The sequence below is a fragment of the Chelonoidis abingdonii genome, chromosome 4 (assembly GCF_003597395.2).
Source record: "Chelonoidis abingdonii isolate Lonesome George chromosome 4, CheloAbing_2.0, whole genome shotgun sequence".
Taxonomy (NCBI): Eukaryota; Metazoa; Chordata; order Testudines; family Testudinidae; genus Chelonoidis; species Chelonoidis abingdonii.
This window is the reverse complement of record NC_133772.1, coordinates 7,642,149-7,713,006: the sequence shown is the minus strand read 5'-3', so window position 1 is coordinate 7,713,006 and position 70,858 is coordinate 7,642,149. Positions and strand designations below refer to the sequence as shown.

Sequence of the window (70,858 nt, the reverse complement as noted above, 5' to 3'; positions counted from 1 at the left end):
CCAAGATCCCCCAGTAGCCCAACGGCAGAGGCAAGACTAGACCGCAAGTCCTCAGAGTCACAGTGCACCGCTCTAGTCACTAGCCAGCTCAGTCTCACCCTGTATCATTGTCCATCCTTATGCAGAGGTCATCCACCAACGCAGACAACTTCAGTGAGGCTTCTGCACAGGCACTGATAGTGATCTCAGCAGCTTGTGGTGTGTCTTTTATCTTTCCATTTCAGTATTCTCTGTGCTATGTGTATCTTGCATATTTGTGCGGGACCTGGGAGCAAGCTAGCTATCTGTTGTGCTTTTTTATCTGATCTTCCCAGTAACTCTCTCTTCTCTGTGTGTTTTTTGTGGATGTGTGTGATAACAAACCACGTCTGCTCCCATGGCTTCCCTCCTGTTTGGGAGATGAACCTTTGTGTGTGTGATAGAACCCTGGTAGCATACTGCCATTTTGAGCTCCATGGACGGAAAATGCTGTAGAAGAGCTGCGTATTACCATCTCCGCTCTTCTTTTCTCAGCCTCTGGGCCAGAGTCTATTCTGTTCTAGGGCCTGATCTGAAGCTCATTGAAATCAATGGAAAGATTCCCATTGACCTCAGTAGGCTTAGGATTGAGCCCTCGCTCTGGTGCAACCCGCCTGGACTCCATAGCAAGGGCATTGGAACCTTTGTAGGGGGAGGCAAGGCCAAAGGGTCCCCTCCCTTTCTGCAGCAGGCTGCCCTGGCGGTAAACTCACTGCCCTCACTTCTGGCACTACAGCAGTCCCTAGTGGATGAAAGAAGTAACTGCAGCATCTCCCCAGCTGGAGCTGTGGGGAACTGCAGAGGACATGAATTCTGCACTTATGTTTCTTTTGTTTAGAAGCAGAGGGCATGGCTAAGGCTACATTTATGTTATGGAGGCAATGGAAGTGACAGAATCCATGACTTCCAGAGACCTCCGTGACATTCTCTGTTTCAGCTCCAGGGGCCAAGGGACTGGAGCTGGCAGCCAGCGGGGCCCTGGAAGGACTCCAGCAACAGGCGACACCCTCCTACGGAGGCCTTCCTTGGGTTTCCAATAATGAGTGACAGCCTCATGCAAGGGAGTGAGAGGGAAGCCTTGGGCAAGCGGCTGGGGGTGTCCCATTTTCTCTTTGGGAAATATGGTCACCCTGCAGCTCCCAGCCACTGTGGATGGAGGGAAGCCCCCCTGCTACTTCCAGGTGCCACGGGCAGAGGGGGTACCGCACAGCTCCCAGCGGGGTGAAACCATGGAGCCGCAGCAGCAAAAGTCACAGACAGGTCATGGCTTCCGTGAATTTTTGTTTTTTGCCCATGACCTGCCCATGACTTTTACTAAAAATAACTATGACAAAATCTTAACTTTAGCCATGTCCCCTTTCCCCACCCAGTTCCAGCACCGATTCTCCATTGCCTACCCCTGGTGCAGCCATTTACACCAGGTCTGGGTGTAAGCCCTGCCATTCTGATTGGCTGTTGCTTGGCCCTGGTGAAAATGAAAACCAATGAGATTACACCAATGTAAGACAGGGCAGAATTTGGCCTTCCGTGCATTCTCCTCCTGTGGAAAGCTCTCGCCCCATGGCAGGATCCACTAACTTTGGATGATGTCAATGGGAGTTACTCATATCCTAACAGGGAAGAATCAAGCCTTCTGTGTCCATCCGTCTCTCTCTCTCCATGTCCTTTGCTCTCTGATACTCATGGGAAGCCAGCTCTGGGCTCCTCCCAGTGGAAAAGGATTAGACAGGGACCTATGGAGGGACTCTGAGAAGGAATATGCTTGAAATGAGGGAGGAAAATCCAGGAGGTTTGCAATCACTAGAGTTTTGCTCTCTCCTGTTGAATGGCCCACACTAGAGCAAAGAGAGCCAAATCCACTTGGGATTTTAGTCACATGGGGCACAGATGGCCAGCAGCCCATCACCAGCCCTGCCCAGGTGTTAGGACTCTGCCCTTTCCCAATCCATCCATGCTCCTTCAGCCAGGGCCCAGTAACCTAGAGATGACAGATTCCATTTGTGTAACCCATGCTAGAAGATGCCTCTCTGAGTGGGTGGGGATGTGACTGGGCCACAAAAGAGGATCAGAGGTTGCTAAAGCCATTCACTATGGGACTTTCTTCTTCAACTCAGGAGGGTGAAGCTTGTGCCGAAGGTCCCAGGTTCAAACCTCCATGTGGACCCTAACAGGGTGGTGTTAGATAGACCTTGAGCTATGCATTCTCTTGAACTGAACACTATGGAAATCTCAAGGCTCAAGCTAAGCTATTCAGACTATTCCCCCAGAGGCTGTGCTGTCTGGGACACAGGTCCAGGCATGTCCCAGGATTGGGGATGGAGACTGACTGAGTGAGTGATAACAGTCATAGCCTCCCAGGCTGTCAACCCAACACTGAGTTCTCCTGAGCGTGGAACAAACCTCCCACAGGTTTGCATGCGAATCGGACAGGATGGGCTGTGCCTCTGGAACAACTGCAGCCCACTCAGCTCCCAGGCCAGCCAGGTCTTGCCCTCCAGCAGAAGAGTGGGAAACAATCCCACAGCCAGCCCCTGCCCCCCTCAAACCCTAGGCTCTCAGCAAAAGCACTGAAAGAGGAGGCAACTCATGGCATGATTCCACTTCTCTCCTTTCTAGCAGAGTGGGACCGTCCCCTTGCTCCGGGCCCCATATTTTGAGTACCAGACAGGTCCTGAGGTTATCTTCAGTGGGTTCCTGGGGCAGTTGCTAGGGGAAAAGACTCCCCATAAATCTCAGGCTGATTCCCTGGATCCTCCTCTTTCGGTTCACAAAACCAGTATGGTGGTGACACAAAGGGCCTGTCTACCTGGGGACACTATTCTAGAATAGAAGTCACAACTCGGGGAGCTACTCTGGCCAATTTCCCCATGTAGACAAACCCTGATTTAATCCCAGGTGAAGAGAAGGGCTGTGAGAAAGAACTGGAGCCAGGAAGGATGGGCTAGGTGCTCAGGAAGTGTCTATACTGCAAAACAGAAAACAAAAAAACCCCTCAGGTGTGTTCTTAGCTGGATGGGGTTAGCTACCTGGGGGTGAAATAGCAATGAAAACAGGGCAGCTCAGCTTGAACTCCAGCTGCTAACCCGAGTTAGAAGCCACTTTGCTGCATCTCTGTGGCTAAACCCAGGCCAGGTAAGAACACCCCGTTCTGCGACTCAGTGACGGGACAGAGACAATGAACAAATGTCCCAAGGAGATGGTGGAGGTTACGGTCTCCCCTTGTCCGTCTCCAATTTCACTTTCCTGCCCCCCGCCCTCTGTCTCACATAGACCCTTCCCAGGGCAGCTGACATCTGTGTCCCTAACAGCTGGAGGTGAGGGGGGTTATAGGGAGAGGAGGGGGGAGAAGAAAGACAGGGGCATTGAACAGTGCTGCCAACTGCGGAGTGGGACCAGCTGGCTCCTTCCTTACCTCAGCCACCCCTTCTTTGTCCCCCTCCCTCCTTTTTCTCCTTCTCTCTCTCTCTCTCTCTCTCTCTCAATCTCTCCCAGCTGTCTCTTTCTTGCAGACACAGGACGCCCTTCCCCCTCCCTGGAAGGGAGGACCCTTGCTCCCACACCCCCACTTCCAGCCCTCTCTGTCCCACCCACTCCACAGGAAAGGGATTATTCTCTCCTCCCAAGGTCACTGAGAGGGAAGCCTCCCTCTACTAGGGCAAAAGTGGGACAATGTGAAAGGGGGGGGGCTCATGGGGAAGGCATGAAGGGGGAGCACCCACAGGAGTAGATATCAGGGGGGGTCTGTCCATGGCAGAATTGGGGTTCTACTGGTGTAGCAGGCTGCAAAGGAAGAGGGTGTCACCCTATGGGGCAGAGGCAGAGTGCCATGGGGGGAGTAGTGTGTGAGTGTCCTCCTCTGGGGCAGGGTTCTTTGGTGGGAGAAGTGTGTGGGTGTCCCCCTCTGGGGCAGGGGTCTTTGGGGGGAGAAGTGTGTGGGTGTCCCCCTCTGGGGCAGGGTTCTTTGGGGGGAGTAGTGTGTGGGTGTCCCCCTCTGGGGCAGGGTTCTTTGGGGGGAGTAGTGTGTGGGTGTCCCCCTCTGGGGCAGGGTTCTTTGGGGGGAGTAGTGTGTGGGTGTCCCCCTCTGGGGCAGGGGTCTTTGGGGGGAGCAGTGTGTGGGTGTCACCCTGTGAGGCAAGGTCCCATGGGGGCAGTGTGAAGGGGAGGGGGGAGTACTTCTGGGGCCAGGTTGGAGCCCCATTGCTGGCGCTGTGCACGTGTGGAGCTAGGATCCTGTTGAGGAATTAGTGTGGGAGGGAATTGGGGGTATCCCTTCAGGACAGAATTGGGTCCCATTGCCAGTGCCGGAGGAAGGTCTCCTCCGGGCAGGTGGGTGGCCCTGGTGAAACACAAAGCAGTCGGGGTTCCTACAGCCCCATTTATCACCTCTATGTCTCTGCCCCTTTCTGCAGGGCCATGGTGTTGTCGGGAGCAGGAGGCCATGCCTGGCAGAGGTTATCCGGGGCAGGAAATGGAGAAGGGACAGGAAGGGGAAAACAGAGAAATGGGCTTATGGCCCAGCTCACACTCAGCAAATCCCCAGCCAGCATTAAATATAAATCTCTGCTTGGCAGCGTCCCTAAACAAAAGGATGATCTGCCAAACAATGAAAGGATGTATGTGCCGGGGAATCCCTGCCCAGAGAGAAGCTGCTGCTCAGGAAGGGACACGAGGGACACTGGGATTCAGATTTCTGTCTCCTATTTCCCTCATGGGTCGCACACAGAGTCTGGGGAGATATGCAAGGATCCAGGTGCCTCTCCCCTGGTGCCTTCCTTCTCCACGCTCTCCACTGGAGTTTGCTTCCTTTCCATCCTGCAGTCTCCATCCTTCTAGGTCAAGAAATGTCTGATGCTGTCAGTTCCCTTCATTCTTTGCTGCTGCTGGCACTTTGCCCCAGTGATTTCATTGAGATCTTTGATGCTTTCTTTAAAGCCCCAGCTCCTGGAGTCAGGTGATCACGGCAGAATTTTAGCTTGCATTTGCAGAAAACAAAGTAAGTTTCCTAGCTCTCAGAAACCAGGAGGCAAGGAAAAAGCAGCCCTATATATTTAATTGCATAATTTTTAAGCCAATCTCATGATGTTTTTGCGGCCTGTTGCATGACTTTCAACTGTGTAGAGTTGGCATTGCCACTCCCCCCACTTGCCCCATATGTGGAATGACAAAAGATTCAAGTATCCAGGCTGCCCGGCACAGCAGCCCCAACTGTGGGGTGCAGGAGGAACTGGCTTAAGGAGTTCTTTGTAGAATCACAGGGACCTCAGGAGGTCATCTAGTCCAACTCCCTGCTCAAAGCAGGACCAATTATCAGACAATTTTTCACCCCAGTTTCTTAAATGGCCCTCTCAAGGATTGAGCTCACAACCCTGGCTTTAGAAGGTCAGTGCTCAAAACACTGAACTATCCCTTCACCATCGCAAAGTGATGTGAGTCAGGTAATATCTCTGTATTGCCCCAACTTCTGTTGGTGTGAGAACTGGAAGGGACCTCGAGAGGACAGCTAGTCCGGTCCCCTGCACTCATGGCAGGACTAAGTATTATCTAGACCAATGTTATCCCTGTTGTACAAATGGGTAAACTGAGGCACAGAGCACGGAAGGGCCTTGCTCAGGGTCACCCAGCAGGGCAGTGACAGAGTTGGGAACAGAGCCCTATTTGCCTGCCTCCCAGTGCTGTGCTCTTGCCACTAGGTCACACTGCCGCCTGTTACAAGACCCCATGTCAGAAGGCAGCTCCCTCCTTTTCCTGCAAGCGAGTGCCTGGGGGAACAAAGGCTGGTCTGTCGTGCGGATTTCTCAGGCGCAGCTGGTGCTCTCCCACGCCCCGCCATTCTGGCTCAGCCCTTTCTGCGCACCCCGAATTCAAACCACATCGAATTGCTACACTCCCTGAGTGCAACGAGAAGAGGAAGAGTTTTTTTACCCCTGGGTTTTACGCTGCCCACGCATTGTTGGCCTTGTGGGCTCAGTGTTTCCAAGCCCACGTGTCCACAGAGTCCTAGATTGCAAGGCCAGAAGGGACCACTGTGACCATCTAGGCTGAAGTCCTGTATGATACAGGCCCAGAAGCAGATTAAGGTTTCCTGGGGACCTGAGCTGAAGTAAGTGGGGGGGCCCCTCCCCATCCCTTCCACCAGCAGCCCCTCCCCACCCCTTTCTGCCTCTTTCCGGGGCTCACCACTGTTCCCCCCAGGGTTCTGCCCATTCCACCCCTCCCCCACTACAGCCCCTCAACCTCTTTTGCTCCTTTCTGCCCCCCAGCCCCACCCCTCAACTTTGGCCCCAGGACCGGAGAAGCTCTGTCAGCAGGGAGTGCGAGCACCTCCAGTTTCAGGGCTATGGCGGGGTGGGGCTCTAGGTGCTGAGGCTTCCCCCGCTACCCCCTGCACTTCTGTTTGGGGACCAGGGTCGGGGCTCTGAGGCTTCTCCCACCCCACCTGCCTGGCAGTTTTGCCAGAGTGCGGGGTTGGGCCCAGGGGCTTCCCCCGCTGCTCCACAGCTTCTGCCGGGGACACATGGGGGGTGCTGGGGCTTCCCCCACCCAAGGACAGTGTCAGGAGCCGCTGGTGGGGAGGGGGATCTTCCCCCGTCCCACAGCTTCTGCCAAGGCTGGGGTCAGGCCTGGGCTACTGTTGGGGGAGCTTTTCTATTGGGGATGGGGTCAGGGGCCACGGGTGGAGGGGCGGTTCCACCTCCCCAGCATGGTCCTAGATCCTGGGTAGGGTTGCCAGGTGTCCAGTTGCCGGAATGCCCGGTCGAATGCCTGGTTGCCAGAATACCCGGTCGAAAAGGGACTCTGGTGGCTCCAGTCAGCCCTGCTGACTGAGCCGTTAAAAGTCTGGTTGGCAGCACAGCAGGGCTAAGGCAGGTTCCCTGCCTGCCCTGTCTCCATGCAGCTCCCGGAAGCAGCAGCATGTCCCCACTCCAGCTCCTGTGCATAGGGGCAGCCAGGGGGCTCCACACACTGCCCCCGCCCCAAGTGCCAGTTCCACAGCTCCCATTGGCTTGCCCAGCCCAGAGCCCCTCCCATACTCTGAATCTCTCAGCCCGGAGCCCCTCCTGCACACCAAATCCCTCATCCCTGGCCCCACACCAGAGCCTGCACCCCCAGTCTGAGCCCTCACCGCCCCCTGCACTCCAGCCCCCTGCTCCAACCTGGAGCTCCCTCCCTCACCCTGGACCCCTCATTTCTGGCCTCAACCCAGAACCCACACGCCCCCAGTCCAGAGCCCTTATGCCTTTCCCCACCCCAACCCCCTGCCTCAGCCTGGAGCCCCATCCCATATTCCAAACCCCTCGGCCCCATCCCCCAGGCTGAAGCCCCCTCCTTCACCCCAAACCCCTCATCCCTGGCCCCACCCCAGAGCCCACACCCCAAGCCGGAGCCCTCACCCCCTCCTACACCCCAACCCCCAGAGCCAGCCCAGTGAAAATAAGTGAGTGAGTGAGGGTGGGGAAAGCGAGCAACAGAGGGAGTGGGCAATGGAGTGAGTTGGGGGGGAAGGCTCAGAGAAGGGCAGGGCCTCAGAGGAGAGGCGGGGCAGGGAGTGTTCGGTTTTGTAGAAGTAGAAAGTTGGCAACTCTAGGCCCAGGTCCTGAGTCAGACTGATTTCTGTGTGGACGAGAAAGGGGGCTTGGGCTCAAATCTGAGTCAGGCGCTGGGCTTAGCGTAGACCAGGGGTCTCCAACGCGGTGCCTGATATTCGGCAGCATTTCGGCAGCGTCACCTCTGGATGACGCTGCTTGTCGGCAGTATTTCAGCGGTGACGCCTATTGACGTTGCCGCTTGGGGGCATTTCGATGGAGGCTCGTCTGCCGCCACGGTCCTCCGTGGCTCGTCGTCTGGTGCCCGCCAGACGAAAAAGGTTGGGGACCACTGGCATAGATGTACCCTGCCAGAGCCAGGATGCCCCTTAGGAACCGTGTTTCAGACCTAAAGGAGCAAATCCTAACCTCCTGCATCTGTGCCATGGTCTCGGTCTCATCCCTGAGTTCACAGCAGCACCTGGTGGTGGCTTCCATGTCTGTGGTTTTCCATTTCATGTGCTCTAAGCAGCTACAACTCCTACTGGTATTTCCTGCCTGTGTTTAACCCCTCCAGGTGCCTTTGTGTTACTTCCCTTTTCTTACTGGTGTCAGAGGCCCTTTACAAGGCAAGAGCATATCTGAACACCATTAAGAGGCTATTTAGTCCCTTTTGCAGCTCATTAAAAATGCTGTTCAACTAGAATGGGCCTAAATTTCTGGGGTGCCACCCCATATAAGGCCATTTACCACCCTGCCATCATAGGGTGACAGGGCTTGCCAGGCTGAATCAGATCACATTCAGCCCCGTAACCTGGCTCCCTGCAGCACCAGCTGCTTCAGCAGAAGATCTCTAAACCTCTGCAGTGAACAGTCATGGGATAATCTGCCCGACTCCAGGCTAAGGGTTTCTTTCCTGACCCCAGCCTGTTAGAGGTCAGCTCATTCTCTGAAGCATGAGGATTTATACCCTTAATAAAACTCTTGGTTTCTTAACCTCCCCTGCCGCTCACAGTTCTCTCGTTGTCCCTGTGAATGTCCTGTTCTGTTTAGAATCTGGCTGAGCGCTGGGCCCCAGGCGGCGGTGAGTCCCACAGATGATTATTGCTGCGTCTGAGGAAAGGCATTCCTTTTTTATATTGCTTTGTTTTGTTTTGAATTTCCCACAACCTCACTTTCATTGACCAGTGTCTTGTTCTGATATCATGAGACAAGGAGAACTGATGGGCCTGATCTCCCATCTCTGGACCAGTCATTCTTGGTTGAGCTTCCAAAGGCCTCACACTCAATATATGAGACCCTGATGGGGGGTAAGGAGGCACACAGAGCCCCTGGTATGGGGGAAGGAGGAAATGGGTGTGCATAGAGAGCCACTGGCTGGGGGGAAAGGGGCGACCCAAGTATAGGCGGAGGGGGAAATAGGTGGCACAGAGGACCTCTGGCAGGGAGAGATTGGGGAAGGGGGTTGCACTGAGACAGAGAGGGATAGAAGTGTAGCTCACAGGGAGTTTGCAGGGGTGTGGGGAGAATGGAAGGATGCACAAAGCTATGAAGTGTGCACCCCCCAAGTTTGATTATGTCCCCTCTTTTCATAGTGTCTAATATTAACAGATTAATTGATTCTAAGGCCATGAGAGACCATTGGATCATGTAGGATGACCTGCACCACACAGACCAGAGAATTTCATCCAAGTGACTCCTGTACTGAGCCAAATTTTCCAGTCCCTCCCCCCCCCGCCCCCGAAAGGATGTGGACAAATTGGAAAAAGTCCAGCAGAGGACAACAAAAATGATTTAGGGGGCTGGAGCACATGAATTATGAGGAGAGGCAGAGGGAACTGGGATTTGGGTGAGGGAGGATTTGATAGCAACCTTCAACTACCTGAAGGGGGGTTCCAAAGAGGATGGAGCTCAGCTATTCTCAGTGGTAGCAGATGACTGAACAAGGAGCAACGATCTCAAGTTGCAGTGGGGGAGGTCTAGGTTGGATATTAGGGAAAAATTATTTCACTAGGAGGGTGGTGAAGCACTGGAATGGGTTGCCTAGGAAGGTGGTGGAATCTCTATCCTTAGAGGTTTTTAAGGCCCAGCTTGACAAACCATAGAATATCAGGGTTGGACAGGACCTCAGAAGTTCATCTAATCCAACCCCCAGCTCAAAGCAGGACTAATCCCCAACTGAATCACAAAGCCCTGGCTGGGATGATTTAGTTGGGGTTGGTCCTGCTTTGAGCTGGGGTTGGATTAGATGACCTCCTGAGGTCCCTTCCAATCCTAATCTTCTATGAATCTCTTGGGTTTGGCTAGAGCATATCTTCTGGAGAGGCACGCACAAGCTGGAGCATCCACCACTTTCCTTGGAAGTTTGTCCCAAGGTTAATCACCCTCACTGTTCAAAAACTGGGCCATCGTTTAATTCAAATGTGTCTGACTTGAGCTGCCAGCCACCAGGTCTTGTCATGCCTTTCTCTGAAATTAATACACAGTGTGGTCTCACTGTTTCTTTGTAGTCCACCATCCGTCTGTGTTCTCCTGCTGTCTCTTAATTGAGTGTCAGCTCTTTGGGGAAGAGACTGTGTTTTTGTTGTGTGTTTGCACAGTGCCTAGCGCAATGGAGTCCTGGTCCAGTCTTGGCACTAGGATCATACATAGGGTGACCTGATGTCCTGATTTTATAGGGACAGTCCCGATTTTGGGGTCTTTGTCTTGTATAGGCTCGTATTGCCACCCCACCCCCTGTCCCAATTTTTCACATTTGCAGTCTGGTCACCCTAATCATACAAATGATTATGACTATATGATGATGATAGAATCCCAGCCTCATTGTCCTATCAGTCATTCATACGAAATACCTTATGTGAAGAAGAGATTCAAGCCTTTTGCCTAGGTGTGATAATGAGCTCACTATCTCCAAGGGGTTTGACCAGCATGAGAAAACAACCATGTCACGAAACCATGATTTGAGCTGTGTGAATAACTCATTCTGACTTTTTTGACCCACTGGCCAAATTGAAAAATCAAGTGGGAAATATCATTTGGGGTGAACCAAAATGAATATTTTTCAATTTTTTTCAGTGTAACAGAAAAGTCTAAAAACCTTAGCTTCAGGTCAAAAGAGACATTGTGTTTGATGGCCAACAACATGTTTCATGTGGGGAGTTTTTTTAAACCTCTTTTCAAAAAGTAAAATTGAAGTAGAAGTCGAAACACGAAGTTGTTTCAAATTGAAAAATCAAAATGATTCCTTTCAAAAATGTTCTGATCTGTTTCTGGGTTGGGAAGGGAGGGAATGTTTTGACCAAAACAGTTTGGCAAATTCAATACGAAATCGTGAAATTAATCTGCATTTTTTAATTGAAACAAAAATTGAAAATGTTTTCCCTGTTCTAGCTACGATCTTGACACAGCCCACAGCTATCAACATCCTCTGTTCCCATCACCTTCACCCATCTGTCTTCCCGGATTGTGACCCCCCCTCCAAGAGTGACGAGAAGATGATGAGGAATGAATGAATCATGCTGGCCAACTTCTTAATCACTCCTTTGTTTGTCTAGGACAAGTCAAAAACAGACGTGCAAGAAGTGGGGGAAGGGGATGGATGGAGAACTGCAGGATATTAAGTGCCTGCCCTTTGGGATGTCTGCATGTAAAAGGTGATCACAGAGCAGCCTGCTTGCAGTACTCATGGCATCCACTTAGAACAGCCCCCATTATGGGCTGTGGGCCAAATGCTTAATCTTCAAAGTTGCATGGCTCAGCCCCACTTCACAAAGCCTCTTATCCATGGCTTCTCTGTGCTTCCTCACTTTGCTCTGTCTGTGCCTCAGTTTCCCCACTTGTAAAGTGGGTGAGGATAATGCTCCCAACATCCATAGTAAGGCACCTTTGAGATTTACTGAGGGATAGTATTATGGGGCAGGGCACACAACATTACAGAAGTCCAATGTGAATTAACAAAAATACCAAACTCTAAATCTTTAGGAGCAACCTGCTAAGCATTCTCCCCGCTGAACAGAATCCCTCGCAAACTGAATAGGTATCAATAGATGTGTCTGCGTAATACAGTCAAAGTAAAACAGTCTGATGCAATGGCCACAACAACTTACAACAACCCAAGGAGTACGGAGGAAGAGAGGGACATATTTGAGCTATCTTTTAAAAATGTGCAATAATTGGCTACTTAAGCAAGCATTTCGTTGGTAACCCCCAGGCAAGACACAGAGAGGCTGACCTAGTCAATAAGGCGACTGCAGGAAATTTGCCTGTCACATCTCTCCGCTAAAGAAGTGAACATAACCAGGCTGCTCGACTGGCATGCTAGTGGAATCCTGTGGCGAGGTGATGACTCACCAGTGTGGCACCTCCTGCTAGTCATCCTGGGAATTAGCTCTTTCAGTCCAGAATACCCTCTGCAGACCAGTGTCTCACCTGCTGCTGGCTCCAGTGTCCCTTCCAGACCCCAGTGCCCCTCTACATAAGGGTCCTGTCCCCAGCAGCCACCCAAGGGAACCCCCAACCCTCTCTCCTCACCTCACCTCAGTGGCTACTACCAATCACCATCTAGCCCCTGCTCCCTGGGGCAGACTGCAGTCTGTAAACAACTCATCATCGGCAAAGGGGGTTGGACCAGCTGCCTCTGCCTACTCCCAGGCTACACTTCCATAGCCACAGTACCTTTCCTGGCCTTTAGCAAGGCCTGCAGCCTGCAGGTTTTTTCAGGCTGGAGCTCCCCAGCTCCTCTGGCCTTCCCCCAGCCCTGCTGCACTCTAGGTACCCTGCTTAGCTCCCAGGCAGCCAGGCCCCTCTCTCTCTCTCTGCAGCACGTGTGCATGCGTGCAAGAGAGAGAGAGTCTCTCAGCTCCTGGTTCATAGCTCTTTTATAGGGCCAACTGTGGCCTAATTGGGGCGTGGCCCAACTGTGGCTGCTTCCCCCAATCAGCCTTTTCTTCTCAACTTTTAGCCCCAGCCCTCTCCAAGGGCTTGTAACCCTTTCACAGGAGCGGGGTTACTGCCCTGCTACAAATCCATTGACTTATTTCCCAGACAGAGCATCAGGCGTTTATCAGCAATCAGCCTTGGCTTTCCCTTTCCCATGGATCACTTCCATATCATAATCCTGGAGCACCAAACTCCCTCTTGGCATCGTGGTATTTGCCCCATTCATTTGATGTGGCCCAGAGAGTGGAGAGTGGTCAGCATCCACAGTGAAGTGTCCTCCAGAAAGGTAGGGCTGTCATTGGCTGAGAGCCCCCCCATGGCCAAACATTCATTTCTCCCATCTCTTTTCACTATACCTTTTCCAAAAGGGCATGAGACTTTACAATACTCGCTTCACCTGCTGCATCCTGGTAGGAGTTCTACTATGTATCTCTAGATATCTACCATAGGTAGCGTATCTGGTCCTCATCACCATAGTATCTAAGCATCTCCCAACACCTCACATGAGGCAGGGAAGTACTTTTTCACATCTGGGGAATTCAGGTACAATGAAGCTAAGTGACTCACTAAAGAGCACACTGAGAGACTGTGGTGGAGCAGGAAATTGTATCCAGGTCCCCAAAGCCCTAGGCCACCACCCTAACCTCTGGCCCATCCTACCTGCCTGCTTTCACACTACTTTTCCAGACTGTTAAGTAACAACAGACAATTCTGATGCAAGTGTCATAAGTCCCATTTATACCAGCTACTCTTGGAAGTGGGATCTGGCTTTGCCTCTATCCAGCCATAGACAGAAAACACCCTTATGTACTTCCAGGACAGAATCTCCTCCACCACCACCCCCAGCCGCCACCACCATGATTATGGCCTTAGCCATAGTTCCCTGACCTGCTTGTTCCTCAGGCTGTAGATCAGGGATTCAGCATGGGGGTCACCACTGTGTTGAAGACAGAAACCATTTTGTCCTGCTCTGGGGAATGGGCGGACCTGGGCCACGTGTACATGATGATAGCCATCCCATAGAACAGGGCCATGGCCATCAGATGGGAGGCACACGTGGAGAAGACCTTCCACTGGCCCTGGAGGGAGCAGATCCTCAGGACAGCAGTGACGCATACATAGGTGGCCAATAAAGGAGAAGGGGATGAGCAGGGTGAAGACGTCCCACTGAAGATAACAGTCCCATTGTAGCTGGTGTCGCCACATGCCAGCTTCGTCACCACCAGCATCTCGCAGAAGAAGGGATCTATCTGGCTGGGGCCTCAGAAAGGCACCAAGAGGCTGAAGATAGGCATGATGGAGAACAACAAGCTAACCATCCAGGAGCAAGCCACCAAGGCAATGCAGGCCCTGAGGCTCATGACCTCCATGTAGTGCAATGGGAGGCACACCACCATGGAGCGGTCATAGGCCATGACAGCCAGCAGGAGGCACTCTTTAATCCCCCAGGATAGCGCCATGTACATCTGCCACTTGCAGCCGATGTAGGAGATGGCCCTGTGCCCAGACATCAGACTGTGCAGCCTGCCAGGCATAGCAGATGTCCAGGAAGGAGAGGCTGCTGAGGAAGAAGTACTTTGGGGTGTGGAGGTGCAAATCAAGGCGGATCAGCACAATGATCACCATGTTGCCAGGTGGGTGACCAGGTAGAAAGCAAGGAACAGAGCCAGGAGCATGGCTTGCACCATGAGCCAGCAGGAAAGGCCCAGCAGGATGAACTCGGTCACTAGTGTTTCATTCCCCTTTCTCATGCTGCCGGCGGCCCACTGGCTGTGTGGAGGAAAGGGACAGACGGAGAAACACTCAGGGCCCTGTGCTGCTGCAGAATCCACCCCTCACTCTGCATGATCTGAGCTCCCAAGTGGAAACAAAACATTCTCCAGGCCTTTGTATTTGCAGAGAAATCCTGCCCGCTATTAAACAGGGGAAGCCTGCCTGACTGCAGATGGCCTTTCTTGATATTTATACATGATAATCATGCCAATCAAACCCAGCTCTTCCATCATGCTTATGAACCAGCGACTTTTTGTTGCCAATTGGCAGATGGTATAAAGTTTTACAAGGATTCCCTGGGTCAGATGTATGGGTATTAAGTGGCATATGAGGTCTCTACCAAGAGCCAGTATTCCACTGATCATCATGAGCATTGCGGACTGTTTGTACAGAATAATGTTTAAGGAATATGTAGCTTTGCTGAAAATCAGGTTCCCAAGGTTTATAAGTTAAGGCAGGTCACCAGAAGATGGCAAACCTGCTCCTGACAGGTAGGAAGGGACACTTTTCTCTCCTTGGTGTGTATTGTGTAATGTTTGCTTCACAATGGAGGCCTGTCTACAGACTGAGCTGAACGCTAATCAAGAGATGGTGCAATCGACAAGAAAGAGGCACACAGGAAAAAACAGCCAGCAGGAGGTGTCCAGTTTATGAATAAAGGCAATGGATTGGGGGGTGTAACTGGGGGCATTGAGAGACATCCAGGATCTTTTCCACTGATGGGGCAAGCTGGCAGTGTGACTTGCCTCGTGAACAGACGATCACAGCCGGGCTTGGCTGTGAAACACTGGAAGGATTTGGGGTGAGCTTTCACTCTGTAAGATAGGCAGTAACTACTTCCGTCAATCTAGGGTCTAGAATGAGTGTTGTTTTTATTGTATGTTGTAACTGTTTCCTTCCAGTACTTCTCTCTCCTCTTATTAGAATTAATAAACTCTTGACTGATGTCACTATAAAGGTATCTCAATGCTGTGTGCGGGGGTGAGCTGAGGTGGAAGTGGGACACGGGGATGTGCCGCTTCTTTGGGAGCAGCAGCTCTGTAAGTGCTGCAAGGGGCCAGTGGAGCAGGGGCTGGACCCTCCAGGGAGACGCTGGGAGGGTTCAGGAGTTGGAGTGTGCCAATCGCGGCCCTGTAGAGAGAATAGGGCCAGCGTGGACATGGAGGGCAGTGTGTGTGTTGCCTCTGGAGTTGGGGAGATAACCCCCAGCAGGCATAGATATGGCTCCCTCACACTAAGGGCAGGTGGTAGTAAAGTGCCTGACTGACCTGGGTTCCCCAGGCAAAGATGACTGGTGCCTGCCGACAGTGGGAAGGCAAAGTGAGGGCAGGCAGCTTCAGCAGTGTTACTGAGCATGCTCCATCCACAAAAGCATGCTCAATACAAGCCAAGCAGCAGATCTGCGGGGTTCACATGATCCTGCATGCCCCTAATACGCATCTTCTCTGTCCCTGGGGAAGCGTCACACCACTTTTCGTCAGTCCATCTGTAACAATGCGGCCACTGGCAGGACACTACTGAGTGGACAAATTGCTTAGAGCAGGGCAGTAACAGCCCAAGGCTGGGGTTTCGCAAACCAAACCAGCCAGACAGAGAGGACTTCGGTTTTACCCCACAGGCTAACTAGAAGTCATACAAGCAATTCCCTCAGACACTCCAGTTCCCTTGTATCACCACCAGCACCATTCCTTATGAGGATGAATGGTTATGAAAACCAATACCCCAGTAAAAGAAAAAAGGTTCTCCTGATCCCAAAGGACCAAGCCCCAGACCCAGGTCAACATACACGTCAAATCTTACCCACAAAATCGCGCTGTTGCCAATCCTTTAGAATCTAAACTCTAAATATTTATTCATAAAAAGAAAGAAATATAGATGAGAGTTAAAATTGGTTAAATGGAATCAAATATATACAACAATTGCAAAGTTTTTCGTTCAGGCTTGTTTCAGACTTGATGGGATTACTGCTGATTTAAACCAATTAAGTCTCTGGAGTACAAATATTCCATCTTGGATGGGTCGTTCAATCCTTTGTTAAAAGCTTCAGTGGTGTTAAAAGTTAAAAGTGTTAAAAGTTCCTCCAGTGGTCAGAAGCAGGACTGAAGACAAACTGGAGGGGTTTCCAGGGCCTTTTATATCCTCTGCATGTGGAAAGAAACCCCTTTGTTCTTACTGTGGAAAATCACAGCAGCAAGATGGAGTTTGGAGTCACATGGGCAAGTCACATGTCCATGCATGACTCAGTTTTCAGGCGGCAGCCATCGCTCACATGCTACCTTGAACCTTCCCAGGAAGGCTCCCGTATGTGGATTGGAGTCTCCCAAGGTACAGTTAAGTGTTTCTTGATTGGGCACTTACTGAGAATAGTCCTGTCTCAAGAAGCTGTCCAAATGCTTCACTGATGCTACTTAGAATCAAACACTTTGAGATACAAGTACATAGCCAATATTCATAACTTCAATTACAAAAATGATGCTCACATACAGACAGCATAACTATAAATAGCAAATTACAACCTTTTCATAGACACCTTGCTTGACCTCCTTTGTACAAGATTTGGTGCAGCTATAGGACTTTGGTTGCAACAATGATCTATATGGTCACAGTTCATGTCAATAACATCACATCATCTCACAGCAGTTGACACAGGGAGTTGGTATCATTCTGATGTGAAGTGTCACTACACTGATGTCACTTAGCTGCTTGATCAGTTTTTGAAACAAAGATGGGAATGGAAAACAAAAGGGTTGAAATGTGCCTGGCTCGGCTAGCTGGCAAGTAATGAGAGATGGGCCAAGTATCTCCAAAGGAGTAAATACCAGGGACACACAGGATTTATTGGAGGGTGAAACAACTAGAAAAAATAGAATGGAATTAAGAAAGCGAGAAATTTAGGCTGGAAATCAGGGACTATTCTCTAACTGTGATATCTATTAGGCAGCTAAATTGTCAGTGAAATTCTTATTGCTTTGCCTACTGAAAGCCAGACTAGACTCAGGCCTGGAAAATAGACTCACGAGGATCGATCCCACATGAGTGGGAACAGGAAAAGGCCAGTGGATTTTTCTGATTTCTGTGGTGCACTCTACATGAAGCCCAGCCACGTGGGCTATATGTGCATTTCCTCAGCTGATAAGGAGCAGGTAGAATCTAAGCATTGCTCATGCTGGTAGGATCAGAAATGATCTCCACTCTGATCAGGAAGTGGGCGTGCTCATGTCTAGGGAAACAGTCTCTGACCCATCTGTCATATTCTAGATCCTGATGAAACTTTGCCCTGCACCCACAGAATTGTTTTAAAAGGATGCCCTTGCTTTCATCCTTGGGCCTACTCCTCAGCTGTACATTGGTGTAGCCCTGTGGATTTGACCCACTTGCTCCTACTTAATGGGAAGGAGTCTTGAAATGTTGTCAGTGCGGGAAAGATAAGTGACTGCCGGTAGTCGCTGTTCTCCTACAGCCTGGCCACCACGTACCATGGAAAGTGCCTCCTCACAGCATCTAACATTTACAATTCAGAAGGGATATGTGTTTTATAGACAAAATTTGCATAGAGAGTGCAAGAAATCTCCATGCTTTGAAGCCAATATTATAGAGGAAACAGGATGATGGACAAGTCTTCCTCTTCCAGTACCTGTTCTACTCCTTTGCCCAGCCCCATGAAGACACTTTGGTCAAGATTTGACTTCCCCGTTTGTCCACCTGCACCAGTCCTTCCTGCCACCTGCATCATATGAAAGAAAAAGGAGTGACACACAACAGTGGCCCATAAACACAAGAAGGCTCAACGGGTACAGGCAGAAACCTTAGATGCAGGAAAGTTAAAAAGAGCTGCAAGCTGAAAGAGGATCAGAATATTGTCATTCACATACAAGGGCAAGACTGTGCGGCAGTCGAAGCCCGGTACCATAAAACATGTTACAGAGATTGCACAAGATTTTTGACAAAGTCAGCAGATAAGAATAAGCCTACGTGTCCAAAGCAGATATACACCAAAGCCTACAAGATAGTCTGTGCCACCATCATCTGACAAAGGCTGATTGTAAACAGCCAGTGTTGCGGATGACAAGACTTACCAAGGCATGACTTCAGAGGTACGCAAACAGAAAGGTCTTGATAGTACAAGACTGCAGAATGATGACCCAGCCACAATGAACATTCTGTGCACAGCCAAATGCATGCTCTTCAAGATGGACTAGTGTGTTTAAATTCAGGTGTTGTTGCCACCAATGAGATTACAAACTACTTTCTTGCTGTTCAAGAGAAAGATGACATTGCTCTGATGGACTTCTTGAACCAATGACAGCTTTCTGCTACTCTGGACATATTTTTCTCCCATCGAAAGCCAGAAACTGGAAACATTCAGTGATCAAGTCAAACCAAAAACAAAAGCAAAAGGAGCTGGCAAAGACATGGTTCTTCATAATGACAAGAAACGCTTTGCCAGGATTCTTGTCTTAGGTCTGTAGCTATAGGTATAGGTATTGGCTAGGCAACACCTAGGTATGAGGTAGGATATAGGTATAAATTTAAGCTGTAATGCAGGAAGCTTAGCCTAAGGTCTTACCATAAATAAATAACCAAGTGACCCTAAGTCACAAGATACCACAAGATATAATATTGTGATAAACAATTCTGACTAAACTGCTGACAGGTCACTGCATAATGTCAGTTGACACTAGCGTAGATAATTTAGGATAAGAACAGCAAATGTTCAACCACAGAAGTGCCATGGTAACCAAGTGATACATACCCTAATAAGCTTACAATAATTAATATACTAACCTATGAGAAAAGCGAACCCCAGAATTAGCAGGGTAAGGAAGTTTAGAAATAGATAGGGGACATCCTCATGAATATTCATGATAGTAACAGAACCCTAGCCCACAGTCAGAGCTAAGCACAACCTAAGCTGCTGGGATCTTGGCACGCTGGGAACAGTACGACCACTTGTAGAGTGCCTGTCTTGCCACGCTCGGGGTCTCCACAGGGGATGATGTGAGCATATGGACAGTCATAGGCTGGATGTATTGACGGTCCTTTATTATCTCTATCTACTTGGCTGGGTTGGAGTGTTTTTACTTCTGCTAACAAAAATATTACAAGGCTGTCATCCAAGTACTATGTGACATTCCTTCAGTATTTGTAAGCTTGAAGACATCATTTTAGGGTACCTGATTAAATGTGCAAGAAAATGCAAGTGGCCTCAGTGTAAAAGAGGCAGTGAGGCCTGCCTTAATTCCAAAGTGAATTAAACTAAACTGAATTAAGGGCATTTTAACTATGAATAAAGTGTCCATACAGGAATTGAATGTGGTTTCATTAATTCACTTTCAAAGTGAATTTGAATTAACTTTCCAGAGAATTCCTGTGTAGACAAGCCATGAGTCTGTAAGGAGCAGGACCTGTCATGAGATTAACTGATGCAGGGATGGCTGCCTGGGTTGGCAAAGAGCCTGAGACAGTTCAGTCATTTTGTGATGAGGGGAAAATGCCCAACACATCTCAATGAGGTGTTAACGCTAAGATCCACTCTTCTGGGGGTCTTGGTAACACCATGGTGGGAGACTGGTGGGAGGAGTGTGCAAGGAGCCTGGCACCACAAACACACTCAAGGAGAGGGACCCCTCCATTACCTCGCCTGCCTCTCTGTGGGGAGAAGGGAACTCCTGTTGCAGCTTCTATCCCACTGCCACCAAAATTCAAATGGAGGGGGTGGAGCCATAGACTGACAGGAATTTCCCCAAAGATCCTTCAAAGGGTCTGAACTCTGCAGCCAACAGGGAATCCCTAGCCTTGCTGAGTCTCACAGAGTAGCTCCAGTCTTGCCAAATCCCCAGATCTTGGAGTCCTGTGACATCATGACAAGCTCAACCTTCCTTCATGATAACCTGTTTCTTGCTCTTGTGGTTGTGGAGAAAATTGGAAAACAAAATCATGGGGAGAGGGATAGCTCAGTGGTTTGAGCATTGGCCTGCTAAACCCAGGGTTGCGAGTTCAATCCTTGAGGGGGCCCATTTGAGGATTGGTCCTGCTTTGAGCAGGGGGTTGGACTAGATGATCTCCTGAGGTCCCTTCCAACCTTAATAATCTATGATTCTATGATAAGGATTCCCAAACCAGCAGTCAAATTAAAAACCCCAATTTTTCCCCCAAATCTCATGATTTCAATCACTCACTTTTGAAGCCTGACTCATAGACTCATAGACTCATAGGCGAAGGGACCATATGATCATCTAGTCTGACCTCCTGCACAAGGCAGGCCACAGAACCCTACCCATCCACTTTTATAACAACCCCTAACCCATGACTGAGTTACTGAAGTCCTCAAATTGTGGTTTGAAGACCTCAAGCTGCAGAGATCCACCAGCAAGCGACCCACGCCCCACGCTGCAGAGGAAGGCGAAAACCTCCAGGCCTCTGCCAATCCGCCCTGGAGGAAAATCCTTCCCAACCCAAATATGGCGATCAGCTAAACCCTGAGCATGTGGGCAAGACTCACCAGCCAGCACCCAGGAAAGAATTTCTGCAGTAACTCAGTTCCCATCCCATCCAACATCCCTCACAGACCATTGAGCAGATTTACTGCTGATAATCCAAGATCAATTGCCCAAATTAAACTATCCCATCATATATCCCTCCATATACTATCAAGCTTAGTCTTAAAGCCAGATAAGTCTTTTGCCCCCACTACTTCCCTCGGAAGGCTGTTCCAGAACTTCACTCCCCTAATGGTTAGAAAACCTCGTCTATTTCAACTAAACTTCCTAATATCCAGTTTGTACCCATTGTCCTTGTGCTACATTAGTACTAAGCTTAAATAATTCCTCTCCCTCCCTAACGTTAATCCCCTGATATATTTATAGAGAGCAAGCATATCCCCCGCAGTCTTCTTTTGGCCAGGCTAAACAAGCCAAGCTCCTTGGTCTCCTTTCATAAGACAGGTTTTCCATTCCTCGGATCATCCTAGTAGCCTGTCTCTGAACCTTGCCAGTTTGAAATTCATCCTTCGTAAACATGGGACACCAGAACTGCACACAATATTCCAGGTGGGGTCTGACCAGCACCTTATGTAATGGTACTAACACCTCCTTATCCTTGCTGGAAATACCTCGCCTGATGCATCCTAAAACCGCATTTTAATGGCCATATCGCATTGGCGGCTCATAGTCATCCTGCTATTAACCAATACCCCAAGGTCCTTCTCCTCCTCTGCTGATTTTTGAACATTCCAAATTTGACATCACTGAAAGTCCATACAGAAGGCTTCATTTGGGATCAGTCCTGAGAGCCTCAGCCTCTGCCTTGCCCCTCTTTGTTCCTGAGAAGGGAGTTCCTGCTTTTGTTTCCAAATGTGCTGAGCATCCATTGGCTTCACTGGGAGTTGAGGGTACTCAACACTTCTAGCCTTGAAGCATTGTAAGGCACCCAAGGTTGCAGGGCAGACCCAGCCCCCGACTAGTCTGGATTGTACCCTATGTCACACTATCCCCATATGATCTCTCTCTCTCATCAAGCTATTTTCTGTCTACACATCCTAGTGTCTACCCCACCCATCCCATCATCCCAATCTCTAATCCAGTTTCCTGTTTTTCCATCCTTAGGTCTAAACCATCCATCTGTCCTTCTTTTTGAATAACTATCTAATCTAATTTCCACTCCAATCTCTCATTCCTTTATCTAATCTCTAAACTCACCTCTAGTCTCCTTGCCACCCTGCTGCTCTACCAACTAATCTCTGATCTAATCTAATCTAGGGTTTACTTTATTTTAGAGAAGTAATAATGTCAAGAGGGTGGAGGCCAACATTATAATGGTGTGAGGGTGTTTGTGTAGGACAAGTATGAGTGGTGGAGGTCTGTGATGGGGTGGAATAGGCCCAGAGGCAGGGCCGCCCGGAAGGGGGGACAAGTGGGGAAATTTGCCCCAGACCCTAGGCCCCGCAGGGGCCCCCATGAGAATATAGTATTCTCTAGTATTACAGCTTTTTTTAATGGAAGAGGCCCCTGAAATTCCTTTGCCCCAGGCCCCCTGAATCCTCTGGGTGGCTCTGCCCAGAGGCCTCCTGCTGGAGGCTTCAGTGTCCTGCCACATCCGTGCCAGGAAAAGAGTAGTAGAGGAGTCCTTCAAGCTACATACAGAGGCTGCAGGGGATGCAGCCAATCAGGGGGTTGCAGGCTAGTACAAAGGCGCTGCAGTTCAGACCAGAGTCAGTTGCTGCCCAGAGCCCGAGGAGTGAAGCTGGTGCTCCTAGCAGACTGAAGTCTACAGCACCATGGATAGCTCAGTGCTGGCAGGGATAGGGGAGTGACGAGGAGTTCCTGATTGGCTGCTGGAACTGAACATAGAAGGGTCCTGAGCTAAGGGTGAAGTATTGGTAAAGGCTGGGGCCATGGGGAAGTGACACAGGGAACTGAAAAGAGTTTAGTTAAAGGGACACGGCAGCACATGGCTGCTATTCTTAGGGTCCCTGGGCGGAGACCCAGAGTAGTGGGCAGACCTGGGTCCCCTCCATAAGCCACTGGGGAAGTGGCCTGCAATTGGACAGTGAAGGGGATCTGAATTGTTAAGAGGCCCAGGTGGATAGCCATACAATAGAAGTGTAGTAGCATGCTGAGTTAAATGCTAATGAAGAACTGAAGAAACTTCAGAAAGGAATTTACAGTACGGTGGGAAGCCTATTTTCAGGTAAACATCACAGGTCTATTCTGGTACATTTGGAGAGGCAAAGAGACACCGTCTTCCTTCTGTCAGTGAAGATAAGCTGCCAGCAGGCTTGAAATTATGAAAGTGGGATCTCAACCTGCTTGGTTGAAAATGCTGGGAAAATCAGAGAATCACAGAATATCAGGGCTGGAAGGGACCTTAGGAGGTCCTCTAGTCCAACCCCCTGCTCAATGCAGGACCAATCCCCAACTAATTCATTCAATCCCCAACTAAATCATCCTGTGGATGTGGATTAAGTTATGGGAGACTGGGGAATGCCATGTAAGCTAAATTTAGTCTCTGGAAAGCAGGTCATGATTTTGTTAACAAAATCTTATTTGCTATCACTTGAATCTCTGTTCTTTGATAATTAACTTACTCTTGTTTTCACTATATCACTATATCTAAGTGCTGAGTGGGGATCCTGAGTTGAATCTGACAAGCCGATGTAGCCTATTCCTTGGTAAATAGCAGATCTAAGAATTCTGGGAGTGTTCTGTGGAACAGGGGCTGAGCAGAGGGACACTCGGAGGACGGTGTCTGCCTATCAACCAGCTGTGCAGAGTCAGGAAAGCCTGGAAGGCAGTGCTTGTGTTGCCAGAAACTGGTGGAATTGGGGAACTGGTCCACAGCCAACCCAAACAAGACTTTCTTGCTGCATTCCCTCTAAGGTGTGTTGCCTGAGCGGCCACACAAGAAGGCATCAAGGGCCATGCACCTAATTAGTGGAGCCACGCAGGTGTGGCTCCACTAATTAGGTGCCTGGACCACGGAGAAGATGTGCATATAAGAAGGTGAGGTGGTGGGGGGAATAGAGCTAGGTCGGGCGGTGTGGGGTGAGGTGGGGCAGGGAGTTTGTGCATGCAGGGCTGCGGTGGCCAGGGAAAGATGCCTCTACCCTAGCCCCAGTTGGGCTGCAGGGTCCAAGGACTCAGGCAGAGAAGTGCTTTGCTGAATCAACTTTCCTGAATACGCCTTACTGCATAACTTTCTGCTTCAATCACATAAACCCTCAGAAATGCTGGCTGCTTCTGCTCCTGACATTCCTAGTCGTGCATTTGGGTTCCTGCGTTCTTCCTCCCTGTCTCATGCAGGGCCATCTTTAGGCACCCCTGGGCATAGGCACTGACTCCTGCTGAAGATTATAAAATCACATTTCTAAAAAATCCTTTCATAGATTTTTAGATCCCCTATCTGAGTATTCATCTTTAGCCTTAAATGCTTGGATCTCCAGACATATAGTTATTCTTTTTTAAATAAATCCTTCAAAAAACCACTCATCTAAAATACACATCTTAATTTTAATTACTATAGTACAAAAAACTTGTTTCCAAAGTCTTTCTGTCCATCCCTTTCTCCCTTCACCCCCGTTGAAGAGAGGCTAGTCCTTAAAGGGACAACACTCCTTTCCTTCCAGATAGCTGGACAAACAAGTTTCCCTTTCTTTACTTCTGACTATTTGATGAACTAGTTTTAAGAGAACTCTCCAGCAAAATCAGTACCTGCTGTGACAAAGTTCCTCCTCTAGCTTGGTGGCTCCTGCACTTACTGGTGGACTTGTTCACCTCAGTGATCTTCCCCTCTTGTGGAACCCACAGTCTGGGTCAGCTCCTCCTGTGTCTGATCAGGAGTTGGGAGGTTTGGGGGGGAACCCAGCGTCACTGTATTCCTCGGGTTCCAGCAGGGCCTGTGGATCACAGCTGTCTATAGTGGCCTGTAACAGCTGCATGACAGCTACAACTCCCTGGCTACTTTCCGTGCTCCTCAAACACCTTCTTACCCTACATCAGGACTTCTCTGGGTTGATAACGCTTGTCCTCTAAATCCTCCAGCAGTACACTCTCTCACTCTCAGCTCCTTGCCTTCTTGCTCCCAGCTCTCACACACATCCTTCTCCTCTGTTTCCCTGCCTGACTGAGTAGTCCTTTTAAACCCAGTGCTGATTAGCCTGCTTGATTGGCTGCAGGTGTTTTAATTAAAGTAGCTATTTCTATGCTCTAGGAAAGAATTTAATTGGCTCCAGGTGCCTTGATTAACCTGGAGCAACTGCCATTTGGTTAACAGGGTACAGGGTACTGGGGCTAACATACCTGTTTCTCAGTACTTTACTGTAGCCATCTGGCCTTGCCCCATCACACTGCGTAAGACAGAAAATCCTTTGTTATACCTAAAATCTTTGGAAACATATTTTTTAAAGTTGGTAAATTTCATAAACATGTCTGTTATGGAGATTACACAAAGTAAATTAGTGTTGCCTTTTTCTAAAAGTAATGAACATTGTTATGAACAAAGTCAATCTCTGTGACTGATTCATTTAAAATAACGTCTTTATTTCAGTGAGCTAAATACGTAGTAATCTGGAATGATTACTTTATGAAGGCTTAAGAGTACATTTAAAATACAAAATCATCTTAGAAATACTGATTAAGAAAACATAAAACAGAAGAGCTTCATCATGTATTCCATAATAATTAATGCTGTATTTAACAGGGCAGCTGACTTGCCTTTACTGCAAATAAATCTCTGACAAACTTCAGGGTACAGTAACTCCTCATTTAATGTTGTAGTTTATGTTCCTGAAAAATGAGACCTTATGCAAAACGATGTTAAGCAAATCCAATTTCCCCATAAGAATTAATGTAAATAGGGCGGATTAGGTTCCAGGGAAATTCTTTTCACCAGACAAAAGACATTATATACATATACTGTATAAGTTTTAAACAAACAGTTAAATATTGTACACAGCAATGAATGATTTTGAAGCTTGGTTGAGGTGGTGGAGTAAGAGGGTGGGATATTTCCCAGAGAATGCTTTGCTGCTAAATGATGAACTAGCACTCGGCTGAGCCCTCAAGGGTTAAGATGCTGTTGTTAATGTAGCATCACATTCTACAAGGCATCATGGACTGAGGCAGGAGTGAGGAAACACAATAGATGCAGGGCAGTAGCTGCAAACGCTTCCCTGCAAAAACTAAACATGATGATAAGCCCGTGTTATCTAGCTGGAGCGCACCACTCCCTCCTTGTGACAGCACATGCACAGCTGCACAGATGCTGACTTTCCAAAGTGCTGGGGGGTACGGGCATGAGTGAGAGAGAGAAAGATTGCCCCTTTAAGTATGCTGACACCATTTCAAGTACATTGCCCTTTTAAGAAGATCAGCCCATTCAGAGAGAAAGCAACAACTTCCAGCAAGCTCCCTCCTTTCTGTCCTTCTCCTCTGCTTTGTGGAGAGGGGGTACAGAGCATGGGGAGCAGGAGCAGGGAGACATCCTGATATCAGCACCCCTCTCTCCTCCTCCCTCAGCAAGCAGGAAGCTCCAGGGAACAGCTCAGGTCAGAAGGCAGGGCAGGAGCAGCATGGCAGTGGGCGGAGAGACAGCTGAACTGCTGCTGGGCAGCTGTCAAGCCATGTACCTTACAGGGAATTTAGGGGAGTTGATGAGGGGGGCTGCTGGCCCCGCCTGGTTCTAATCCCCACAAGGAGGTGCTGCTCTTCCAGAGAATCCTGCAAGCAGAGGGCAAAGCAGGCAGCTGTCAAACGATGTTATGAGGGACCATTGCACAACTTTAAACAAGCTTGTTCCCTAATAGATCAGCAATGAAATAACGTTATCTGGGACAACAGTAAGTAAGGAGTTACTGTATATCAAAATACCTGTGACTAACATTTTTGATTCCTAAATTTAGTGCTTTTAATTAGGTACCTTCTATATGTCCAGTCTTCACCTTCTGGCATGCAGTGGAAAACGTGCTCCATTTTCTTTTGAAAAAACCCACTCTTCTGCAATTTCTTTCTGTCATTTGCTTCATTTTGGTTCAGGGATTTGGCTGGAAGGGGGTGAGCAAGGAGGGGAAGGGAAGAAAGGAGGGAGACAGTGGGGCAGGGCCTGGGCAGAGTGGGGGCGAGGCCTGGGGCAGAGCGGGGGTGGAGTATGGGCAGGGCCACAGGCAGAAGAGATGGGCTGGGAAGCCAGCCTCCCCAAGCTGCAGCTTCATCCACCGCCCGTGACCGCAGGTAAGAGCGGATCGGCTCCCGCACACCCAACGCGCGCGCTGCAGTGTCCTTAGGCAGGGGCCATATTTACAGAGCCGAATGCACCGGTGCTGTGCATTCTGTGTGAGGGAGAGGGTACGGGGGTCTCTGTGGAAAACTGTGACTTTTGGCCACTGTGAGGTGTGCTGGATGGCTCAGTATCCTTTTCTGCCTCACCCCTCCCATCCTGGGCTGTGAACCCAGGCTGCCATCAGGCCTAGGGGCACCAGTTTAATAATACTGCATGAGGCCCCATAAATCCTAAGGATCGCCCTGTCTCCATGTCTTTTTTTTTCCTCACAAAGCAGAGTTAATTGGATTTCCCGTACTTCTTCTCAGTCTGTTTCCCTTAAAGTGACAGAGCCTGACAGCAATCAGGACCTCTCTCAAAATGAGGAAAGCAGTAGGGATAGGAGCAGTTACAGACAGCTGGGGTCTTCTTTCAGAAATAGGCATTAGGGCTCTGACAGGGAAGGCATGCAGCAACTTCTGAGCTGCTTACCAACCCCTTGCACTACTCTGTCACAGAACCATAGAATATCAGGGTTGCAAGGGTCCTCAGGAGGTCATCTAGTCCAACCCCCTGCTCAAAGCAGGACCAATCCCCAACTAAATCATCCCAGCCAGGGGTTTGTCAAGCCTGACCTTAAAAACCTCTAAGGAAGGAGATTCCACCACCTCGCTAGGTAACCCATCGAGAAGATCTGGGGTTAGTCAATGCCTGGAACAAAGTACCAATGATGAAGACAATAGAGACACTTTTGAAGACCATTTATACAGTCTTCTGCAGATCCTCAGTCTGAAGAGGACAATTTGAGGATATGGCAAATGTCACAGAAAATGAGACTGTATTGTTTAAACTTCTAAATGAAGTGAGGTGGCTATCGAGACATTTCACTGTAAGTGCTTTGATGTGTAATTACGAGACCCTTCTTAGATACTTGAACATGAAATCTCAGAAAACAATGACCCAATAGCAAAGTACTGCCCGAATAAGCTCTCTGACAGTAATTACCGTATCACTCTAACTGCATGAAATGATGTCTTATATGAATTAGCAGAACTGATCAAATGCTTTCAGAAGAGCTCTTTAACAATAGTGGAAGTTGTGCACTTAGCAAGGGCCAGGGTGACCACAGTGGCGTAGCCAGGTTCTAACATCAGGGGAAGCGAACGCATAAAAAAAGGCGCCAGGTGCCGCCATATCAAATTACTAGTTTACATACTTTTAAATTTGTTATACATATTTATTTTGTACTTAAAAACACAAGAATGATATTGTTTTATAAGTACGTGTGTTTTGCATTTAAAATATAAAAAAGGTTTACAGTATTGTATATAAAATCAAAACAATAAAAACGTGTTATTTACTTATTTTATATTTCATACTGTAACCCTTTTTTTATATTTTAAATGCAAAATAACTCACGCACTTATAAAACATCATTCTTGCATGGCCCCTGAAAGCAGGCAGCACACAGGAGCAAGGCGGGGCGGGGAGCACTGTCCCCTGCATGAGAGAGACAATCGGACAGAGGTAGGCAGGGTCTGTTGGGGGTTCGCATGGGGAAGGGGGGGTGGGGGGCTGCACTGGGAGACTCTCCAATGCAGCACCTAGCCACGCTGGCTCTGTGCATCATGACACCACTCAGGAAAAAGGAGGCAGCAAGAGAGAGAGGTCGAGGAGGAGGTGCCCTTCCCTCCCAACTGGTGAGTCCCTGATCTCACAGAGTCTCGGCGCTGCAGGCACCCAGCCCCCAGATACTGGGCTGCAGTGCAAGCTAGAGGGGCTGATACAGAGAAGTCAGGACCAGTCAGAGCACTTCCCATGTCATCATGAAAACTCACTCCTGGAAGTAATATGGGGCAGTGGGGGTAAATATATATCAAGGTGGGTGAGGTAGTATATTTTATTGGACCAGCTTCTGTTGGTGAGAGAGACAAGCTTTGGAGCTTTCACAGAACTCTTCTTCAGGAAGAAGACAGAACTCCGTGAAAGCTCCAAAGCTTGTGTGTGTGTGTGTGTCTCTCTCTCTCACCAACAAAAGTTGCTCCAATAAAAGATATTATCTCACCCACCTTGTGGCTCTAATTTCCTGGGAACCACAGGGCTACACCAACCCAGCATCCAAAAATGCAAGATTCACATGAACAGCGGAGTGACCACCATCACACCAGGACACTCTTTTCACAGTTCATCTTAGCATAATGTCATCATCACACCAAAGCAGTAGCATTATCAGCACAAGCACACTGGGATCCACACAGCAGGATAGTAGTGCCAGTTTAGCTCTCAGTCTCGGAGTCCATCCCCACTAAGCTAAGTCCAAAGGTTCAGCTAAACACAAGGGCACCTGCAAATAGCTGGACTAACAGCAGGATCTACATTGGCACAGTAGGAGAAGTTGCATGTCAGGGCACTAATTCCCAAGCCCAGTGCAAGGCAATATGGGATCAAGGCACCAGGTCCTTAGAACCAGAATTTGTACTCACAGGAGAGTGGGATGAAATTAGAGAAGTTACAGAAGGCAATGCCGAAGAAACAAGGCATTGACCAAATGGCTGGGTGGATGTTAAACAACCATCACCAGCCATTGTGTGCAGCAAGTGAATGACAATTAGTAATTAATGACAACCATCAGCAGAGATTTACTCAACCCTGGGACTCAGCAATGCCTCCCCCTCCTCCCAACATGATCATAAGCCCTTCCATTAGGAGACAATTCAGGTTTCTCCTGATAGGAGAGGGAAAATCAGGCTACCTCTCCCTGCCCCCCAACATGGTGCCTGGACTTGTGTTTACCAGAGCACATGAGATAGCTCGTTCCAGCCTTCCCTTGGGAGACAATTTCATCCACACCCCCAAGGCAGAGATTGTTCTGCTATGAAATTTCCCCTGATAGTCTCAGTTTTCCTCTCCTACCCCCCAACCCCTATCCCTTCCCCACTGCCTCTTCCCTTCCACCCTTCACCCCCTAAGAGGCAGTCACCCAGATGCCAGGGAGGGGGAACCAAGCACACTACATGGCCACTGTCTCTGAGAGGCAGGCATCTCTGCCTGGGCAGGGAGGGCAAGCAGGGACACCACACCCCACAGGAGAACAGGAGATGCGCCTCTCCCCCCATCAATACCTGTCCTGGTCCAGCTGCTCGGGTGCAGGGGATGTTTTTGGAGATGCCTCTGGCTGAGCCCCCTGCCCCCCACTATGCAAACGGCCATCCCACCAGCAGCCAGGTGCTGGCTCTCACAGCCACCTGGGGGGTTTCCAGTCCCCCCGCAAGCCACCCTCACCACAAGAAAGACCCTACCAGCTGCTGCTACTGGCTGGCTTTAGTTGGGTGAGAGTTTAGGAGCTGCTGCTGCAGAGCCAGAGAAAGCACACCTGCCACAGTGCCCCAAGAAGCAGGTAGGAGAAGGAGGTGGGGTCTCTCAGCTGCTCAGCCCCTTGCGCCAGGAGCAGTTCCCCTCACTGATTAGCTGGTGGCCAAAAACCAGCTAAACAGTGAGCACTCGCACTCCCCTAGCTAGCTATCTTACTGCCCCCACTCCCACCAAACAGCTGATGGCTCTTGGGCCCCCACAGGCCCCATAAACTGTTGACTGGTGGGTGGGTTCCCCTGCCCCCTATAAGAGCATGCCCCAACCGACCCCCTTCTTCCCCAAGGCCACAGCCTCTCCTCCTCCCCAGGAGCCCAACTTGCTAGAGCTCAGTTCTTTCCAACTCCCCTCACTGATCAGCTGTCTGTCTCCCTCCTGCTGGGAGACAGCTAATCGGTGAGGCAGGGAGGGGGCAGGGTTTATGCAGCACACTAGGGGACGCCAGCAAAGCCTGCCTGCAGGAGCCCAGTTTGCTGGAGCTCAGTTCTTCCTCTCCCCTCTGCTCCTGCTGGGAGACACAGCTGATCAGCAGGGGCAGAGTATGCAGCAAGCTGGGGGAAGCCGGGCAGGCCAAGCTTCAGAGCAGAGCGCCCTGCCTCTGGCGCCATGGTAACCCCACCTAAGGTGGGACTTTTTTGAAAATGTGCTGAGGGGAAGCAACTGCTTCCCCCGCACTCCATTAGCTACACTGCTGGGGGACCAGACAGCGAATGTGAAAAATCAGGACAGGGGGTGTGGGGTAATTGGTGCCTATGTAAGAAAAAGCTATGTAAGAAAAATCAGGACTGTCCCTATAAAATCAGGACATCTGGTCACCCTAGGGCCCAGATCCACAAGATGAGAGGACAGTATCATGGAGAAACAGTCTCTTGGACCAACAATGTGGAAAAATCTAATTGCATCGAGCACAAGAGAAGAGCAATTCAGCTGTGAATCTATTCTAAGTTTCATATCATTACTGTGTGATCATCTGAAAGTTTTCCAGAAAAGCAACTATATGAATGGCAGGGGCAGCTCTAAGTATTTTGCCGCCCCAAGCACGGCAGGCAGGCTGTCTTCGGCGGCTTGCCTGTGGGAGGTCCCTGGTCCTGCGGATTCGGCGGCAGTCTGCGGGAGGTCCGCAGAAGCCGCGGGACCAGCAGATCCTCCGCAGGCAAGCCGCCGAAGGCAGCCTGCCTGCCGCCCTCACAGCGACCGGCAGAGCGCCCCCCGTGGCTTGCCGGCCCAGGCACGCGCTTGGCGTGCTGGTGCCTGGAGCCACCCCTGATGAATGGGCAGCTTTTGACTTTGCCTCACTTTCACCACAACAAATCCATTATGAATTTGGCACTGAAAACATTAGCAAGCTAGTTGACAAATACAGAAAAATTTTGCATCTTAGTCGAGTGAAGTCATCTGCCCAAAACACCATGGAGGAGGAGTTCATTGTGAACTTGTACAATGATTACAAATACATAATTGCAGAGAAACATGAGGCAAAGATGATGAAAAATTTCCAGGAAGTGGTGACTTTCAGTCTACAAAATCCAGAACAATACGGTGTAGTTTCACAGCTGGTGGATATATGTGCAACCTTTCAAGCTTCCAGTGCTGATTGTGAGTAACCTTATGAATAATATCAAAACGAAATCATGAAACAGACTGAAAGAAGATCACCTGGTTATGCTAATAAGGATCAAATTTCACACTTCACGTGGTGGAGAAGTAAACCTTGACCACTCTTCCAGTGTTTATATACAGTGTCAAGACAGAAGAGAAAAGGTTCATGATCAGTGGCAAGTATCTGCCCCATCATCTAGCCTGCCAACTACTGACTCAGGATCTCGTTCCAGTGGTAGTGATTAGTGGTCTCCTAAATCAAGAAAATAAATAACGTCATTTCTTTCATGTGTCAAAACAAAATGTTTAATTTTATGTCACAAATCACAACAAAAGTGTATGTGTGTGTGTACACACAATCCTACATAAAGGCACTAGATAAAACACTTTTTTTTGTCAAGCCAAGAAACATAATCTTTAATGTCAAGCATAAAGTGTAACAATTATTTTATTTCATGCATCAATACTAATGATAAAATATTTTGTTTATTCTTTGCCGATTGTGTTGATTGAATTAGAAGGATAGAAGTTTTATGGCTATAATTCTTGCCTTTGAAATCATTTACTGTGTTGTGTGTGAGTGAAGAAAGTGTGCTAATAGATTAACAGAATAGAGACAGGAGGCACCAGTACTGATGGAGCCCAGATGGTTGAAAGGGGAGTGGAGGAGTCAAGAGGCACCAATTTTATTACCAGAATCACCCAGTTGGCAGACTGACGACCCTAAAGCACAGGCATACACCCCAAGGACAAGGTAAGGAGTTGAGCCAGAGGGCCGAGATAAGAAACAGCTGCGGATCCTTAAATACCTCATGATTGACAGCTCCAGTGTGACACAGCAAGGTCCACAGATTTGTATCGGAACTTATGACTATAAAAGAAGGGTGTATTGCCGTGGGATTTTGGGTTCACTCTGCATCAACATCAGAGCTTTGAATGCGTTCAATAGAGACCCAGCTCCCCTCCCTCGTGTGCAGTTTCAGCTGGCCACTGGACCTACCAGGCAACACGAAGGATCAGTAACTATAAGATCCAGCTGCAGAACCTTTTGGTGGGTGTGTGTGAATGGAAACATATGCTGATTTTAATGCGTAAATTGTACTCTCAATAAACGCAGCATATTGCCTTATCCCCTTTAAAAAGATTCTGTGTGCTTCTTGCATAACAGTAGCAAGGTGTCTCACAACCATGAGTACCCCTGGAAAACATCACAGTTATTAATGGTTGTGAATTTCCCGATTCCAGACCATGTCTGCCTAGCAGATAGATTTGTATTAAGAAGGACAAACTATTTACCACAACATCAATTTAAAAATATACTCCCAGGAAATCTATCTTCAGGGATATGTAGAACATACACCACATGCCAGACTCATGGGTAGAGGCCAATTCACACACTAGTTACCACAGTAACTATTACACCCTAAATACCCAAGGAGCCTTTCAGTTATAACTGGGGCATTTTGTGGTATCCATCCCTTGAGTTTTAAGCTTTGATGAGCCATTTCCTGTATGTTTAGGAGAGTGAAAACAATCACAGCTGTGAAGCAGAATGCTAATGCTACCAGTTGTTATAAAGTGCTCAATGCTTACCAGCAGTTTTATGATCCCCGTGTTCCCTTTCCCCCCTCCTCCCCCATGCCCAAAGTGGAAAGATATTTCCCAGACAGAGCCTGGCATATATTCTATGCCAAATGCTGCCTAGAGACAGTCAGAGAAATTCTTAGTGCTTGTGGCACAGAAAATTTTCACAAGATCCTATGTGGAGGATCACAGTGACTGAGACACCAAGATTCTGAAGCAGACCCACTGCTACCTAGCTTTTGTAAACACAGTTCAGGTGCTGAGAGGGGTATGGGAAGGGTGTGCTGGATAGATTCTTTGGGTTTTTGCATTCATCCAATGGGGCATACTTTATACCGAGGAATCTCTCGTCTGATCTCTATCCCACTATCCACAACCCTTTCCTCTGCCAGTCCTGTCCACACAGGACTGATGGCGCCTACCAATTTCTCTTACTCTCTCCCTCTCCATATCTCCCTCTCTGTATCTCCCCTTCTCTGTGTGTCTGTCTCTGTCACTCTTCTTCTATTGAGGCTAGTCCCCACCCATTGCTCCTTGTCTGTGCCTCTCTCTGTCTCCACCTTCCCCCATGGCCATTTTCTCCCTGGGTATTTCTCACTCATATTCCTTGGGATCTGGTTGTTCCAGGCCAGGCGGTTGGGGAGGGGCTGAAATGATCAGTGAAACTCTGTGCTGGGAATGTCAGAGTCACTGATTTCCATTCCCCTTCTGCTATCTGCCAACAGGTACGCATGAAAGACAAGGAGACACCGGCATCCCTCAGCAGAGATTTAATGATGACTGAGCTGAGCACAACGTCCCTGCTTCTGACAGAAACCAGCCCAGGCTATAGAGATCATGAGAATAATTGCCTAATACACAATTTCATTGATGTGATCCTTGATGGTGTCACTGTGCTCATCTGTCTCTTCGGGCTGGTGGGAAACGGGGTCATCCTCTGGCTCCTCAGCTTCTTCATTAAGAGGAATCCCTTCACCATCTACATCCTCAACCTGGCTGTAGCAGACTTAAGCTTCCTCCTCTTCCTGCTTGTTTACCTCATACTGTCTATTGTGGAATCTGTCTTCTGTGCCTCTGAATTTGGGCACTTTCTGAGGGTTTTACAGCTGCTGTTTCTGTTCGCCTACAATGCCAGCCTGTACTTCCTGACAGCCATCAGCGTTGAGAGGTGTCTGTCTGTCTTCTACCCCATCTGGTGCCGATGCCACCGCCCCAAGCACCTGTCTGCCCTTGTGTGTGCCCTGCTGTGGGCTCTCTCCTGCCTGGTAACGGGACTAATGTCTTATTTTTGTGTTTTTGATCAAACTGAACGCTGTCGGATGTCAAACATCGCCATGTATGTTCTGAATTTCCTGATTTTCGCTCCCGTCATGGTTCTGTCCAACCTGATCCTGTGCATCAAGGTCCGACATAGCTCCCAACAACATCAGCCTGGAAGGCTCTACATTGTTATCTTGCTCACCGTCCTCTTCTTCCTTGTCTTTACTGTTCCCTTCAGTATCCAGCGCCTTGGCCTGTATTTTAATTATTTTCATCTCTCCATTGAGATATGTAATGCGCTGGTCTCTGTAAACAGCAGCATTAACCCAGTTATTTACTTTTTAGTTGGAAGCTACAGGAAGTGGCGCTTCAGGGGCTCTGTTAAGGTCGCACTCCAGAGGGTTTTTGAAGAGCAAGCAGATTCTAGAGAAGACAGAAAGGCCACCAGCACAGACACAATGGAGTTGGCCAATTAAATCCCTACAGCACCCAGCCTCAGAGACCTTATTGTGGATGTGGAGCTTTATTAATCGGCATGAAAATTAGCAGCTTCCTACTTGTTTAATTTTTCTCTCATTTTCCAAATACCATATCTGTGTGGCACTTGGTTATGAAATAAAAACAACCCAGGAAACTACAGACCAGTTAGTTTAACTTCTGTGCCAGGGAAGATAATGGAGCAAGTAATTAAAGAAATCATCTGCAAACACTTGGAAGGTGGTAAGGTGATAGGGAATAGCCAGCATGGATTTGTAAAGAACAAATCATGTGAAACCAATCTGATAGCTTTCTTTGATAGGATAACGAGTCTTGTGGATAAGGGAGAAGCGGTGGATGTGGTATACCTAGACTTTAGTAAGGCATTTGATACGGTCTCGCATGATATCCTTATCGATAAACTAGGCAAATACAATTTAGATGGGGCTACTATAAGGTGGGTGCATAACTGGCTGGATAACCGTACTCAGAGAGTAGTTATTAATGGCTCCCAATCCTGCTGGAAAGGTATAACAAGTGGGGTTCCGCAGGGGTCTGTTTTGGGACCGGCTCTGTTCAATATCTTCATCAACGACTTAGATGTTGGCATAGAAAGTACGCTTATTAAGTTTGCAGACGATACCAAACTGGGAGGGATTGCAACTGCTTTGGAGGACAGGGTCAAAATTCAAAATGATCTGGACAAATTGGAGAAATGGTCTGAGGTAAACCGGATGAAGTTCAATAAAGACAAATGCAAAGTGCTCCACTTAGGAAGGAACAATCAGTTTCACACATACAGAATGGGAAGAGACTGTCTAGGAAGGAGTATGGCAGAAAGAGATCTAGGGGTCATAGTGGACCACAAGCTAAATATGAGTCAACAGTGTGATACTGTTGCAAAAAAAGCAAACGTGATTCTGGGATGCATTAACAGGTGTGTTGTAAACAAGACACGAGAAGTCATTCTTCCGCTCTACTCTGCGCTGGTTAGGCCTCAACTGGAGTATTGTGTCCAGTTCTGGGCACCGCATTTCAAGAAAGATGTGGAGAAATTGGAGAGGGTCCAGAGAAGAGCAACAAGAATGATTAAAGGTCTTGAGAACATGACCTATGAAGGAAGGCTGAAAGAATTGGGTTTATTTAGTTTGGAAAAGAGAAGACTGAGAGGGGACATGATAGCAGTTTTCAGGTATCTAAAAGGGTGTCATCAGGAGGAGGGAGAAAACTTGTTTACCTTAGCCTCTAATGATAGAACAAGAAGCAATAGGCTTAAACTGCAGCAAGGGAGATTTAGGTTGGACATTAGGAAAAAGTTCCTAACTGTCAGGGTAGTTAAACACTGGAATAAATTGCCTAGGGAGGTTGTGGAATCTCCATCTCTGGAGATATTTAAGAGTAGGTTAGATAAATGTCTCTCAGGGATGGTCTAGACAGTATTTGGTCCTGCCATGAGGGCAGGGGACTGGACTCGATGACCTCCCGAGGTCCCTTCCAGTCCTACAGTCTATGAATCTATGAGGTTATGTATGGGAAAACTCGCCAGCATGGTCTCTGGGCCCATCATATATATTTTACACATCTTCCAAGTTATATCTCCAGTGAAGGTGTATGTATGCAAGGTGACAGTAAATGATTTCTGCTTCTGACTACAAACCCATCTAGTAGAAAGAGGGATTGGGAAAAAAGGCATTTTGACAGGGTGGGCACGAGAGGAAATAACATATTGACATTAACATCAATGGCACTTTATTACATTTGCCCAAAGCGTAAGAGCTAAAGAGAACAAACGTTATTCTAAAGCAAGAAATGCATCTAAATAACTATCTAATTAAACAGCACACGTTGCCCAATTCAGTATTAAGAACGATCATTAGAAAATTTAAATAAGTCCAGCGGGACTCAAATGAAAGAGCAGTGAGTGAGGGAAATGCATTGGCTAGAGATCACCCAATAGCTATAAACAGGGCCCTACCAAATTCACAGCTGTGAAAAACACGTCACGGATGGTGAAATCTGGTCCTTCGTGTACTTTTACTCCATACAATACAGATTTCAGGGGGGAGATGAGCGTTTCTCAAACTGGGAGTCCCAAACCAAAAGGCGGTTCTGGGGAGTTGCAAGGTTGTTGTCGTGGGGAACGCAGTAGTACCATCTTTACTTCTGCGTTGCCTTCAGAGCCGGGCAGCTGGAGAGCAGTGGATGCTGGATGGATGCCTAGCCCTGAAGGCAGTGCCACATTAAACAGCAGCGCAGAAGTAAACGTGGCAATACCATACCGTGACACCCTTGTTTCTGTACTGCTGCTGACAGTGGTGCTGCTTTCGGAGCTGGGCTCCCAGCCACCAGCAGCAGAGCTTCCTGCAGCTGTGGGAGGTTCCTGAAGGTGGGTCTGACACGGGAGCGGCACCTACAAGGGAAGAGGAAGTCCCATCCCTCACCACACTGGCCAGAACCCAGCAGCTGGAGCTTGGCATAAGGTAGGAGCCCTCGGCCAGGGCACCTCCAGCCCTGCCCCTCCTCGGCTCCAGACCAGCGCCCCGGCACTCGGGAGTTAAATGCACCTTGGGATGGCTTGTGGGGGGAACCACGGAATAACCCTACCCTCAACCACAGTACCCTGGGCGGTCATCCATGTCACCCACCCATAAGGCCAGCCCTGCTCCTCCCCAACAGAAAGCGCCCAGCCAGCAGCTGCTGCTCTCTGGCCACCCAGCTCTGAAGGCAGCGCCACCACCAGCAACAGCGCAGAAGCAAGGGTGACAAGAGCATGAGCCCAGTACAATCGCTCTGTTACCTCCCCCATAGCCTCCATTTGCATTGAGACCCCCACAGTTACACCACCATGAAATTTCAAATTTAAGTATCTGAAACCATGAAATCTATGATTTTTTAAAATTCTATGACCGTAAAATTGACAGTGACCTTGGTAGGGCCCTAGCTATAAGAAAGGAAACACATATGGAGTCCCAGTCCCACTCCACAGGCATATGGTTGAAGTTTATATTTCAAATGTTTTCTCTCTTTTGGCCACCTTCTCTATATCTTTAATCAAAGGATAAAAAGTGTTTTAATGAGAGGTGCCAACAGTAACTTGAAATGAAACTGCTGGGCCACTGTCACCTATGTAATGTAGTAACAGAGTACAAAGGTATCGATAACATCGTCTCCCTCGTGGGCCCAAGACACCACAGTGTTACCCACACAACAGATGTTTAGCCATTTATCTCATACTTGGCTAAAGTTCAAGGAAAGGAACTGGGCGGGGTTGGTACTTCCTATTGTTTCTGGTGTGAAGAGTGAAAGACACCACAACTGGTGACAAGGCTGGGAGCCTCACCCAGAGATGCAGTGGGACAGAGAGCGACTGTTAGGCAAATGAAAGTTAAATGACAACTGCACCTCTTTCAGATTTGACAGAGATGCTAGTGGTTATGGTTTGGGGGCAGTATTGGCACAAGCACAAAGGATTTGAGAGGATGGTGGTTTTGTTCAGCAAAAGTCTAGTTCTTCTGAGAGGGCACCACATGGAAGGAACTCCTGCAGTGGTTAAATCTAGAGAATATTTTCATCAGTATTTGTATAGGAGGAATTTTTGGTCAGGACAGACCATTCTTGCCTGCAATGGCTCTAGGTTCAGAAATCCTGATGAACAGCTTGCCATGTGGTTGGGAAAACTGCAATGCTGTGATTTCCCATTCATGCACAAGCCTGGCCATAGGCATAGCAATGCAGATGCCTTGTGTAGATGGCCTTGTTGGAGAAACTAAATGCAAACATTCCCTTAGCAGAAGAGCAAACAATTGTTAGCTCACAGGGATGTGTGTACTAGGGAGTAGATGGTTGCCTCCTCTCATCCAATAATTTTCAGAATTGTGCAAGTTCCCTGTTCATCCACTGTGTGAGGGAGAATATGGTGGGCTTACAACTTTGGCCCGGCTTTTAGGCCTAACTTTGGATAAGCTTGTTTCTAGGCTGTGTTGAACTTTGGTTCAGCTGGTCTCTGTGTATAAGAGGAAGAGAGGAAGGGGACAGAGTGGTGAAAGAATGAAGGAAAGTTGCTTCTGTGTGTCTAGAGGTAAAAGGAGTCACAGTGGAAAGTTCCCAAAACAGAACAATGGCTTTGTGTGTACAAAGGGCATGCGGGGGTAGAAAGATGTGGTCAGGGCCCCAGAGAGAGGAACTGGAATTGGATAAAGGGGAAACCAGGAGATCTGTTAAGTTACAACAGCTAAGCTTGCTGTCGGGACTACAGAAAAGGTGGTAGAACAGTCAAACCACAGACTTGACTGGCAAAGACAATAACCGGAAAAGCCATAGATGGAAAATTAATTGGTCAGCTTGCTTGTTATCAGCATTATATTCCAAATAAGGCAAATAACGTGTAACCAGCGTGCTACGTTTTGCGGTTTTAACCTTTATAAGCATGGTAAAATTTGTAAAAAGCAGAGCAGCCTGCCTCTTGCATGAGGTCATGCTGTCTCTCCCTCCATATATGCTTGTATCAAAATAAAGGAGCCTCAGGCTGTCTGATCTAAAATCAACTGTGTGGTCAATTTTCCACAACAACTGGAATAATGGAAGTGGGGTTGCAGAAATGGACGCCAAAGCAACTAGACACTTCCCAAAGAAAGGACCCTGATGTCAGAATAATGTGTGACTGAAAAATCAATTTGCAAATAGAGCCACCCTGAAATGTAGTGGACCCTCGCTATACTACTGTAAAACCTTTCTGATTTGGAGGTGAAAGATGGAATATTGTATAGGTGATGGGAGAAGCCAGAAGGTGATGGCTACAGGTATCATATGGTTGCACCAAGTACATGGAGAAAAGAGGAATTTTCATTGGACAAGTAGAATTTCTATTGGGCAATGTAGTGGTCCATGGCTGTCCCTCCCCATCAGGCTCTGCCTCACTCCATCAAACAGCCAAGTCATAGGGGCTTGTGAGTCTTTGGCCTAGACTCCTGGCTAGACAGACAACAAGTAACGGTCTATAGCTCAGGCCCTTTGAGTGGGACAGAATCAGAAACAGTCTTCAGTTTAGCCTCCTGGCTAGGGCAGGCAGTGACCACAGTCTGGGGTTCTGCCCCTCAGGGTGGGGCCACGTAATAAATAGTGTTTAGTCCAGGCCTCCTGGCTGGGCTGATGACCTGGACAGTCTCTCGGATCCTTCAGGGGGCACAGCAGGGAGCAGTCTATAGCCCAAAGCTCATGGCTAGGGCCAACAGCAAACAAGACAATATGGAGAGCTCACTACCTTCAGGCTGGGGCAAGCCACAGGTAAGGTGCAGGCCTTCCAGCCTAGTGAGTAGGCCACCACTTCAGAGGTGGGGTTGGCAGGAAGGGGTAGGGGCACTTGAGCCCATCCTACTCCACTCGGTCCCAATCCAGGGCCCTAACAGCTTTCAACCATTGAAAGGGAGGTCCTCAACTGTGTTCTGAACCTCCCTCAGGAACCTATAGATTTGGACCCATGAATCCCTGCACATAACAACTGCCATGGAGATGGACCTTGCAGAAGTTTCCACAGCATCTCAGGACACGTAAAGAGAAGTTCTGGCTCATAAATGACCCTCTAAAATTATGGTCTGAAATTGTTCCTTATGTTCCTCTAGAAGATGTTCGATAAAACTGTACATGTATTTGTGAAACTACATTTTATCATGATTGACTGATAGTTCACAATCTGAAATTGCAGGGTCATAGATGAAAAAGACCTCCTTCCAAAAAAGACCAGTATCTTTTGGTCCTTGTCATTCAGAGTAGACTTGGAGTGGTGTTACTTACCCCACTCATTTACCACATGCACCACCAGGGAGTTAGGTAAGAGCGCAGAAAACAAAATTTCAGAGTCCTTGGGGGGAAAATAATATTTGTATCCACCTGTTTACAAGTTGATGGAACAATAGTGGGTGTTTGCCACACGATCTTTGCAGGGTCCAGCAGCACCTCATGAATGGGTAATGTAACCCTGGTGGGTGTTGCTGACTGTAAGATGTCCAGCAGCTTGCATTGCAAGTCCTTGACCACTTTGACTGGTGTCTGAAGTATGTCAGTTACCCTCTTTATAAGGTCCTGGAATTGCAGAAATTGTTGGTCATGGATGGCGGTGGAAGCCTAACTGCCATAACCACCTAATCTGCAGATGAGGATAAAATAGGAGTTTGAGGGGTGGCCTCCTTATCCACCCTAGACTCCTGTTCCTCTAATATTTCCTCATGTTTGAGGCTGGTTGGGGAGAAGCAGATTGGACAACTCTAGCCTCCCAATGTGACAGTCAGTGATCTAGTAAACTATGGTCAATACACAGCTCCAGGATCCCAACATAGCCTTTGGGAGGCCCACAGGGGAGAGTGAGTGGCATCTAAAGTTGGTTTCACCACCCTTGTCATGCATGAGACTCTTTCCTGTGAGTGTCAAAGAACAGGTTCCTATATGGCTGGGTAGGAAAAACCTGTCCGAGACTGGAGGTCTCCTTCATCCTCCTCGATATCCTCCACCAGGGGGGCCCCAGAAGAAAAGAGTGGAGAGTCCTGCAGTATCAGAAAGTGATGGTAATCTGGAGCTAGGAGTCTCCATACTGCGAGATACTCAGTACCCATGGGCAGTGAGACTTCGGATCCTCCATCACTTACAAGTCCTCAGAATACCTGAATTCTTGAGGTACCAAGTAGGAGATCAGTACCTACGTGGTCACCACAGTACCGTCGATTGGGAGCGTACCAATGCAGGGGCCGATAATGTCTGGCGCCTTCGTTTGCTCAGTACCAAGGGTGCTGAGTGAGGAGGTACCAATGATGGAACTGTGCCAGATGAGACTAGCCTGGAGTAGTGCTTATCTCTGCCCTCCTTGTCCTTCATAAACAGTACTGGGGGCCTGTCAGTGCCATTTTTTTCTTTAGAGCTCCAGGACTTTCCAGCACCGCTGGTACTGGGGGAGCCTTTGCCTGTACCAAGCCCAGAAGTCGAGGCTTCTGACACTGTGGATTTAGTGGAGGACCTGGGTCTTATAGGAGTTGGCTCCTAATGATGAGAGTCTGAGCTCCTCTTCCTTGAAGTTTTTCCTCCACAGCCTTCCCTTTCCTGGGGGAAACCTGCACTAAGGTTGAAGAGGCCATTACTCCACAACACAGGCATTGAGCAATGGAGGAGTGCAAGAGAAAAACGCAGGAAAAAAAGGAGAGGGGAAGATTGGATGGAGAATGACTGAAAAACTGGAATAACACATAAAAATAAATATTTGTCTTCCTGTGTATTATCAGCTCTGTGAGAGGAGTGGGATTTAGTGCAGTTGTTCCTAACCTTTTTGCTGGTGCAACTCCATTGTAATGAATGATTTCCTCCTAGTACCCCAGACAGCATGGAGGACACCATTTTGCAGAGCAATATGGAGTCCTCCGCACAATGTGACCTTGTACGTACGGTGCATGCATGGTCACGCTGGGCAGAGGATGCCATTTTGCAGAGCAATATGGCGTCCTCCATGTATCATGACTCGCACATCCCATACATGCCAGGTCACAATATGAGGAGCAAAGGCATCCTCTGCATACTAGGGATTGCAGCAACCCACCTGTTGATGGTGTGACCCAAAGTTTGGGACCCGCTGGTTTTGTGGGATTTTATCCCAGGTCTGGGAGGAGAGCGGCAGCTGCTACCTGTCCCTGCAAAACCCGAACCTGTTCTTTTAATTCTTCATCCTGCTTTCTACATTCTGAGTGATCTGCCAAATGCCCCTTTTGGCGCAATTCCCTGTTCCTGGGCTACCCGATAAACGCTTTTAAGATTCACAGCCTGTCCCGACCTGCCTAACCTCTCTCCCTCATGCTGGCTGAAATTTATCTGATAATCTCCCAGCCTTCCCTTCATTCCAAGCAGACTGTAAGTGAGAGGGATATTCAAGTTACTTATACCGTAACCTTCCCCTTGATGTTTTAATTCCTCTCTTGGATCCTGTTCCCCTTTTGACCCTTCTTTGAGTCCTACCGGAGTGAATAAGCTCCGCCTTCCCGTTTAGTTAATGTCTTACCAAAGATTCACAAGCTGCCTTGTTACTGTCGACCCATTGTCACTGTTAAATCTTGTGCTTGGGCATGTTGCTATGTGAGAGAGTCTGAATGAGCTCTCCCCGGAAATCTAGTGATGAGCTGGGGAAGAGAACTTCAGGCGCTGATCTTGTTTGCATGGGCACACCCACCCTGGCTAGGCACAAACCATGATGATGAGGCTGCTTTGCCCAAGTGATCACTGTTGGCTGGTCATGGATCAGAAGTCTCTGTTATTGGGGCAGGGGCACTAAGGGCTGTTATCCTTGTTATGGGAATCAAGGGCAGCAGAACTGTACTTGGCATGCCCTGACTGAGGGACTCCCCCTCAGCTAAACTGCACTCACTAAGGGGGAGACATGAGTACCAAAGTCCAGTAAGCTGAGAGAGGGTGAAGACAGATGTTTGTGCCTGGTGATGGGAGCTGTTCTGACTAGTCTGAGACACCATCTGACCCTTTCTCTCTGCACTGTGTAAAAACAGAACTGCTTAAGAATCAGTGGAAAGTCTTGTATGTGCTACAGAGCTGAAATCACTGATAATAGGGTCTATGCCTTAGACCTACTTTGGGACAGTGTCTCTGACGCCAGAGAGTGCCTGCTGGGCATTAGTGTACCAGAGTGGTTATGGTTATTGTTACCGTTACCTGCTCCTGCCCTGAGGGGTTTAAAAGCAGCCCTGCAGAGGGCTGCAGCTCTAAAAGCCTGGGCTGTTTGGGAGAAGTGGCTGCAGCTGGGGCCATGCCCAGCTGGCCCCTATAAAAAGCAGTGAGCCAGAGGCCCAGACAGTCTCTGTCTAACTGTAGAGGGAGATGAGCCTGGCTGCAGGGGGCTAGAGTCCGGGAACCTGAGTGGAGCAGGGCTGGGAAAAGGCAGAGGGGCTGGAAAGCCCCAGGCTGTGGCCTAGCATAAGGCCAACAGGTTCTGGGGGTTGCAGAGAGCAGCCCAGGGGGTAGCCAAGGCAGCAGGTCCAAACCCAACCTTGCCAGTGATGAGTGGCTGATACTGCAGCCTGCCCCAAGGCGCGGAGGCTAGATGATGACTGGTAGTAGCCTGATACTGAGGTGAGGTGGGGAGGGGATAGTGGTTGAGGGTTCCCTGGGGAGGGGAGACCCTGAGAGAAAGGGGTACTGCCAAGAGGCAGTACCCCAGCTAAAGGGGCACCAGGGTCCAGGGAGGGACATGGGGACCAGAGGATAGGTGGATCAATGACCTGCAGAGGGTGCTCCAGAGGCTGGAAATCAAGCTAATTCCCTGAGAGACCAGCAGGAGGCGCTGCAGGGGTGAGTCCGCTCGTCTACAATTAGCAATGAGGTTCCCCCACAACCAGCTCAAGTCACTGAAAGCTATGTTAAGTGGGGGGACTGAAGGCATCCCAGCAGAGGAGTAGGTGGCTAGTGGAGCGGCGGGTGGCTGGAGGAGAGGAGCCTCCTTGTCCCCGTCCCCAGCACAGTGAGAGATGAACTCTGCCCATGCACCTCTGGGTCTGCACTGACCAAGGACAACACCTGTGAGTGGGGTGTGGAAGAGGGAGGGGCAGGGTAAAGGATCTTTTGGTTGCTGGACTTAAGAACCTGAGGGGAAAGGACACTGCTCAACATTCTCTGGGGCGCATTTGCTCATGGTTTATGTTTACGGATCCTGCTTGTAGCATTTTCCCAAATTGAGGCTGGGTTACTTCCCTCCTTTTATTAAAAGTTTCTTTGCTACAGACTCTGTGCTTGCAAGAGGGGAAGTGTTGCCCCCTAGAGGTGCCCAGGGGGGCTCGAGCCGGTTCTTTGTTGCATTGTTGACAAGGAACCCCTAGATATTGAAGCCAGCCCTTGTTGCTGCCAACTCCAACTGGCAGAAGGGTTACAGCTGTTTTACCCATTTGCTCTAATTACTCTGTGTCCTTACAATCTGGCCTTTTCCCCAGAAAAACATTTCCTTTTTATTAGCTTCTGTTAACTGCTTATTTAAGGCCTTTTGCCAAAGCCTGGACACAGAAAAGTTGCCGTGATACGGATTCAGACGGAGATGGCTACAGTTTGCGTGGCAGAGTATGAAACACTACACAGTCGTGGCTGTCAATACCAGAGCCTTTGCCAGCAGCCCTTTCCACAGGCCCGCACCTTGCCACGCACAGAGCTCCGTGCAGGAAATGGAGAAATGCTCTTTGGCCTCTTGTTTGTATTGTCTTTGGTGAGCAAAAAGAGTTGTCAGGAACAAGCCCCCAGAATTTGGCACTGTAGCTAAGCTGCCTTGTAAAGAGGAGATCCCAGTGGCACCGTGGGGAGCTAACTTTGGCTCTTTCATCTGTCTTTGGAGGAAGCGGAAAGGCCTCCCTTTCCAAGCCAAGAGAGTGCTTTGAGCGCAGCGTTTTCCACAGAAGGGCTGCAAAGGGGAAAGAATCACGTCTGTGCTTGGTAAAAGGTTGCAGTGACTCAGTGTGACGGGTTGGATCACAGAAACCCTCTTGGGAGCTGCCACCCGATGTGCCAAGACTACTACTCCTGCCTTCCCTGCCAGCTCAGGACTCCTGCACCCTGTCTTGATGAGCCAGACACTCCCGTCTGCTCCAGCAAAGACCCAGGGTCTGAATTACTTGCCCCAAAGCTGCAAGTTTACCTGAAAGCAGCTAACAAAAGTGTGCCTGTCTTTAACACTCAGATACCCAACTCCTAGTGAGGTCTAAACCCAAATAAATCTGTTTTACCCTGTAGAAAGCTTATGCAGGGTAAACTCAAATTGTTCGCCCTCTATAACACTGATAGAGAGATATGCACAGCTGTATTAATCCCCAGGTATTAATACATACTCTGAGTTAACTAATAAGTAAAAACGGATTTTATTACATACAGAAAGTAGGATTTAAGTGGTTCCAAGTAGTAACAGACAGAACAAAGTAAGTCACCAAGCAAAATACAATAAAATGCACAAATCTATGTCTAATCAAACTGAATACAGATAATCTCACCAGTTCCAGAATGCTCCCTTCTACGGACTGATCTCCTTTTAGCCTGGGTCCAGCAATCACTCACACTCCTTGCACACACTCCTTTGTTCCAGTTTCTTTCAGTATTGGGGGGGGGGGGGGGTTTGGAAAGGCTCTCTCTCTAGCCAGCTGAAGAAAAAAGGGAGGGGTCTCTCAGGGGTTTAAATAAACTTGCTCTTGTGGGTGGAGACCCCCCTCCTATGCAAAGTCCAGCTCCAAGATGGAGTTTAGGAGTCACCTGGGCAAGTCACATGTCCATGGATGACTCACAGTTTTTACAGGTAGCAGCCATTGTTTACACGCTACCTTGAGCATCCTCAAGTAGACTTCTTATGTGGATTGGAGCATTCTAAGATCCATTGTCCTTTAAGTGTTTCTTGATTAGGTACTGTGGCAAAGTGGGGGTGCGTGCAGGACCCTCTGGCTTCCCCAGGACCCTGCCTGGGCAGACTCGCTGTAGGAAGAGCAAGGAGGGGCATATGCTGAATGCTCCAAGGAGAGACAGAGGAGGTGAAGCCCTGTGACCTTCTTACCCTGAAGACAGTCTGCTCCAAGGGGGAGGAGGCTCCCCAAAGTCCTGCCTGGCTTTGTGAGGAGCAGTTCCAGAGCATCGCCCAGGGATTCCATGACAGGTGCTTAACATCAACATTCGTTTCTCCAGGACCTGACCAAATGCTCTACTGAGGTTATTTAGAAATCAAGCCAGTACACAACCAACATTCATAACTTTGAATAAAAAAAATGATCCGTGCATGCAAATAGGATTAATACATTCAGTAGTTCATAACCTTTATGGATATGTTACATGGCATGTGTAGCATAAAACACATTCTAAGCATATTTCCATAAAGCCTTACGGGAGGTACTGTCACGCTCAGAACCTAACCAAGGTTGCTGCTGCCCCCCGAACACTAAATACAATCCACCTAGCTGCTCATTTAGCATCTGGAACATCCACCTTGCAGAGCCCGCTGCCCTCTCCTGCATCTCAATTCCGATGGTTAAATTAACACTGGGTTAAATTAATATCTGGTATGTCCATGCCGCAGCCATCTCTGCAATGCTGATCAGGCACTCTGCGCTCGTGGCAGAGTGTCTATGTCAACTCAGACTGCAGGCCCAGCAGCAGCTTCAACTTCAGCATCAGCAACACTGCCGGAAGGGTACCAAGACATTGTAGTGTTTACCTGGCCCGGAGGGTTGGCCTGCTGAATCTCCCGCTGAGCTTCCCCACCCAGGGAGCGTGGGAAACCCATAGCCAGTCAAGGTTACACCTTGATTTTGTCAGGTCCAGCCTTGGGAGAGCTTAGGCACAGCCACTGGCTCCGCGCAGAGCTGCAGGGAGGGGAGAACCTAAGCCAGCCCGCGTTTCACGAGAAGTAGGAAAACAGTTTCCCTGGGGGTGGCTTCTCCTGTCGCTGCCTTCTGCTGGGTGTCTGTCACCTTCTGCTGAAGCACTGTCAGCCACGGGGTGCAGGGTGAGATGGGAGCCAGTGTCTCATGAAGTACAGCAAACCGCCACATGATGGTGCCAAAAGCCGAGAGATGGGACCAGGCACAAGGACTTTGATTTAGTGACGCTAGGTGGCTAGGAGAATTGTCCCTTGCAGCCCGAAACGCTTTGTGCAAGCTAAGGGGCCTGTTTCAATCACTCTGAGTTGCTCATTTAAGAAAGCCGAATTCAAACTGGAACAAGTGCAAAGAAAGGCAACTGGGAAGGACATCAGAGGAAGGCCACCCTGCCTTACCAGAGAAGACACAAGGAGCTTGGCTTAATCTGCCTAACTAAACGAAGGCTGAAGGGAGATGTGATTGTTCTCTATAAATACATCAGAGGGATAAATGCAGGGAGGGAGAGGAGTTATTTAAGTTAAGCGCCAATGTTGACACAAGAACTAATGGCTATAATCTGGCCATCAACTAGTTTAGGCTTGAAATTAGAGGAAGGTTTTTAGCCAACTGAGGAGGGAAGTTCTGGAACAACCTTTCAAGGGGTGCAGTGGGGGCAAAAAAACTTAACTGGCTTCATGACTAAGCTTGATATGTCTATGGAGGATGGTATGATGAGACTACATGCCATTGCAGGCAGCTGATCTGCAACTGCCAGCAGCAAATACCTCCAGTGGCGGGTGATAGGACATAGACGGGGAGAGCTCTGAGTTACAACAGAGAATTCTGTTCCAGTTGTCTGGCTGGTGGGTCTTGCCCACATGCTCAGGGTCTAACCAATCGCTATATCTGGGGTTGAGAATGAATTTTCCTCTGGGTCAGTGTGGCAGAGACCCTGAGGGTTTTTGCCTTCCTCTGCAGCATGGGGCGTGGGTCACTTACTGATTTGAACTCAGCAGTGGTCCCCAAACTGTGGGGGTGTGCCCCCCTAAGGGGTTGCAGAGGAACATTCAGGAGGGAAGTGCAGCAGAGCTCAGGCCAGCCCCCATGAGGAACACCCTGCACTCCCATGTTCATCCTTATAATACAATTGTGTGGTATCCAATGCAAAGTTTGTCATGTTGGGTGTCTTCAGAAGACTCATGATGTACTGAGTGTTGTTGTTATAGTAATGTTATAGGTTGTAATTTCATGTGTATAGTTATGAGGCTGAAAATGTGTCCTTGCGGCTTAAACCAAGCCCAGGCAAAAACTCTCCAGGAGCAGAGGCCCAGGCAAACCTCGCCAATAGCAGATGGGCAGTTCACACCTCATCAGGGCATGTATGAGTCAAACCCAGCTCAGTCTCACAGGAACAAAGGACACTGGCCTAGGCAGCAACAAAGGATCGGTTGGACTCTAGAGTGTGTTTCTTTGTTAAATTGACAAACTCATAAGCTTGCAGCATCCAGCAGGCAGAAAACACGGTTACTCACCTTTGTAACTGTTGTTCTTCGAGATGTGTTGCTCATATCCATTCCAGTAGGTGTACGCGCCGCGCGTGCACGTTCGTCGGAGAACTTTTACCCTAGCAACTCCAGTGGGCCGGCAGGTCGCCCCCTAGAGTGGTGCCGCCATGGCGGTTGTATATTATATACCCCCTGCCGGCCCGCCCGCTCCTCAGTTTCCTTTCTTGCCGGCTACTCCGACAGTGGGAAGGTAGCGGCGGGTGGTGGATGGATATGAGCAACACAATCTCGAAGAACAACAGTTACAAGGTGAGCTAACCGTGTTTTCTTTTCTTCGGTGCTATGCCCATATCCATACCAGTAGGTGATCCCCAAGGTTAGCCTAGGCGGTGGGGGTCAGAGTGAGAGGTCACAGTGCGCAATTACAGCAGAGCCGAAGGCTCCAGCATCGTCCCTGGACTGCTGGACCAGGCATAATGGGTAGCAAAGGTGTGCACGGAGGACCAGGTCGCTGCCCTGCAGATCTCCTGATGGGCACTCGTGCGAGGAATGCTGTCGATGAAGAGTGCGCCGTTACTCTGCCGAGAGGGAGATGGGCCCAGGTCGTAACAGGTCCGTATACAGGAAGTCACCCATGAGGAGAACATCCTCTGAGAGGAGACTGGTAACCCTATCTAACTCGTTCAGCGACGGCGACAAAGAGCTGGGTGGACCTACGGAATGGTTTGGTTCGCTCTATATAAAAGGCGAGCGCTCCTGCGCACGTCTAAGGAGTGTAACTGTTGCTCCTGCGAGACAAGTGCGGTTTTGGAAGAAGACAGGTAGGAATATGTCCTGGTTGACATGAAAGGCCCGAGACGACCTTGGGAAGAAATGCGGGTGCGGCCTCAGTTGCACCTTGTCCCGATGGAATACCGTATACGGGGATCTACGACGAGGGCGCGCAGCTCCGATACGCGCTGAGCGGCAAGTGATCGCCACCAGGAATGCGTCTTCAGAGACCAAGTAGAGAAGGGGAAACAAACGTAGCCAGCACCTCAAAGGGGGAGACATGAGATGGGATTTAAAACCAGGTTAGATCCCAGCGGGGGCTGGTTGGCGGACTTGGGTAAAGAACGTTTTTCCAGCCCTTTGAGGAATCTAGTTTCACCATTGTGGTGCGGAGAAGACCGAGCGGCCTTCACTCCTGGGTGGAAATGTGGAGATGGCCGCTAAGTGAACGCGGAGAGAGGAACAGTGCCAGGCCTTGTTCCTTGAGCGACCAAAGGTAATCTAAAAAGATCCGATTGGTATGGAACATTCGGTGGGGGATGGAAGCGCTTTTCTCCGCGCACCAGCACGGTAACACTTTTCCATTGGCACATATGTCGCCCTGTAGATGGTTTCTACTTCCCAGAAGAACCTGCCTCAGGGGAAGAGCAAGGTAAAAGGCTCGGACGAGGTTAGCCTACTCAGAGCCCACGCGGAACAGAGGTGGAGCGACTGGAGGTCCGGGTTTTCAAAGGCGGCCGTGGTCCTGCGTGACTCAGGAGACCAGGTGAGAGGCAGGGGAACCGGGCTCGACTACCGACAGGTCCAGCAATCAGAGGAGTACCAATGCTGAACGGGCCCGGGCGAAGAGAATCAAGCGGGCCCTGTCCCTTTCTGATTCAAGGAGGAAGTTAGTCTGGCTGCTCTCGACTAACGGACCAGGGGGAGTACGGAAGGCTCTCTGAGTTAGGAGGACCCATGTTTGCCAGAGAATTAGTCTTGGTTGTTCTTCCCAAAGAAGTTGCGGGAGCCTACAGTCGCCTTGGATCCCTCGAATTTTGGGGAATCCAGGGCTGATAGACTCCTATTCTTATCATCTGGGGTGCCGAGAAAAGTTGCCAAGCTGGATAGTGAGCTTGGGGCACCCTTTTCAGGTAATCCCCAGATTTTGGCTAAAGTCTCAGATCAGGACAGCGAGGCTTTACCACAGATACGCAGCGGAAGCCACCAGGGGCCCTTCAGGTGCGGCAAGTTCAGACCGGCTGAGGACATGTAGCCAGCCGGCTCAAACGGGCGGGGAACATGAGATGGAGCACCAGGTAGGATTCACCGGAGGGAATGCATTGGCAACGAGCTGGTAAGGGCTTTCCAGCCTTTGAAATTCAGGCGCCATTGCATTCGAGAGGGTAGTAGGCTGTCCGTGCCCTACTATGGGGGGAAACCGATGGCGCTCGAGTTTGAGCCTGCTGTCTAAGACAGACAGTGGCAATGGCCTTGAACTCCAGAGAGGACGTTCCCTCGTGTTACCAAGAGTAATCCATGGGCATCACTGGTATGCATCTGTGGGTTGAAGCAGTATGCGTGTCTCAGGAAGAGTGGCGTACCTGTGTCGGGGTCGAAGGTTTTCTACTTCCCCAGAAGAACTTTGCCTCCTGGGGCAGAGCTGTATTCGGGACACTCAGGAGCTGAGAGGTCAGCGACTGGAGGTCCGGGTGACAAAGGAGGCCGTGGTCTTTGGCCGTTGATCACCAGTGAAGAGGCTGATCAGTAGGGTGAACCCGCAGGGTGGGAATCAGAGAGTTTACCAAATGCTGACGGGCCATGCCGGAGCGATCGAATCAAGCGGGCCCTGTCCCTGCCGTTCAGAAGGACCTTGTGACTAACGGGAACAGGGGGGAACGTAGAAGAGGGATTTCCAGGATTGTAAAGGCGTCGTTCGGCGGCTCGTTCGCACCGTGAGCACGTATACCGGCAGTCGTTCCTGTGTGCAAAGAGGTCCACGTGGGGATGCCCCACCTTCGGAAGACTCCTCAAGCGCGAAAGGAGTCCAGCGGAACATCGGACCTGTTTCCGGCAATAGATCTGAGCCCCCACGGCCGGAAGATCGCCAGGGAAGGACTATTCGAGCCCCTGGCAGAAGCAGGAGCCCCTGGGCGCAGTCTGGTGACCGATGTGGGCTATGCAAAAGTTCTCAAGCTCGGAGGATGATTTGATTCCAGCCTTATGCTTGTTCACGTCTATAATAACCGCTGGTCGTTGTGTTGTCGAGTAAAGACTGAGCGACAGCCCCTGAGATCTGAGCGATGGAACGCGTATTGGTCAAGGTGGCGGACCGCCTCAATCCCGGATGTTGATATGGAAAGGCCGAGCTCGGGAGTCAGAAGGCAGCGACCTTGGCTGAGGGCTCCCTAAACGTGAGCCCCGCATTACAAAATCTTGATGCGTCGTCAGGGACAGCGATGCGGCTGGGGCTGGATGAAACGGAAGCCCCGCACATACAACGGACTGACTCTTGAGCGTGGAGAGTCATTGTAGAGAGAGAGGAAGGACGACTTGGGGAATCGTGACCACCGTGTCCAACGGCGCACTGGCCGAACGGAGCTGAGGGATGAGCCAGGATTGCAGGGGGCCGGAGGCGGAGTCGGGCGTGCGCTGTGACGAAAGTGCAGGCTGCCATGTGCCCCAACAACGTCAGGCAAGTGCGGCAGGGAGGTCAGAGGTGCTGACTGTAGCCTGCGGATGATGGCTGACAGCGTCTGGAACCGTGCCGAAGGAAGGACCGCCCTGGCTATATGTGGAGTCTAGAACGGCTCCGATAAACTCTATCCTCTGAGTAGGGGATAGAGTGGACTTCTCCGCATTGAGTAACAGCCCGAGGCGGGGAGAAAAGGTGGCTGACCACTTGGACGTGCTCCGGACTCGATCCTGTGAAGGTCCCGGATAAGCCAGTCGTCGAGGTAGGGGAAAACACGTGTACCCGACTGCGACGAAGAAAGGCGACGACTACGGCCATGCATTTGGTGAACACTCTCAGGGGCCGTGGAGAGTCCGAACGGAGGACCGTGAATTGATAGTGCGGCCCGACAATGAAGCGAAGGAACCTTCGATGGGCGAAAGATGGGTATATGGAAATAGGCGTCCTGCATGTCGAGGGCCGGCGTACCAGTCTCCGGGATCCAGGGAAGGAATAATGGTCCCCAAGGAAACCATGCTCGGAACTTCAACTTGAGTAGGTATCTGTTGAGTCCGCATGGAGATCGAGGATGGGTCGAGACCTCCTTGGCTTGGGGATCAGAAGTAACGGGAGTAGAACCCCTTGCCGTCTCGTCCTCCGGCAACCTCCTCTACGGCCCCCTTGTCGAGGAGCGCTTGCAACCTCTTGTAGGAGGATTTGCTCTCGTGAGAGGGGTCCCTGAGAGGGACGAGGAAGGGGCGGGGTGCAGGGGCGGGCAACGAAGCAAACTGCAGGTGGTACCCAAGCCGCAGCGTGCGGAGGACCCAACGATCCGTAGTAAGCTGGCGCACGCCAGGAGGAAGAACGAGAGACGGTTTGGAAAAGGGGGAGATGGATCCAAGCGGAAAAAAACTGGTACGGCGCCCCCGGGCGCACCTTCAAAAGGACGGCTTCGCACCGGAGGACGGCTTTGGAGGGACCTTGATTTTGGCCCCCGTGGTTGCCAGAGTGTCCTGCGCCTGCCACTTCTGTTGCGTCTCCTGGCAAAGTCCTGCCTTTGCCTGGGTTGCGGGAAGGGCCTGCGCTGTTGTGCGGCCTGAACGGTGACGACGCTGTGTTACTGGCGTGTGCATTCCGAGGGCACGCATAATGACCCTATTGTCCTTGAGACTTTGCAGGCGAGGGGTCTGTCTTGTCAGAAAATAGGCCCTGGCCCTCAAACGGAAGGTCCTGTATTGTGTTCTGGAGTTCCAGAGGAAGACCAGAGACCTGTAGCCAGGAGATGCGGCGCATAGTGACTCCGGAGGCGAGAGTCCTAGCGGCTGAGTCTGCTGCGTCCAAAGACGCCTGCAGCGAAGTGCGCGCGACCCTTCTGCCTTCGTCCAGTAGGGCACTGAACTCTTGCGAGCATCTTGTGGGAGAAGCTCCCTAAATTATCAGCCGCCTCCCAGGTGTTATATGCGTAGCGGCTGAGCAGGCTTGTTGGTTTGAAACCCGCAGCTGTAACGCTCCTGCGCGAGTAGACCTTACGGCCGAGCAGTCCATACGTCGCGCCTCCCTAGACTTTGGGGCCGGAGCTTCTTGCCCATGTCTTTCCCTCTCGTTCACAGATTGAACGACGAGGGACATGGGCTGGATGCACGTACAGATACTCGTATCCCTTCGAAGGGACCATATATTTGCGCTCCACACCCCGAGCAGCGGGGGAATGGAAGCCGAGTGACTGCCAGATGGTGGTGGCGTTGGCTTGTATGGTTCTTTATGAAGGGTAGGGCGACACGAGTGGGGCATCTGCCGAGAGTATCGTGACGACGGGTCTGCAACCTCGGAGACCTCCTCAGCTTGGATGCTCATGTTTTGTGCAACGCGCCTGAGGAGATCCTGGTGTGCCCTGAGGTCTAGCGGGGGGGGGGGACCGGTGGTTGTCGTCCCGCCACCAGCTTCATCATCCGGCGAGGATGACGAGGAGACACCTGGCAGAAGTGGGTCAGGTGGCGGCTCAGGATGGACAGCTGTCTCTGGCACCTGCGGGGGTTCAGTCTCAGGCGGGTGGGACGACTGTTCCTCTGCAGGGGATGGTGGGGGGCGTGAAACCTAGCCTCTGGAGCCCTACGCTCTGAGCCAGACGGACGTGGTGGAATTGCTGAGGCCCCTGGGCTTGCTGATATGCCCAGGCGTCCAGAAGCCCCACTGCTGCGGACCATGTTCTGGTGACCCTCAGGGAAGAGGGCGGCGGACCTGTCAACGTCCAGGTAGACGCTGTCCGCCCGTGAAGAGACTGAACCCTGTCGAGAGGGCCACGGGGGGGGCGGAACGCGAGTAGTGCGGTCCAGCGCCCTTGATGGCGACGGCCTCCTCGGTGCCGGGAGCGGTGCCGTGAGCTATACCGGTGCCGGGATCTGGACGGGACCTGCCACCAGCGCGGTGCCAGGAGGTCGACCGGGATCTGGACCTTCGGTGCCGTGATCGCAACCGTGCTCCTGGAGTCGCGGTGCCGGTAGCGGTGGCTGGAGCCGGAGCGGTGCCGGGAGTACGGACCGACGTGAAGATGATCGGCGCCGCGAGTACGACCGGTGCCGCCGGGGAGAGCGGTGCCGGGACTGCGAGCGGCGCCTCGAACCAGACCTCCCTCGGGACCGGGATCGGTGCCGTGACCGGGATCGGTGCCGGAGCGTGATCGGTGCCGGAGGAGATCCGGGGACGGTGCTCTCATCGGGGTCGGCTTGCCCTTGGAAAGTACAAACCCCGCACCAGCGGTGCTGGGGGTTGGGGCAGCCCAGGCTCCGTGTCAAGGCAATAAGGTCCCTTGCCGACGAGAATGTCTCGGGCGTGGACGGGACTACAAGCTCTACCCAGATCTTGGCGGGGAGCTAAGAGGGATCGGACTCGACGGACCCGCCGGGCCCGGAGTCAACGAAGCCCCTGGCACGGCCGGCAGCGGCCGGCGTCGGCATCGGGTGCTCCTTCCGGGGCTGCTTAGCCGGGGTAGAGGATGACGGAGGGCCTCTTCCCAGGAGCCGGTGCCGGAGAAGGGTTGGTGCCGCTGCGCTTTCGCGGTGCCGGAGGGATCCGGTGCCGGAGCCGCGCTCGGTGCCGAGGGGCGGGGTGAAGTGCCGCTTCCATAAGGAGCGTCCGGAGGCGCTGGTCTCGCTCCTTCTTAGTTCGCGGCCGGAAGGCTTTGCAGATGCGGCACTTCTCCGAGACGTGTGATTCCCCCAGGCACTTTAAGCAGGCGTCGTGGGGATCACTGGTGGGCATCGGCTTTTTACAAGCCGAGCACGCTTTGAATCCCGGCGAACCAGGCATCAGCCCGGCGCCGGGCGCGGGAGAGGGCTAGAGCCCCGAACCCGCTAACTAACTAACTATATATATATACACACAACTATAACTATAACTACAACTATTATATACTAAGTAAACTACAAATAACTCTAACTGTAACGATGATGACAAGAGAAGCTAGGACGTGGAGGTCAGCTATGCCGCGCTCCACAGTTCAACGACCGACACGGCGGTAAGAAGGAACTGAGGAGCGGGCGGGCGGGCAGGGGTATATATCACCCGCCATGGCGGCGCCACTCTAGGGGGCGGGGGCGACCTGCCGGCCCGCTGGAGTTGCTAGGGTAAAAGTCTTCCGACGAACATGCACGCACGGCGCGTACACCTACTGGAATGGATATGAGCAAGCACTCGAAGAAGAACAGGACACTGCAAGATGGAGATTCTTAGGGTTGTGTCTGGGACCAGAGATATTGGCTAGTGTCATTCAGTTGCACAATCCAAGAAGCGACTGGTCAAAATGCTCACTCACGTAGCTGGGAGCAGTTGATGTGCCAGAGGCTGTGCGTGAACAGCCCAGGAGTGGGGGTTCTCACAGCAGAGCAGGGTGAGGCTGGCTCCCAGAGTTGAGGATTGGAGTGACCTAGCAGATCACCAGGCCAGATAACATCCGGGGAATGTCACACACCCCCAGACACAGTCCCGCTGCAGCCCCCACTCTGCCCCCAGACCAGCTGTGCCCTCATTCCCTCTCCACCCCTGGGCCCGCTCTGCCTGTAGCCGCAGCTCCTCCGCTGCGGAAGCCTTGAGTGTGCAGCAATGTAGGGGGGATACAGATGGATTCCATTCCTGGTAAGGGCGGGGCACAGCAGGAAAAGTTAGGCACCACTGAACTAAACGGTGGCGTCTCTGTAATTTGAAGCCCTTAGACCCTGATTTAAGGACTTCAGTGACTCAGCCAGAGGTTCTGGGTCTATTACAGGAGTGGGTGAGGCTCTGTAGTCTCTGACTGGCAGGAGGTCAGACTAGATGATCACGATGGTCCCTTCTGGCCTTAAAGTCTAGGTGAGTCCACACGCTCAGTGACTCAAAAGTTGCAGGCCAGACTGAGCTCTGCCATCTCAAGCATACAGCTCCCAGGCCTGTAGGTAGACACCTTTTCCCACGATAGACACATTTCTGGCGGTTTGAGTTCACTGCAGCAGGAGCTCCCAACCTAGACCGTGCTTTATAGAGAACCATCTGGCACCCATCTGAAAGCAAACCCACACATCTCCCATAAGAATGGCCAGACTAGGTCAGATCAATGGTCCATCTAGCCCCGTGCCCTGTCATCTGACAGTGTCAGCTGCTTCAAAAAGGGAATAAACAGAACAGGGCAATTAGTGAGTGATCCACCTTGTCATCTAGTCCCAGCTTCTGGCAGTCAGAGGTTTATGGAAACCCAGAGCATGGGGTTGTGTCGCTGCCCATCTTGACTAATAGCTATTGATGGACAAATACTCTATAAACTAAACTAGTTCTTTTTTTAACCCAATCTAGCCTTTACATCATCCTCCGGCAAGGAGTTCCACAGGTTGATTGTGCACTGAGTGAAGAAGTGCTTCCTTTTGTTTGTTTTCAACCTGCTGCCTATTAATTTCATTGAGTGACCCTGCTTCTTGCGTTATGTGAAGGGGTCTGGCTCACTGTGTCCAGATGCCAGAACACAGGAGCCATCTCTCCCCATCCCCTGTGCTAGGGATTTCAAAAGGCCAGGGAGCTCAGGCTCAAATGGGCGCAGAAGGGCTGGCTGGAGCCAGCATGGATGGCAGAAGGAAGGCCAGTTCAGAGGCCCAGCCCAGTCTGGCCCCTACCATTGAGGAACTGCACCATAGAGAGCACAGGCCTGGAGCTGAGCCCTCTTTACCAGCCTTCTGCTGAGGCGGTGGCTGCAGAAGGTCCAGCTGTTGGGTTTAGCAGGGGATGCTGGGGGTGTTGGTGGCCTGTGATATACAGTTGGTCAGGTTAGATGAGCCAGAGGCCTGTTGTGGCCTTAAACTCTATGACCCTGTGTGACAGAGTGGGGATGTTCCCTTGTTATGTTGCATGTGAGCCTATGTGAATCTCACTGTTGAGGCTATGTGAGTTTTACTGTTTTGCATGAAGACCATGTGTGCCTCAGTTTCTCTGTGTGCTGCACCAATGCCTTGGTGGTGGGACTAGGGGTGTGCAACTTTGGCTAAGACCTCTGGAGCAGGTGTGGCTGCTCCAGCTGCCTGCATGAATGCTATGGCCACTGCCCTTTGTAACCTGAGACCCAGGAGTGGGACACAACCAGGTGACCCTTTGCCCAGGAAGCGAGACAAAGACAAGGAGAAGCAACAGCAGTGGTGTGGTAGGCAAGATCGCTAGTAGCTGGGCAGTCTCAGTGGGGAACTGGAAGAGGGGGAGTCCTAGGCATCTGGCCCGGGACTCCCCAAGATGGACTTGGCTGAAACAGCCATCAAAGAGAAAAAAAAAATCCGAGTTGCTTTCCCAGTAATATAAGCAGGTAAACAGGCCAACAAGGCCTGAATGGCACTGGATTCGACACACAGAACCGTGAAAATCCAATGCTCGACACAGCTGGAATCTCCTATACGCAGACACCTCTCCAAGCGATGCCCTTCAGAGCATCTCCTCCTGCTTAATACACATGTGCAGATCCTAGATTCCAGGCTGTGATCAGCTAGGCCGACCGCCAGTGTAACTCAGGTCAGAGAACTGCCCCCAACTCATTCCTAGAGCCGAGCTTGTAGGAAAACATCCAATTTTGATTTTAAAATGGCCAGTGATGAAGAATCCACCATGCCCCTTGTTAAGTTGCTCCAGTGGTTAATTGCCCTCAATATTAAAAAGTTACGCCTCATTTCTAGTCTGAGTTTGTCCAGCTTCAACTTCCAGCCACTGGGTCATGTTCTACCTTTTTCTGCTAGCCTGAAGAACCCACTATTTCTTCCTCACATTGCCCTTCATGACCAAAGATGACGGTGTGAGTACGACGCTGGCTACAAAGGCCAACCTGCGAGTGGTAATCCTTGCTGCATTGAGTGCGTATGTAGTTCGCTATTGAGGATGGGATTACAGGCTGTGCCTGCTGAATATGCTGCTGCTTACGACAGCCTCTGTACCTCAAGATCCGTGCGGGGGTTAACCTTGAACCGAGTGCCCCCATCATTGACTGCTGTTTGCCAGCACCATCTAGCTGTTGTGACTATTCCAGTTGTCAACATCAATCTCGCACTGCATCAAGTTATGGTTCTGCATGTCCCTGAAGGGTTTCTTCTCGCCTCCCTTGTGTGCGGTTATCTCCTCAATTTGCCATACAGCAACTGCTTTGGCATTCTGGCGTCATCCATCCTCAACGCGTGACCAGCCCAGCACAACTGGCACGAGCATGGCTTCAACCCTGCAGTGACTGCATTCCAGAACCTCGTCACTGGGAAATTTATCCTGGCAGTTGATGCAACATATGGCACGCAGATGTCGTAAAGGTACTTGCACACTGATCAAGTCACCCCTTAACCTCTCTGTTAAGCTAAACAGACTAAGCCCCTTGTGTCCCGTTTGAAGCCGCAGCAAAGCCACAGGTTATCTCCAGAGAAGTAATTTATGGTGCCCTTTTCTGCTAGTCAAAGATACAGCACAGATTTACTTTCCGCTGCAGGCTGCAACTTCCTTCTTTTAACACCCACAACAGCCACAGCTCCTGCTATGAACTCGTTGACCTCTTCAAGATCCCTTCCATTGTACATTTCTATGATTCTGTGATGATGATTATTAAGTTCTAATAAAGCAGGGATTGCACAGGCTGAAATCAGGGCCCCATTGTCTAGGCTCTCCCTTTCCCCAGGAGTTCAGAGTCAAGTAGAGATAGTGGGGAATTTTTCAAGGATTTTTTAAAAAAATATTTTTGGCCAAAAACTGCCAATTCATTGACACCGAAACTGTTCGCAGAACACAGTTGGTGTTGACACATTTCCCAACTCAAAAAAACGTTGAGAAAAAAGTTTTGAAGGTGTCTAAACATCGCTCGGTCATTTTCAAAACTGAAAGTTTCAGATTCACCTTTGGAAACGTCCTTAACGTTTCAAAATTTAATGTAATTTGTGCTTAAAAAAATATTAAAGAAAAAGAATCAACACTGAAAACATTTCAAAAGGAAGAAAAAAAATATTTCAATTGACCCAAATAGATTTCTTTTCCCCCCAGATTTTTTCTTTGCGAAAAGTTGACAGACATTTTGACTTCATTTGGGATGGAAAAACAAACTGAAATGTTGAAAATTCTCCCAGGCTGTGAAGACCATTTCCTGGACAGCCCTACAGAACAAAGGCAGTGATGGGCAGAACACATGGTTATGCTCCAGTTCTAACTCGATACTCTAGTTAAAAAAGGAACGATTGAGGACAAGTCTCTGACCTGCGTTACACAGATCAGAACAGACGATCACAATGGTCCCTGCTGGCCCTGGAATCTCTGAGTCACCTCAGTGTCATTGATGGGGAACGGAGACCCAGCCCCCCAAAGGATTCCTGAAATCAATGAAATTTTAGGCATCTAGGTACCTATGGGGATCTGGGCCTAAGTAACTCAGGCAGAGAAAGCGTGCGGCCCAACTGAAACCAGTGCTACTGAGTCTCAGTCCAATGTCTTCACCATGACGCTCCCGTCTTCTTCCATTCATGGCTTTATTTCTGGGGGCAAAATGCAGAACTGTCATTCTCTGCAGATGATGAGATCAGTCTAAGGAGAGGACAGACCACCCTACTCATCATTTGAGCCAGGGCTCCTAAAGATGAGGGCTTATCAATATGCTGTGCCCATAAAAACCAGAGTAGGAACACCCCCCCCCGTACCTCAAACGACAGCACTGAACTGCACCACACTGAGCACACCCGCTGTGACTTGACTCATGCTAGCACCCGGTGCCAGTTCCAAGTGAGAGAACTATGGTTTGGAAGTTGTTAGAGGTTCCGTCGGGCTCTGTGAACTGGCCCATATCACATGCCAGGGGAGGTCTATGTGTGTGGGCTGTGAACCCAGGGGACTGTCATGCCTAGGGCAATGCTCAATGGAGAAGTGTTACAGACATGCCAGTAAGAGCACCTGAGCCACATCTGCACTAAGGCTTCAACCCGCAACCCCACCCAAAAGCTGCTCCAGGAGTGAAGTACAGGGCTCAGCTTTCCCCTGCACAGGCCACAACCCTGTCCCTCGGTGCTGGGGGAGGGATCGCTCAGTGGTTTGAGCATTGGCCTGCTAAACCCAGGGTTGAGTGTGCAGTCCTTGAGGGGGGCACTTAGGGATCTGGGGATTGGTCCTGCTTTGAGCATGGGGTGGGACTAGATGACCTTCTGCGGTCCCTTCCAACCCTGAGATTCTATGAACAGGGTGAATATTCCTGACCACAGGCAGCTCAACTAGCATTAGCGAGAAACTGTATTTCTAGGGGCCAATAGCTCCACTGGGGTCAATGAAGCTGAGTCTCTGGCCTGTGATGGATTCAGACCCCTTCCCCAGGAAGAAGGGGGAAGAGGAGTGGGGGCCAAGGAAGAAGGCAGAAGAGGAGAGGAAAAGTTCTGGGCCCAGAGGCAAGGGACGAGGCCTGGGGCAGGCAGGGGGTCAATGCCAAACTGACTCAGCCACTCAGCACTACAGAGCCAGACCCCCAAGCTCAGCAGCCACCCGCTGGGGCTTGGATTCTGCAGCCCAGCTCCCATCCAGGGCTGGACTCCACCAGCAGCTTGGCCCAGAGCCCACAAGAAAGGCCTGCACCCCCCAACCCAACAGCCCCCAGCAGAGATGGATTCTGAGAGGCTTGGGGGCACAAGCAATCAGGTCTGGGCTTCCCTCATGCCAGCCCTCCCGCAGGCACTCTGCTGGGTGTTATCCTCTGCCCCCTGCTGGCCGAGCAGGGCCTAGCGAGTGAGGTCTGGGAGGGCAAAGGGAGACACATAACAGGGACGCGCCCAAGACCGCAGCCGCCCCCACCATTACCTGAAATCGTTTATTGTCTCATCAAGTGGCATAGAAAAAATAATCCATTGCTCTTGGCCGGGAAAGTGTAGGATAGCAGCAGAGAGCGAGCGAACGCCCTGGCCCCAGGGCTCCCCCCGCCCCCAGCTCAGTGGGGAAGGGGGAAGGGTCAGGGCCAGGCCCTGTCACCGATTACAAAATAATAGAGGCTTTAGACTAGGTACATGGTATAAAGGAGAGAGCGAAGGAAGCAGCCAGCTAGTGGGGGCGGGGACAGAGGGATCCTGCAGCTCGGGGAGCGAGCATGATACAAAGTGCATAGATATGCCTCCCCTGCCCCCAGTCCCACCACCAAACTGCCCTGTGCACAGTGGGGGGGGGGGGGGGGGGGGGGGGGGGGGGGGGGGGGGGGGGGGGGCGGGGGGGGTCTCCAATCACTGCGCCGTCCCTTCCACCCCGACGAGCCTCTTTGGAGAGTCAGCTGTCCCAGCCCCAGCAGCAGGAGAGAAATGCCTGGAAGATAAAGGAGAGATGGCAGGCATTGGAGAGGGAGACTGGTTCCCCGAAGCACCACTGCCCCTCTTCAGAGGGCTTGGCCAGCCGCAGCTGTGTGTCACGTGCCCACACTGTCAAGGGAGATTCTCCCCAGCTCAAATGGTCCACGCCTGTTTCTGCAGCAGGGCGATCTAAGCTTGAGTGCATAAAGGCTACTGTGTAGTGCTGGACAGGGCTTCCAGTCCCTTCCTCACCAGGAGGATGTTTTCCTGGTTGGACACATTCGTGGCTGGCTGGGGGAGGGGAGGAATTCCCTGGCCAGATCCGTCCCCCTGTTGGGGCAATGGGGCTCTCGGCCCTTCTGCCAGGGGGACGATTCCCGGCTGGATCTGCCCCTGTCCGGAAGTGTTACCCCACTGTTCAGTGTGAATTTCACCTTTCAACCAGCTTAGTTCCTGCTCTCTCCAGACGGCCTCAGAGCCACGCCCCAGTGGAAGGACTAGGTGCCAAGCACCACGGCATCCTCCAGGTGGCGCAAAGAACCCCAACAGCCGATGGCCACACTGTTTTGCAGCCCTATGGCCTGAATCACACATGGCCAGTGGCTGGAATTCAGGAAGCAAATGGGGGAGGATACCACCAGCCTGACCTGCTGAGAGTCAGCACATCCCCCACCTGCTCTGCCCAGGGACAGGAAGGGGAAATCTCCAGCAGGAGCACCCAGGGGGCCAGGGGCCAAGTCCTTCCCCCAAACTGCGTCCTGCAGCCGTGCGTCTGAGATCGGAGGTACCAGAGCAGGGTGAGCCCAGCAGACTGGGCTTGGCTCTGACTGCCCAATCGCCACTGTCCGACAGCCCACTTGTACCCGTGTTACAGCCCTGACCCGGTGGGTCTAGGCCAAGTGTCCCTTGGCAGCGTCACACCCGTTTGCAAGAGGGATCGTGCATTGCACCAGCTGGACATGGCTTTGCAAGCAGCTCCATGGGGCATGCAGCATGTCGTGTGCAAACTGCCGCGGTGGGAGCATGACGCAGCCTCCGGCGCAGGCACACGGGCCCCTCACCTGAACAGGGCCATCAGGATTTCTTCTTTTTCAGCTTCAGCACTTGCAGCCAGTGGGGCGAGGCAGCATCTGACCTGGGGGGTGAGGAGGCAGCGGCCATGGCAGAACTGACAGGGAAAGGATGGAACTTCCTCACCCCCCAGGGTCTACACCCCACCCCCCCCGACACCATCACATCTACACACCCCCAACCCCACAGGGTCTATGCACCCCCTAACACCTGCATTAACACCCCTAGATGCACAGGCACTCACTGAAACCCACAAACCCAGCCTCCCATCAGAGATGCCCCCACACACTCACCCTGAGGATTTCTCTGGCTTGGGGGGCAGCACCAGGGGTTTCCCCCCCACGCCGGGGATCTTGCAGGACTTGGAGCGCTGGACGTGGGGCTCCTTGGATGTGGTTGGCTTGGCCTCCCCCAGCTGGGCCCCCTCTTCTGCAGAGCGGTTCCGGCCCCGCAGCTTAGCCTTTGGGGGGAGGAAGGTAGGGGTGTCTCAGACAGACACACAGATGCCGTGGTTCTGTCTGTATGTCCCACACACACCCCACTCTCCCGCAAACGGCATGTCTCCCTCTGACCCTCCCCAATAGGGTTGCCAACTATCTAATCTCACAAACCCAAACGCTCTTGCCCCACTCTCTGCCCTGCCCCTTTTCTGATGCCCCACCCCCACCTCACCCCTTCTCCGAGACCCTGCCCCACTCACTCCATCCCCCCTCCCTCCGTTGCTCATTTTCTCCCACACTCACTCACTTTCACTGGGCTGGGGCCGAGAGGTTCAGAGTGTAGAAGGGAGCCTGGGGCAGGGGGTTGGGGTGCAGGTGGGGGTGCAGGCTACAAGCTCTGGGAGGGAGTTTGGGTACTGGAGGGGGCTCAGGGCTGGGGCAGGGGGTTGGAGTGTGGGAGGCAGTGAGAGGTGTGGGCTGTGGCTGGCTCCCTGCCTGCCCTGTCCCCGCAGCACTCACAGAAGTGGCCAGTACATCCCTGCAGCCCCTGGGAGGAGGGCCAGGGGTCTCCCTGTATTGCCCCTGCCTGCAGGTGCCTCCCCCACAGCTCCCATTGGCCATAGTTTCTGGCCAATCAGAGCTGTGGGGTTGGTGGTCAGGGCGGGGGCAGCGCGTGGGGTCCCCTGCCTCCTCCCCAGGAGCCATGCTGGCTGCTTCCGAGAGCAGTGCAGAGCCAGGGCAGGCAGGCATCCTGCCTTAGCCCTGCTGCACCGCCAGACTTTTAGTGCCCTAAAATCTCCCGGAGGCTACTGAGCCCAGTCCTGAAGATAGAGACGGATTCCGGGAGACTCCTGGAAAACGAGGAGGGTTGGCAACCCTATTCTCCAACTGAGGGGGGCAGGGGAAGTGGGTGTGTCATCCCTGTGACCTTCCACCTGATCTGGGACCTCCCCCAGCACCTCCCAGCCCTGACCCCCATGCCCCCAGCACCATCTTCACCACACCCCTCATCCTGCACCTCATCATACAAGACTTCTGGCACCCACCTCACCCCCCCAGTCCCACTTCTCCTCCCAAGACCCCTCCCCCATGACCATTTCCAACACCCCCTTCCCACTCCCTCCCCTACTCAGCCCTCTCAACATCCCATGGGCACTGGCTGCATCCCTGGTGGGCACCCCATGTCATTCCCACCTCTCCCCCCACCCAGGAGCCCTGGCAGGCGCTACCTTGAGAGCTGAGGGGTTCAGGCCCGGGAAGAGTGGCACCTTCATCCCCTTGGCCACCGGCGAGGGCCGTGCCCGCCTGCTCTGGGGCTCCTCCGCCACCTCCTCATCTGAGGACGCCCAGCGCACCGTTCTGGGCTCTGAGGGGAGACACAGGGTCAGCGTCAGGCCATGCAGGGGCCACATGTCAGCACTGCCACCATATGGGGACACACATCAATGCCACCAACACAGCAGCTCACGTGCATTGGTGCCTGTGCCATGTGGGCTCATACACCAATACACACTCCACCTGGGAGTGGGGCATCAACACCATGCCCCATAACACCCTCGCATATACTCACCACTGACAACGATGTGCCATTGGCACAACAGCACCATGCCAGAAACACATGCCACCATCACACTACATGGCAACATCCACCACGGCCACGCCAACACCCCCTGCGACATGGGAACACACACTAACGGCACACCAAGAGCATGAGAGAGAAACGCCACGCGGACATCATAGCACGTCACCAAACAGGACGCCAGGTCAGCACCAGGCCGGCCAGCGAGCCACAGCCTACCCCACACCAGGTCCCACCTGTGGAGTCCCGGAACATCCAGTCGACCGCCTCCACCTCAGACAGCCCCAGACTGCCTGTGGGGCGCGTGGCCGGCGCCCGATGACCTCGCTTGCGGCCCAGGTTGGCTCTGCTCCGGTAGATGGCGCTGTCAAGAACTTCCATGTCCTGTACATGCCCCAGGGACGGGGGGAAGACACCCATCAGTGCCCAGATGCGAGAGGAGGGCCCATGGGGGCATGATACCGATCCAGGAGCACCGTGGACCTGTGCCAAGCCATGAGGGGAAAGCCCACAAGGCGCCAGGCTGCCCCATCTGTCTCGGGGCTCCAGCAGGGACAATCCCAGCCAACCCCTCAGAGGGACCCGAGCCCTGAGGCAACCCATATGGAAGTGGGCAGGGATGGGCGTGCTCCCTCGGGGGCCCTGGGACTCAATCAAGAGCCTATGTGACTCACCAAGGCCAAAGGGTTAGCCACCCAGCCCCCGCCATCTCCAAGCAGTATCCCCCGCAGCATGAGGGTTGGGGAGTCTCAACCCAGACATGCAGCCCCCCAGCTGGAGGGTCACCAGGGAGGGCATGGGAAGTGCTCCCCTCTGAAGGCAGCCCGCCCTGCCCCCATGCCAGCCACCACATGGTGTCCCCATCGGGCAGGGAAAAGGAGGGGGTTGAGGTCACTGCTCCCCTACTGCACTGGCTCCCAGTGTGAGCATGGAGATGGGGAGGAGCATGTACCCAACCACAACCAGCACCAGGCTCCAGGCAGGAGCAGAGGCTGCTGGGAAATCCCCCAGGCTCACCTCCAGGAAGGCGAAGTCCTCGCCTGGTGGGGAGGGCTCGCTCACGTGGCGCCCTGGCTGGCTCAGCCTCCTCGCTTCTGTCGGCAGCCAGCCCCCATCCATGGCATCCGATGGGCTGGGCGCACCATCCCCCTTGGGCCGGGACCCACCATACTCCTCCTGCGGCGATGGGGGGGCATGGGCGTCGGGTGCAGGAGGTGGCCCCCTCTCCTCTCCGATGCTGTTGCGCTGGGCTGCTGCCTTGGCCAACATCTCTTCCAGCAGGGAGCTCGGGCCAGAGAGCGGGGGGCTGTCGAAGCCACTGCTGGGGGAGAGAACAGTGACACCCTGCCCTCCCTGGTCCATGGATCCCCCCACACCCCGTCCTCTGCTCCCAGACCCCTCCCCCCACATACACCTACTCCCCTCCCAGCCTCCTCTGCTCCCCCTGCCCTCACTCTCCTCCCAGCCCCTTCTGCTTCCCCTCCCCCCAATGCCCCCTCACTCCCCTCAGCTTCCCACACTCCCTCAGCTTCCCCTCACTCCCTATGCCCCCTCTGCTCCCCCCTCACTGTGCACAAAGCCCAGACCTACAGCCCCCTCACCTGGCCTGACGAGGCATGCAACAGACAGGGCTCCTCGCAGCTTGGCCTGGGCCCCTGTCCAAGAGCTAGGCAAGGAAATAAGCACAGCTCGCCCCAATGTAGCACTAACTCCAGGGCCCGAACACTCCCTCCAAGTAGATCAAAATCATTATCCCCAAGGGGGAAACTGAGGCACAGGGTGGACAGCAACTTGCCCGGGGGTTCAGTAGCAGAGCTGGGGATAGAACCCAGACACATGCTGATCCCTTTAACCCAATTCACTGGATAGGGTGGGAAGGTGTCCTGCCCAGGAGCAGCTGGCGAAGGCCTTCAGAGAGCCACTGGAGCAGCACACAGCCCAGAGCAACAGGTGGGACAACAGAGCCAGGTCACAGCGCCCAGAAGACCCCTGGTGCCCAGGAAGGAACATGCCAGCCAGAGAGGAGGGGCCCAGTGCTGCCCCACTGACTCAGCAGGATCTGGGGTTTGGGCAGAAGAGAATGGGCCTCAGAGGCTGGTCAGAAGATGCAGCGTCTAGGGTCGATCAGCCCACTCCAGAGGTTGGGTTGGGGCAGTGTTTAAACACTGGATACTCCCGGCAGCTAGCCCCAAACACTGGGGAGCTCAACTGGGGCTTTGAGGACAGTAGTTCTCTGTGTTTTGGAAGCTCTTCCTCCAGGCCTTCCTGCTCCAGGGAGGACAAATGGAGCATGTTAGCAGGGCACTCGGACGCCACACCGATGGGCAGAGCGACGGATGTACAGACAAGGGGTAAAAGGGACACATGGTGCAACTCCAGCCTCAGCTACCCCAAAGGTGGGGGGCAGAAACACACTGCTCTTGGTTGTGCCTGGCCGCCGTGGCTTGGCTGTTAGCTCTGCAGTGCCAGGTTTGTCCGGCAGGGCCTCAATCCTGGGCAGCACCCGACTGCAACCCCAGAAGTTGTGCAAAGCCAGCAGCCAGGACATTGGGTTCCAAGCCCCACCCAACAGCTGACTGCTGGCATGATCGCCAACAAATGGACGGCTACTCCAGAGCCAATGACATCGTCCACCACCAACTGTAGCCTGGATTCTTCTGCTCCAGGGACTCCAGAGGGGGAAGACATGTGCCAGAAGCCCATCGGCTCCCTGGCTGTGAAGGGGGTACTCAGATGCTGGGGGTCGCCAGCGCACACAGTGTTCCCTTTAATTTTTCGCACCCATGTGCGGAATGAATTTTGTTATATGCACCAATATGGAGGCGATGTGTGACCCATTACCTTCATATTGGTGCACATAACAAAATTCATGTGATGGGGTGGAGTTGAGCAGTTCAGAGTATGGGAGAAGGCTCAGGGCTGGGGCAGAGGGCTGGGGGAGGGGGGAGGGGAGGGCTTCGGGTTGTGGTGCGGGCTCTGGGGTGGGGTTGGGGGATCCGGTATTTGGGGTACAAGAGGGTGCTCCGGGGCTATGGTGGGGGACAGGACTCCCCCCAGCTCTCTCTCCCCGCAGCAGCACCTGGACCAGGTGAGAGAGGCGCCTCTCCCAGCCACGGTAGCTCCGGGGCTGGGGTGCAGGATAGGCACCCCTCTCCTGGCCCCCGCAGGTCTGGGCCTGGGCTGGGTTCAGGGAGAGGTGCCATGGCCGCGACGGGTCCAGGTCAGGTTGGGGGCCGGACTAGGTTGGGGCCAGAGGAGGGGCCCCCCTCCCCCGGCCGGTTCCCTGAGCGTCTGCATGGCACTAAATAGGCTATTGTGCAACCCTGCAGCTTACAAGGAACTTGGATCCCAACCCCAGGTTACTCAGTACAGGCCAAGCGAAGATGTTGGATCCTGCGGAGGAACAGGATACAGACACATTGCCTGAGAGCTGGGAAGGAATCTGAAGAACTAAGCGAGGCCAGTTGTGAACAGCTATTACACGGGAGAGGAGGGGGTGATGATGAGGCTTTAAGGCCGGGGTTCTCAAACTGGCAGTCGGGACCCCTCAGGGGGTTGTGAGGTTATTACATAGGAGGTCACGAGCTGTCAGCCTCCACCCCAAACCCCACTTTGCCTCCAGCATTTATAATGGTGTTAAATATATTTTAAAATAGTTTTAATTTATAAGGGGGTCACACTCTGAGGCTTGCTATGTGAAAGTGGTCACCAGTACAAAAGTTCGAGAACCACTGCTTTAAGGGGAGAACCACGGCACATGAGACGTCTCCAAAGCAGCACAGCTCCCATGCAGAGAGATGGGCCATGGGGCTGGGTCCTGCCCCCCCACTCTGCTCCAACATGTTGGCTTTGCTCTCCTCCTTCTCCCTACCCATGTTCTCCTCTGGGACGAGAGCCCGCTGCTGGCAATCAGCTCTCAGACAGCACCCCGTGGGGAAAAGCACAAAGTACACACAACAGCTGCGGGGGGGAAAGGTTTTTGGCAAGGGACCTTCCCTTCCATATACATGACGGCCAGAAGAGACCAATCGCTCATCTAGCCCGACCTTCTGCATAACACACCCAGTTACCCCCCATCCTGAGCTCAGTAACTTGTGTTTGGTTCATGCGTATCTTCCAGGAGGGTGGCCAGGCTTCATCTGAAGACATCAAGGGATGGAAATATCCACTACCTCCCTTGACCGTGTGTTGCAGCTGTTCAAAGTGTGGCCCTCCCTCCTACTCTGAATATGTCATTTGATGAGGGCTCAGGCGACTAGGATCTGGGAGACGAAACAGGCCAGAGAATTGTCCCAACCACAGTGGCTTCCAATTTCCACAGTGGTTAATGATTTGGGGGAGGGGGCCTCCATTTTGGGGGGGACCAATCTGAGACAGCTTAAAGGGGGCTCCAGTTCTCAGAAAGCACCGAGCACCTGGGAAGGAGGTCACTTGAAGGCACTTCCGGTTGGCCTGATGAGTTTGCTCAGTGGCTATAATGGCTTAGACAAAAGACCCCGCACTGGAGGCTACTAAGAACATGGGAGCCAAGGTGGGAGGGGAAGCACCATCTCGGTTTCTAAAACAGGAAGCCCCATAAGTATGGACGGCCCGTTCTCCTAGCACGAAGAAGCTAGTGGCAGAAAGTCCCATGGGCCTGATGCACCATAGACTACGCACTGGACAAGGGACTGGGGAGGAGAAAATAGATGGGTGGCAACACTCGCCAATGAGACGAAGATACTGGATGGCCAAGGTCACTCACCCAAGGCCAGGAAACCCAGCGAAAGATGCAATTCAACAGATGCAATCAACGGGGTGTTGTAAGGAACAGCCTGCCCGCCTGGGCCAGGGGGCCTGTGTCTGGTCACCCCTGATCTACTCTCAGGGCCAGCTGGAAAGGGGTTTTCTAGACCAGGCTGGTGGAGCTCACCGGAAAGGGAGCTGGGCTTTGATTCAGGGGGGCTGAACAGAGGTGAGCACCCTCCTTTCAGCACACAGAGATGGGAGGGAAGTGTCTCGGCGCTGGAGCCCAGCGCAGATGGAGGAATGACTCTCTGGGCGGACGTCCTGCCTATGCTGAAGAATAAAATTGCCCTGAGACATGCGGGTGGGGCAGCGCCTCCTGCCTGGGTAGCCACCTACAGCTCTGAACTAACGGGTTGTGGGTGAACAGCAGAGCTCCTGGCAGGGACACAGGCAGCTCAAATCCAAGCCCAGCTGAGCCAGCAAGAAAGGGGACTAAGATGCAAATGGAAATGTTCCTGTGGCCATGGCAGCGACTTGACTCAAAGCTAAGACGCCGAAGCAAGGAGGGTAACAGGAGAGGAAGGAGGGGGTCCAAAGGTGGTGGGCGGAATGCAACCCAGCTGCCCTGATCAAGCCAGCACGAGGCGGCGCATGACCATGCTGGGTGGCAGTCCAAAGGAGGCAT

The 70,858-nt window shown here is 51.4% G+C and overlaps 2 protein-coding genes and 1 pseudogene across 4 annotated transcripts in view; 2 read left to right on the top strand and 1 right to left on the bottom strand.

The window, feature by feature from the left end:
* Positions 1–13,775: 13,775 nt before the first annotated feature.
* On the top strand, positions 13,776–32,219 carry LOC142046704 (uncharacterized; annotated as a pseudogene).
* Positions 26,348–35,421, top strand: LOC116827983 (mas-related G-protein coupled receptor member H-like). Its single transcript, XM_032785918.2, has 2 exons — positions 26,348–26,586; positions 34,283–35,421. Exon 2 carries the CDS (start codon positions 34,289–34,291, stop codon positions 35,291–35,293), a length of 1,005 nt encoding a protein of 334 aa, XP_032641809.1. The 5' UTR covers positions 26,348–26,586; positions 34,283–34,288; the 3' UTR covers positions 35,294–35,421.
* Positions 35,422–61,875: 26,454 nt separating this feature from the next.
* The window catches only part of TNKS1BP1 (tankyrase 1 binding protein 1), an 18,376-nt gene continuing 9,393 nt past the window's right edge, over positions 61,876–70,858 (bottom strand). Inside the window, exons 6-11 of one of the 3 annotated variants that reach the window (XM_032785934.2) lie at positions 66,463–66,766; positions 65,682–65,829; positions 65,096–65,232; positions 63,720–63,886; positions 63,417–63,490; positions 61,876–62,371 (exon numbers count right to left, since the gene is read on the bottom strand). In XM_032785934.2, coding sequence (XP_032641825.1) covers positions 63,430–63,490; positions 63,720–63,886; positions 65,096–65,232; positions 65,682–65,829; positions 66,463–66,766 — 817 coding nt within the window. In that variant the 3' untranslated portion in view covers positions 61,876–62,371; positions 63,417–63,429. The remainder of the gene's footprint in view (positions 62,372–63,416; positions 63,491–63,719; positions 63,887–65,095; positions 65,233–65,681; positions 65,830–66,462; positions 66,767–70,858) is intronic. The other 2 variants (XM_032785938.2, XM_075064790.1) reach the window with 2 other exon arrangements.

What these genes read in the sequence shown, in the direction of transcription:
- LOC116827983 (XM_032785918.2), top strand. Translation starts at nt 34,289, where the DNA reads ATGAAAGACAAGGAGACACCGGCATCCCTCAGCAGAGATTTAATGATG.